We start from the raw sequence: 62,362 nt of genomic DNA on the forward strand, positions 1-62,362 counted from the left end.
AAAACCTACACGACAAAAGGGGACCAAACTGCAAACACACAGTGGAGATTTTAGGCAATTATTGATTTTGCTATTCAAGTAGAAATAGCAGTTCCCATGGCAACGAGCCCATCACTCCCTACCTATGGCATCACTTGCTCTCATAACACAAGCTCTTTATTTAAAGAAGTATGTGTGTTCACACAGCTGCCCCTCAGAGACTGATTTCCTTTCATTTCACACTGACATAAGTGATGAACCACCCCGTGTCTGCTGCTTGAAACCACACTCTGAGCTTTTCCCACATCCTGCAGTTTTCACGGGGTTGCAGTATGTGGGATGGACCACTCAGTGGTGCTGGCACTAATGATGCTCCAAAGCATGTCCAGGTGAACCGTGTAAAGGAGCACCCCATCATGCTCCCACTGGGCCCCCAGTGAAACCCCACTTGTTTTGCATCAACATTAGACAAAAACAGAGGTGCCCCCTACTTTTTCTTAGTTGTGTCACACTGAACCTGGCATTGAACCTGGTGGGGAGAAATATCACCCTTAGTATTCACAGTATTTCTTCAACAAAATAAAATAAGTAAATATATAAACAAATTAAAAGGGTTATCACATCACTACAGAAAATTACGGCAGTTCTGAGTAGGAACAGTCAACCACTTTTGATGCTTTCATCACTTAAATAATACACCAGCAGGACAGGCTGGCTCCTTGGGAGGTGTAAATCAGCACAGCTACCTGCAGTTTTAATAGCAGTCAAGTTGCACAGGCTGATGAGCAGGCTCCACATCACATAAAGGGAAATACTGCCCAGAAAAAGGGGACACATCGGGTCCTCTTGGGGTGGTCGGCTGGGCAGCACTCGGGGAGACCAGGGTACACCACAACCCCTGTCACAGGCTACGCCCTGGCTCAAAATAAAGCTTTATTTTCATTACATGGCCCAATCCATGCTGGGAAATGGAAGAAAAGAGGTGCCACATGTGCCTGTGAGCACCATAGCTGGGCTGCAGCCCCATACAGCCACTGGGGAAAACACTTGGAATAGAACAAAAAATATGAGAAACAGCATCGACACTGGTTTGTGTGGAAAGTTAAAAGCAAAATCTAGTCCAGATGCCTTCTAAAAATTATCCACTGAAAGAGAGCAAGTTGAGATTATGTTGGGGTAACTCTGCTACATAAAAAGAATGCAGGAGCTTGTAATATTGTTAAATTGACCACGTGTCCAAGATGGTGATTTTAATCCTTTGTGTAACCCTTCTTGTTCCCATAAACCCCTCACTGTACCTGTGGAATGTCTGAGAGATAACTAGAAACTCATCTATTGGTTGTTAACCCCTTGTCATCACTGGTTGTTTGTAAGATGTCCTGTACTCTCACTGGTCACCCTGTGATCCCTCCAAAAGGTACTTAAGCCGTTGTTAGATCAATAAATGGCTCTTCTCTTCGCTGCTGGACTCCCTGCGTGCTGTGTGGTCTCTGTCTCCTGGCATAGGGGCCTCCGCCGCCTGTCCCTGCCACGAGGGATGGGCGGCGGGGGGGTGATCTCAGCCCTGGAAACCTTCACAGAGCGGCCGGGAGTGACCCTCCAGAAACCCCCCAGAACTGCAACAAGATTGGTTTGACAGGGATGAGAAAAGATGTGGCTGGGCTGCAGGGGCTGTTCACTTTGCTTCTGGCTGCACACAGGAGGAAAACACACATACAGAGCCAGAAATTATTCACTTGGGAGCAGGATCTTTCAGATCAGTTTTGGTCTCCTAGTAAAATATTATGAGACGCTATTCCCAAGCTCTTTTCTCACACAGCTCCAGGTCCCTTAGCCACAGCCTCGTGCATCCCAGCTGGAGCTGCCTGTGCCCATGTGAGCAGGATGCAGGATCCGGCTGTATTTCCAGGTTGTGCTATCCAAGAGATTTGCAGCCAGACCCCTTGGTGGCTTTGGAGATCAAAGAGAAGCATGGTGTGCACAAACCCAAGCACTCATCTGTTCTACAGGCATTGCAGTAGCACTGCAAGAGGTGCAAGAGCCTGGAGAGGGTGATCTCAAAGCAGGCACAGAGGAAGGAGGTGAAGATATATGTTTTGGAAGATGATAGAGAAAATCATGGAGAGAATCACAGTGAGGGAGATCAGACAAGCCTTAGCTCGGAAGAAGTAAAGGTGTTAAAGCTGAAAAAGCAGTGGCTAGACTGAGGGGAAGAATAAATATTAAAAGCAACAGCAGGAAGAAACAGATCAATTGGAATAGCTGGAAGCAAAAAGATATGAGAACATCAGACATATTACAGCACAGAGCCTGGAGAGATGCAACAAAAATTGAAGAGACCTTAATGGATTTTAAAAAATTTTTAAAAAAAGCAAAATAGAAGTCCCTGAGAAATGTGGGATATGGGAAAAGATGATGTGAGGAGTTTTTTGGCTTTTTTGCTTTCATGTGCTAGTGCCTGGGTCTGTAAATTCCCACTCAATACAAGGGAACATCTATTTCAGAGATACAACTGGTACAAGAGCATTAGCAAGTGTGACATAAACCAAGGAGTGACAGAGGGTAGGACTTGTAGCTTATCAGCCCAATAATTCAGCAAACAAAGACAAAACTGATTTGCCGCTGTTAACTTTCAATTCAGTCAGTTCATTTAGTTGAACACACAGTCCTTCTAGGGCATGATAGAATGATTAAAAAATAGGAAAGTCACTGGTATCTTATCTTTCACTGCTCATCTAATACTGGTGATTACTAGCAAAAATGCTTGTTTACCCTCAAGGCATAGAAACTTGAGGTTCTTGCTATTTTGCTTCCTTTCCCCTTTCCAATTTTCCACTGATTTTCGTGGTGTTGAAGGCTCTGTATCACGTCTAAGGATCAGCCTATAGAGAGGCATTAAAGAGGGATGAGAAAGTAATTTTGTAGTTCTTTTTTATGGTGGAATTCTTTTAAAGGAATAACCAAAATTTTTTCAGTATTCACTTTTGCATCTGTGCCGAAGGGCTAATAATTAGGAACCTGAAAGAAATTCTCTGGAAATAACTGTGGGCATGAAGGAAAGGCTACCTTATTATTCCCACTGCAGCACAGTTTTCTGTTGCCTACTGTAAAGAGAGCTGTGCAAGACAGATATCCATCTGCGAGAGAGTTGTCATCAATTTGATGCAGTCAGTGTATGAATAACAAAAGGCTTCTTCCTGCAAATATGATTGCTGCACTGTTCACAGCGAGAAAAACCATTGTGGCATGAGGGCTTTTTTTACTTCATTGCTGAACAAGGCTGGACTACGACACAAACAATGCCCTTGGCATCTCATACAAAGCCACATAAACAACAATAGGACTCTCCTTGATGTCCATTGCCTTATTCATGCCTTTATAGGGCAGAATTGAGAAAGACCCTTTTATGTAAAAAGAACCATCCATGTTTCATGATCACAACCATTAGGATAGAAAGATGGGGGGAAAAATCAGACTTCCCAGCTATTTAATCTTAGGAGGGTGGATAGCTCTTTTCCTGTCCACATAGCATAATTCCACGAATTAGTCATGATCGTTCAATTATCTTCAGATATGTAAAGTGCAACCTTTTAAGTAGACTAATTTGTTAGCTTGCTTCATGGACCTCTGCTTCAATTCACCACTTAGTCCTAGATGAAAGGATGGAGTTTGCCTTGGTGAGGTGGCATGGAGGACATGACAGCAGTGCTTGTCTCTTTCCTCCTGTGAGAGCAGGGTGCTTCTTTCATATGTCATGAGGATAGAAAACTTGACCGCTTTTTCCATAGCACAAGCTCAAAAAGAACATGCTTATCTCCTGTATTAAGTCAGAGAATGAGAATGAAAGATGAGAAAGGACATGAGGATGGCAGGGGGTTAAAGTTTGCAAGTTTTGATCTTCTCCAAGGCTCCTGTGTTTAACAGCTGAATTTGGCCCAAAGATTCACTGTCCTGTGAGGTTGTTACATGATTTGTATGAGTGGATGTTTGGTCATTTGGTGGTACCCACTTATATCAGGTCACAATCAGCAAAATCACAGAGTTTATGTTGAAAAGCAAACCTGGGGCTAAACCATGCAGCCATAACATGCACTTATGCTGTACCTTCCCCAGGCTGTTGCACTGCCTCAAAGGTAAGCTCAGGCTGCCAATGCCACAGGTAACCCTCTTGCTTCCCTGCACTACACTTTGTACAGGTGAAGAGTCCCACACCCTTTGCCATCACAAAGCACGGGAGCTGAAGGGGCCAGCAGAGCTGTGAAGAAGGTGGGAAATAATGCACTAATAAAGACGGCAAAGGCTTATCTGGGACAGGTGACAAAGAGCACCCCAAGTCAAAATAAGTCACAAACATTTCTATTACACAACGACGAAGGAGACAGTGAAACAGGATGTTTACTGCTTCTGCACACATTCCAAACAATTTTTGTTAATTGGTAAAAGTTCAGAAATTATAATTTGTGACCTAGAAAATCTACCTTTAAAGCTTTAGACAAATGTCTAAAGCTCTATCTACAAACTCTACCCAGAACTTTATCTACACCTGATTTGGTAAGAATCCTCCTAGACTTACAAAGAAAAGCACACATACATTTATAGGTGAATCCAAACTATCAGGTAGAGTTGAAAAAATTATATTCATGAAAGCAAGATTGATGCCAAATAAAGGCTAAAAGGAAGGAAAAAGTTTCTTTCTACACTGATCGATCAAATAAGGAAGCTTGAGTGTGCTCGATCTTAGCTGTGCACAGTCCTTAGCTTTTCAGGAAAGAAATACTTGAATCCAGTTAAAAAATTTAGGCATACATAAATAGGTAAATGAAATTACATTACCTATGTGACAGGGAAAGCCAGATTCAAGGATCATAATTATTTGCCCAGCATTTAACTGGCCTGATTGATCCCCCTCTCTCTGAGGGTTAGGATTAGGACCTCTGCAAGAAGTTGTTCTTCCAGGCTGGGAGGTCCTCAGCCTCTGTCTGCAGTAAGAAGCCCCCTGAAAAGAGCCACAAAATGATTTTTGATTGTTTAGCACCTTCCTTTTCACAGATATCAATTGTGAAAACCTATTGTCTCTTGATGATCTGGAAGCTGCACAAAATCAGGATTTCTGCCATTCCCACAAAGACTATTTCTAAAATTTATTCCATGCTATGTTTCTGAAGGTTTCTACAAAAATATTCTTTTTTTTTTTTCCAAGTGATCTATACATAAGTCTTCTTTTTGAAGTGTGCAACCAGATACAAACTGATTAATAGATATCAACTATTTCAAAGAGAAACGATGTGAAACTGAAGCCAGGTGTCTGTACTAATGAATGCCCCAAGAAATCAACTTTTAACAATTGATCAGAGAATAAGACGCCTTCCGATGCTTTCTCTGAAGTAGACGTCAGATTACAAGGAGCAACACACAAAAGCTGAGGCTAAAGAATGATTTCTGTCACAAATTGCAAGCTGAAGAGGACGATGGGAATGGACACACCTCTCTGGGCTCTGTGGTCCCTACGCTGTGTGTGTGGATATTTCATATTGCTTTTCATAATTAAGAAACAGATTGCCATAAAGGTGCAGCAATACAGCCCAAGACGAATTAACAGATGCTCTCTGCTTTTTCTGAGTCTCCTGGGGCAGGCAACTTCGGATTTAACTGCTGAAAAAGCAGTTAACCATAATCTGATGCCAGATGTTTGAGAATTGAGTGGGATCCTCAGGAAAGGGTTCCCATGGAGGAAGATCAGGACACAGCTTTGTGAGCGATGTGCCAGTCAATCAGGGTGGCAGCCTCCTCCTGGGACACAGAAATTGAAGGCATTGGGGCAGAAAAGTGGAGGCTTCTGCTAACTGCAGTCAAGAATGCTTATTTAAAAATATTTAACCCCCCCCCAAACAACAACATAAAAAAATACATAGGTAAAAACATAGTTTCCTTTACATTATAAAACACAGTGAGGCAACACAGAGTGCTGATAAGAGGGACAAAAACAATCCTGTGAAATTGGAAGTTGGGAGACCAGCCAAAAATGTGGTTTGTGTTTTCAGCATTTCTTTAAATCCACAAGTCTTCTCATAATTTAAATCCATAGGGATTTTTCCTTCCCAGGGAGCTAATTAAACTATACAGCATGTTTTGTTAGCTAACAAGAAGCCTATATCCTTTATGGGACTATGAAAAACCCCATGAAAGACAAGCTACAACCAGCAAGGGCTGTACACACAGTGCTGATGTGGCCAGTGCATACTGCTGCGTAATGTCAAACACAGCAGTGCTTCTCAAATGTGTTTCCAGGCTTTCACAGCCTTTCTTTTTCCAATTTTCAGTTTCCATCCACTTCCACCTGATGCCAGTGTTGTTTATATTCCACTCAGCTGACCAGTTGCAGGCACTGCCAATACTGCTCTATACATGGGGGATATTGCCACTCGGTAAATATTTATGCAATAAGCAAGAGAATAATTCTGGATCTAATCTGCTTAAAAGCTGGCAGCACCAGAGGAGGTGGGTCTGTAGCCACCTAAGTTTGGAAAGAAAAAAAATGCAGAGGGACTTCTGTGCTGCCTCCTTCCCTCTGGGAAAATCTCCCAGTCCTGTGCCAGCCGCATCATGCACACAACCCCTTGAGCTGGGTGAGCTCCCCACAGACCATCACTCTCCTGTGAACATCAGGAGTTAACGTTTAATTCACTCTATTGCTTTCTTTGGCGATTTTGTTCTCATGCATGATTGAGAACACTGCATTTCAAAATCTGCTCTGCTTGCTTTTGCTGTGCGTGACCTTGGACGTTTTATCAGAAGCAGTCTGGAGCTTAGCCCTGAGTTCAGCATCCAGACAAAGGCCAGGACACAGTTAGGGCCTGTGGGAAATCTGTGTATTGCAGAAGAGCAGCCTGCAATCTTCTTTCTATGTCCCTGCAGATATGGGGCAGATCCTGCCCTGGTGCAGCACAGCCTGAACCACTGGCAGCAATGGAGGCCTCACAGAGCAGTTTAGATCAGACTGTAGTGTCTGTATGGCTGGGATAAAAAGGATGAATTGGGATTTTTAAGAAATCTAATCTTTCCAAGGTGTAATGATGGACTAAGATATATGGTGCAGAAAAATAGCTGAGAGCTGAAAGACGTTTTGACTTAGGTCAGTTGGGGTTTTTTTTTCCCGAAAATCTTGCCTTTCATTCTGACCAGTTTCTCTAACCAGAGATCATAAGGCCCAACTGTTAACCATGATGTTAATCTTTACATGCCTTGGCTCTTGTGAGATTACTGTCACCTTCCCTGCAGGTTCCAAACCATCTCCTCCTCTCCCAGCACATCAAGTGTGACAACCCAACCTTATATTTTGCATCAAACGCAGCCTTCCAGGTTAATCCCATCCTCCACTTTGCCAGCAACCCTACATCCTGAAAGCAATAATGTCTTCCAGGCAAAACCTGGAAAACCCTAGCTGGATTTTTTTTTTTAGCAAGTGTGACACAATAGAAGATGACTAGAACCTTTTTGAGACAGAGACTTTATATTCTGCTCCTAGCACAGCACAGTTCCAACCAGCTTGGTGTCTCATTACTATTACAATAGAAGAGTATTGGTAATACTAGTAACATTACAAAGTGTCAGAAGTCCATATATTAAGGTCCATACTTCACCATTTGCCTTTTTTTTTTTAAAGCACCATGCACAGATATGACCATGGGTACATGTAGGCAAGATGTTATCCTCATGTGACCTACTATGAAAGAGTCTAAACACAAAAGGAAATAACTTGTGCATCTTTTCAACTCATAAAATTGTTTTCAAACCTTTGGGGAGGTGAAAGAAAATCAGGATGAAACTGGAGGCTTTCCACTAATTTCCTCTTTTCTTCCTTTAACCTTCAAGTGCCACATAGAAACATCTCTTGAGAAAAACATGTATCTGCATTAAATGCACTCAACTACGATCAGAGTTTTGTTTTTTCTCTATTGAGAATAAAGAAGTGCCTCACAGGCCATGCTAGACAGCATGTATTTTGAAATATTGGATACTGTAATTATTTCTATTCCATTTAAAAAATAAAACGTCAATAGTCAAGCAGCAAATACTCCCTCCACAGTGAACTGGAGGAAGAGCCAGAGAGCTTGTTTAAAATTCAACACATCAGCCAGAAAAAGTGCAGCCAGGGTAAAAAGGCTGTGTGCATTTCTGCTAACTGTCTTGAAAGAAGACAGAAGTCAGACACAGGCCACATCAGAGGTGACAGCAAGGACCCAGAGTGAATCCTGCCCAGCCAGCTTGCAGAATCCCATATCCTCACTACCCTGGCCCAGCCAGCCCACACCTTGCCCTGTAGCCCAGCACCATTAAAACAGCAAACACATAATCAGATTACCTTTGTTCTGGGGAATAAAGGACTTCCCTGCTTCATATGGTGCTGGGAAGTTAATTTTTTGATATTTTTAAGTGTGCAAATATTGCAGTAGTATTGTAGTACTTAAAGAGAGAATTAATACCCTCAACTTTCAGGACCATATCCAAAGCTAATTCTTTTTGTGCCACCCCATATTTAAATTCAGGTTGGGAACTTGTCCACAGTTTTCCCTAATGTTAATGAAATGGCCTAGCTGAATTATGGACTTTAACCGATGAGAGGGAATTACTAATAACATCTCTCAAAAACACTGATGTTACTCTGTACTCGAACCAGCATTAACTCCAACCCTGCTTCAGAAAGCTTTTCTCAACTACAGTTGTCTGGGGAACTGCATAACTTGCAAAGGGAGGCAGTGGATATCTTTGAATACAGCTCTGGTCAAGTTTCTAACACTGAATAAGAATGGCAATGGTCTTCTGCTTTTCCACCTGACAAGTTAACTTACGCTCCTTGAACCTTTAGTCATCACTTGGGTCCTCATAGTTACACACAAGTCCCAACATTATTTTCACATGCAAGAGATAGAGCTATACTCACAAACATATATTTTCACAGAGCAAGGAATCTTCAAGAACTCAGAAGAATAGCTTTTCTGTTACGCATTTCTGTGATTCTTGAGAAGAATTTCTGAAGCATTTCACATCACAGCAAGTTGTTTGGACACATACCAGAACTCGTGACAAACTCAGGAAGAAATAAATACAGATAAAAGGACAGCATGTCCCACCACTATGAAAACCAAAATTTAAAATCCCAAAAGCTTTCTGGTCAGCTCACAGGACATTATCACCTCCCTGCTATTGTACATGTACTATTAATGATCATGCTTTACACTGTGAACTGCTGAGTGCTTCGTGCTCACTGTGAAGTTAACCAACTCACGATGGTGTGATTTCTCGTGGCTGTTTTCACTACAGCATAACAGTTTTTTGAGGGCAAATTAACAAAATACAATACTTTATAATATGCTTATTTAATCCAAATGATATGAAAAGCCAATAGGTGCCCCAGAATACTTTTACCTGCACTCCAGTACAGTGATATGATGTGTGGGCTTCTGTGGCACACATTACTTTTTGGCATGGGGATTATAAACTGTGACTGGTTATTCACGGAGCTGTTTGTGATCAATAAGCATTATTGACTGCCAGGGTGCGGTTCTTCAATTTATTTTCTCTTGACTTAGCATCTATTGGCATTTTTCTGCTTCAGTCTTAAATCCATTAGAACTCTGGCTTGTATTAGTCAATATAATACTATACACATAAGCCAACTACATTTTATTAAAATATGATGGCTTACAGATTCTTAAAGTGTCCAGTTTCCTCAAGGCAATCTTCTCTTCATCCTGCCCTGTATCTGTCATGAAACTGACATTTAGAAACAGATTCTTTTCAAAATTTCATTTTACAGATTATCCAGGAGAGTTTTTTTTTTTATTTCACACAGGATCTTCATTGTGCTTTCAACCTCTGCTACCGGTTTTTACTCTTGCAATTTTTATTTGTGTAATCACTCTGCTAAACCCATGCACAAACAATAATATCAAAAAGAAGAATATTTTAATGTTCTCTGGAACAGTTGTCTTTGCCTGCGTGCCTCAAAATTGAGGGAAGTAATAATAATAAAAAAAATGGATCCTGCAAGTCAAACTAGTAAGAAACTCAAGGGAGTAAAGAGCAGTGTGAACTCCATCCTGGCAGCTGATGCTGGTGATAAGCCCAGCAATGAAGTTTGCTATGTGACAAAGAGGCTGGATTTTATCTGTAGGGAGCTGGAAGGGCCCCTCTGACAGACAGACAGAGAGGTTTTTGAAGATGTAAATCTATTCAAGTATCTTTGGAGGGGCCTGGAGGTTTGAACGCAAACTTTTATCTGGCAAATATCACAGTTTATCTTCCATTTATCTTGTCTGAAAACTTACTCTTCTGTTAATGATATCCTAATTTTCCTTTAAAAATGCCTTGGCTGTTTGACTTTTATAGATTGATCACTACACAAATGTACTGCTGTAATCATCCCCTCTCCTCTGCATTTATAGCTTTGCATCCATTAGGTCTGCATATATATATTATTTATTTATTTATATATTTTCAAATAGGCACTTGAATCTCTGAATTTCTTGATAGAGCAATCTAATTTCTGTAATTTATATATTTTATTATAATAGTGACATTTCATTCCCAGCAAATTACCAAGTTGTTGTCAGTGAGTGCAGTAATACAGCTCAACACTATTACTCTGGGAAGCAGTAAGAATCCTTCTTTTACCTCCCAGTGTAACAAACCCCATATGATGTCAAGAAATCACATATAAATTCTTGAGACAGCACCAATTTGCAGCATCTGGGGGAGGCAGGGGTCAAAAGGGAAACTCTACTGAACTGGAGCAGTGTTAAATATTAAAGCACCTATGACAAATGTTTCTCAGATCCATACACTGTAGTCAATATCACGTTAATTAGAGCAGAATAAATTGGCTCAAATAAGTGCATAGAATTAAGTTTTGTTTCATCTTGGTCAGTCTTAGTTGAGCAGGCAGTAGCTTGCCCTCCTGGATCACTGTTTGAACTGCAGAAATCTTCAGATACCTCACCTGCCCAAAGACAATGAGGTATCTGGTAGCTGTTACTCATCTATCACTACACTCAACCTGCCCAGGATACAGTCAAGAGCAACAACATGCCCAAGGCACCTTCATTTTTAGCTCACTCTATCACTCAATCTACTTTTGGTCAGCACTGTTGTCACTGAAGATGCTGACCCTCAAGAAGGTGCTGGGAGACAGTGGTGCTCCTGGCCCTGGCATGAGATGATGCTTGCATTCACTTCTCCCCATACCTCTCTGGCCTTGGTCAGAGACCGATAATATTGCTGTTTCCAAAAGAAATATTTGCTCCACCAAGTTTGCATTCTCACGCTGACCTATTCAGCAGGTAACTGTCTTAATAATGGTGTTAGGAACTGCAATTTAAAAAAAGCAGGAATTTGGTCCTCCTTAGAAATCTCTAGCAGGAGGAACACATATTCACGAAACCAAAGGCGGGAGGCAAAACCCACAAATAAACACGGACAAAGCACAAATCTGAAAATTAGAAGACCAAAGTTGAAGACCTTCATTGACCTTCTTGAGCCCCTAGTTTAACAACCCTTAGACTCAGTTTCCCTTTGGCAAAACTAGAATAAAGCTAGATTTCTCCTGGGGCAAATTTTATTTCTGTAAAGAAATACAAAATATATGAGCAGTAACTTAAAATGCCACACACTGAAAATTATTTTAGCATAACGTAACAAGACAAAAACTCGATTCTTAAGCAAACCCCAGAAGGATTCCAAGTTTAGCAGGTCAAAAAGAAGGCCTTTCCCATTCCTTTCATATGCATAAAGGCATGAGGTCTAGAGAAAACTCTTCGAATTTCTATAAAGGCAAAGAAAACAAACAGTCTGGTGCTCTGAGGAGACAGGGATAGGATTCAGGTTGGAAACAGCAGGTGCAGTCAGCATTTCTTTCTGTCAAACAGAGAGAACATTAACATCCTGTTTGCAATGAGAAGGTAGTATTAAGAACTCTATCCCAAACTAAAGGCTTAGATGATATAGTCTGGATTAGCAGCCCCTCCTTCATGCCTTACAGAACAGTTCCCACTAGCCCACAAGTGCATGAGGTTTTAAAGATTATTCAGGCTGAAAGGACACCTCGGAATGTCTCTAATCCAACACCCTGCTCAAAAAGGGGTCCAAGATGAGCTCAGACTAGGTTTCTTAGGACTTTGTCCATTTGATCTTCAAAAATACAAACAGTTTGTTCCTTCTCTCTCTCCAATGGTTAAAGCAAGTTAATACTGGTATTGACAAGAGTCCTGTAGTCATAGCAAGCTACTAAAAATCTAAAGGCAGGTTATTAAGCCAACAGCATGAGAGTGTAGTGACAGTCTAAATGAGCACTTGGTAACAAATTGCCTCAGGAACAGGTTAATGCAGTTTAAACAAAAGCAAAAATAAACTCCCAAATCCGTTCTGCACTCCACACAGAAGGTTAATATGTTAATCAACAGGTTTTTGTCTTATTTAAATAACCTATCTTTTGCGTTTCGATCTTCATGGTAATGTACCTCACCTGATCTCAAACTCACTCAAGGGTAATTCCACAAATCCTGTAGTAACAGTCGGCAATCAGAGAAGCACCCAAAGAACTGAGCCGGTGACTGTACTTGATAAAATTTACAGCATCAGGCTAAATTTTATCTTGTTACACTATTATCATGTGAGGCAAGTTTAGCAGCAGTGACTCAGCAATAACATTAAGGCCAATCTGCCCAGTGAACATCACAATATTTCTTAGGTATTTGCCAGCCTAACGCCAGCCTGCTTCTACTTCTGGAAGACCGTGAATTGTCCCAGGCAGTAACTCAGTTCAAGATGATGCAAAAGGTTGCTCACACACAGCCACATTCGATATTTATTTCAAGGTTTCGCAAAAAAATCCAGTTTCATTTTGTACTGAAAACCTCATCCATACCAGCTCAGTTTTAGTTTTAATGCTGGATTTACCCAACTCCAAAACTGAATCCTCCAGAACAAGGATGAAGTCAATGTAGATATTTATGAAGTCAATGTAGATATTTGTAAGCTCAAAATAATACGAACATGAACCATACATATTTCTGGCATACAGTAGAAGAGGAAAGCAGATAATGTTTTACATTATATACTTAATGCTGGACATGAAGTTTCAGAGCACCCAGCCCTCCCAGAACTTACTGGCTTCACAATTCTTTGAAGAAAAGAAGATATATCTACATGTGTGTATACACACATACAGATATGGTCATAAATATATAGGTCTATAGAGGTATACACACATATTAGTAATAATAGTTATGAATTACCCTCCTCTCGCATCTCTAAACAAAGGGAGCTTTCTCACAAACTATCTAAAGGGAATAAATGCACCAGGAGGTACTCAGTGACTTTAAATAAAGCCCAGATAAAAGCAATAACTTTTCATAAGCCAATTATATCAGCAACACACTCTGGGCTGGTAAAAGCCTTTATCATTAAATTTTTCACAGTTACCATTTAATAATACACAGTCATTTTTAATACTAAGCATGGAAATAATACACTTTAAAAGCACATCATTTGTTGGGGATTTTCTTCCTTTGCTACTTATTAGATGTTTCATTTGTTCATGAGACAAAACAACAGAAGTTTCCACTGAATTTAGGGAATATTTTGCTACAAATGAGAATCTAACAAGATTTTCTCAAGACATGCTGACCTGTTGCTTTAAGATTTGCTAACAAAGTGCATTGGTGGTACATTCAAGAAAGATATATCATAAAACCAAATTGAAATAATTTGGAGAGACAGTACAGAATTTTTTCTTAAACAAGGGCTCCAGGTACCTCTAAAACAGATCTTTCCAGCATCAGTAGAGTTACAACAGAAATCAAGAGGGTATCCCTTTTTGCCTTGTGTGCCATCAGAGGCTCAGATTCACCAAGTTTCTGAAACCATGCCTAATGTAAAGTATTTACATGGTATGGCTGAAGTCAGCTGAATTACTTAGCTACTTGAAAATAAATCCCTATGCACTTGCATAACCTTACCCCCTTATGTAAATACTTTTCTATTATTATGTTGAATTACTCACCTCAGACTGCAGGCTCAGCCCTCCTGCACACAGTGGCTGACTTGTTGAGCTCAGCTGTAATGGATGCCCCATCAACCCACCCTGTTGGGAAAGTTTATTTTATCCCAGCCCCTCCTCCAGTAGTTTGGGGTTCTTCCTAAAGATATTTGTGATAAATGATTTAAAAATTCTTCAGGTTAATGTTCCTAAGAGATTTTTATGATCTGCTTCTGTTGCCAAAGTGGGAATTCCAGCCCCATCTCTATTCTGTTAAGCACAGGAAATATAAATAAAAAAATATAAAAATTAAAAAAAAAAATAATTAAAAAAAGAAAATATCCTTCAATAGATATTGAATAACAGTAATTTAGAAAAAGAGACAAAATATAAAAAGTCTTCTATTAAGGACTCATACAACACGAAATTAATATTATGAATGGCCTGGCATGTCAGTATTTTAGGACATGGTGAAAGTTTAAGCACACAGATCTCTCTCACTCTCTTCGCTTCTCTTCTGCTTTTGAGGTCATAGCTCCAAGTCTGCCTAAGAGAGCAGAAGACAGCAATTTCAGGTTTTAATACTGATGAGGCTGATGTGGGAAATCCTTTGGTCATTGGCTGGTTAGCATGCTAGGAAAAAAAACCCATACAAGTTTCACACAGGGCAAGCCCCCATTCCTTCATCAACTGTGCTGCCTCTGCCCAAATAAATCTGCTGAAATGGAGCAATTTGCTATGCAAAGGGGCTGCCACAAGACGGAGGTCCCATTGCACTGCAGCTGGGCTCGCTCATCTCAGCTGCATGGAGCCTCCCTCACCTCTTCCATTCCCCTGCCATTAAAACCTGCTACTTCTCTTTCCCTGGTGTTTCTCGAGCTCATCTTTCCCAAGACAGATTCCATCCTCCTGAAATGCTCTCACCTCCCCTCACCTGTCCCTGCCTGTGCAAAAACTGTCCACAGGGTGAAAGTAATTTTGATTGCACATCACTCCTGAACTGGGCCAGATCTCACCTAGTTAAGAGTACAGTGAGAGCATGTTATACACAAACAGTCCTGCTTTCACAGGGGCAGAAGGGGTATACAGTTCTTGTGAGTAGTATCTGTTCGTCACTTGTGTTCATTACAGTGACACTGAGCCAAAGGAGGAAGTAGGTTACCGTGGAGTGACATAAATGTACTAAAAGAGTCCTTTAAGGTGCCAAATCATTGCAGTTCCCTTCCCCAAACAAACTGGTCCTCTTCTTCTTAGCTAGTTCTCATGTTATGTGTGTTCTGTCTACTACCATGATGCTGCCTTTCATTTTTTTTTTAAACTTACATGGGAAACCTAATAAAAATAATCCAAAGTGTTTCATTAATATGGCTTTACATTTCCCACAATGGCACAAGAGCATGTGGGGTTTAAATTTTTTTATCCAGTATAAATCAACTATGTATAGGGCCTTGAGACAATTTCAAAACAGACATACTATTTCTGACTTCCAGTCAACCCCATTACCTATTCTCTTTTGACACAAACTGAAACCTTCACAGGGACCTTCAAACTTCGCAAGAGCGTTATGGGGAGCCCCCTCAAAATCCTGTGCATCACTTGTCAGAGTGACTTGTCAGAGCCTCATGGAAGTCACTAAAGCTTTAAGAGCTTGTAGCACCAGAGGATCTGGCCTGTGCAGATACAAGTAGAGCTCCTCAAGGACCTTTCAGGAAGAGGTTAAAGCATGCAACAATCTCCTTCCATGAAAGGAGTGTCAGGCTCCTTCTCTTTGGCTTCTAAAGAAAAGAGAAAGAAACAACTTGCTTTTCAGGCAAGGAGATTCTAGGGGGAAAAAAAAGTAAAAGAAATTTTTTCTACAGAAATCCTCTCAGACCCAGAATGAAAGAAGGGGAAATCCAGCAGCATCATCCCCTCTGTGTCTGGAGGGCTGGACAGGAGTAAGCCAAAAAGGCTCAACTCCCTTGAAGGATGATCTCCTGATTGTCTTATCCTCTGTCCTTCACTTCTGTTCTTTCAGGCACCTCCTACAAAGCTGAGGGGACCATGCAGAAATTTTCCTCCAGAATAGGGCCAAGCAGGTGCATAACATAGGACAGGAGCCCAGCAAAAATGTTCCTCTCCAAGAAACCTACTTCAGAATCTGTGCAAAAAACATGCCCTCTTCTTGCTTTTCCAGATACATTCTCTAAACCAGAAGTTTCTTCATATAAATACTTTATGACAAAATAATTTTCCATTTAAGTCCTGCATGAGTGTGTTGACTAACTTCATGCTTTAAATCAGTCCAGAAGTTTGTCATTTTAATAATTTTCTCCTCTTATCCTTGGAAACTTCATGAGAACATTACTTTTAGATTTCATTTACTCTGCAAAAAATGGAGTAATGGATTGGCAAAAATGTTGTGCAGCCTCCATTCCCTAAAAGGAGTGTGGGAGATGAGTAGGGGTGTCTACATCTGGTTAGAAATCAAAATGGTTTTTCCAATGCTGCTCAGTTACTCATGCAGTGCCAGGACCACAGGACCATGATGCACACTATTTTTTGGATGAACAGGAGCCTACTCCCTTCAAAGCCTGTCCCTAACAAGGCCTGCGATGAGGAGGGATGATACGGGAGCAACACACACCGTCTGACCAGCACCACTGCTAAACACCTGTATGTTGTGTTTGGAGAACACTGACAAGCTCATATGGATCCAAGATGACTCCAACCACGTGCTTAGCCTGAGGCATGGAGTTGGTGAAGATGGCTGTGAGCTGGCAGATATTGGCTTGTGGTTTGCATTAGTCTGGGGTCTTAATAACAGCAGTGTTTCCCACAAGGCTGCTTCTAATGGGGTGCCCTATTCTTACACAGCTGGGCAATATGAGCACCTTTAAAAAAGAATAAAATAATCCTTCCTGGATCCTACACAAAAAGAATCAGTGGAAGACTGGAAGACAAAGGGGCTGAGTCCTGTGATTGATCTGATGTTCCAAGATATCTCTACAAGCTGGCACACCTCCAGGACCTGCCAGTGCACATCCTCCCACTGTCTTGGTTTAATTCTTCCTGACAGGGCACCTGAATTAGCAGCTCTGTGGCAGTAATTGTTCTTCAGCTAAAACACAGAACAATGGCATGTACAGAGCTTGTTGCACTTCTTCATGAGAAATTCCCAGCTGTGCCTTGAGGTTATGAAATAACAACAGGAAAGTAATAAAAAAGCAATAGTTCTGCCTCTGAGGATCTGTGCTCCTCACCCTGGGTTGCGATTATGCAGATAATGGTTATTTCCATGGGTAAAGCACAAACTAGTAAGGCTCTGAGTTGAGTATCCCCAACATGCACAATTTCTTTCAGTGTGACTGTGTTGTCCTTACAAATAACTAAAGCCCACCTTGCACAAACAGTTTAGGACATATTTGGCACTATTTTACTGCCTCCAGCCATAGTCCAGACCTACCACTCTGTATGGAAGCCAGAGGGCTATTTTCAGAGTCTGCAAAGAGCTAAGAAATTTCTTTTTCAGATTATGTTAAAGTAATGAGACTCTCTTTCAATATGTTTGCAGTCAACGCCGCTGGTGAGTCCTTACTTTCTGAGCATTTCCAGGCTGCTCTGTTAGAGGTCACTCCAGACCCTTGTACCAAAATACAGAGAAAAACCACAGCATTGAAGAGATTATATGATGGGAAGGGTGACCTCTACATAGATATATGCTCAGGTTAACAAGTAGCCCTTTCCTGGATTTCCATGGCTTAGTAAAAAATTTGTTTTTGCAAAGTTAAACACAGATGTGGACAAAAGTCAGGCTGGATCACAGCTGAGCTAAATCCAGTTTTATTAAGCATTCCTGAGAGACCCTGGAAAACATTATGTTTGAGAGTTTTTTAGTAATTTAGTTTTCTTTAACAGTCAGTCCAACAGAACCAAGTCAGAGTTTGGAAGAGATCTCTAACTTCTAAATATCTCCCTCAGATATATCATTAAAGTTGGCTCTGGCAATTTGCAAGTTTTAGGCTTCATCAAAATATCCACAAACAGGTCAGGTATTATTATTATTACTCGAAAACCCTCTCAGGTAAAGATTACTTATAGATGAGATGAATATTGAATAAATGTAATCCATGGATTAATTAGCTAAAGCCCTATGTTAATCAGAAAGCAAGAAAGGGAGAAACACTAGCTCATTAAGCATTTACAAGTATGTTGTGTGTGCTTCCAGGATTCAGTTACCATCTCTCCATAACACAACTGCTTTTTATTTAACACTTGGACGTGTGTGAGACACCCAATGTCCTCGTATGTTAAAACTCAAAACTGTCAAATTATATAGTGTTAGTTGTAACCAATGTGAGGAGAAAAATGCTAAATAGTATAGGACAAAATACTAGCACTATAACTCCATAAATTGCTTATACTCTGCATACAAAGTCTGACATTTACATAAGTAATAGCTGGATTCGTAGCTGTGCATTACTTATTCACATCTTGTGTGGAATAACTCAGAGGTAAAAGACTCATCCATTAATTTCCTCTCCTCAGTCCACAATTCTAAGAAATCCTAAGCCCTGCAAGACACTTTATCCTCTTAGGAAAATCAGGCTCATAAGCTGAGGACAGCAGTGTGCCTGGTGCTGGGGCAGCACTTCCCCCATGGTATGGCTATGCAAGCTCTGGTCAGCCCTGCATAGGTCTGTCATGTTTGATGCATGCACAGAGACATGGAAAGTCCACGTGTGCCACCTCTCTCAGGTCTGCCATGCTTGGGTCTTGTAACAGTTTTGTGTTTATTTTTTCTTTGATGGAGCACCTTCTACCATCAAAGGTGGGTGTCAAAAGGATGTGAAATGAAGTACACCTTTCTTATTTCAAACATAACATTCTGTAGACTATCACACCTTGAGGTTTTTTCCCCATGAATAATTCCATATTGCATGTAAACAATAATTTTCTTTTTAAACTTTCTTTTTTTGATCAATGCTATTCAGTGTCCACAAACTACAAGCACAGTATCACACAGGTAAAACCAGCAGAGAGATAAGGTGAGATCTCCACCAGCCTGATTCTGAGGAGAAATTTCAGACCTCTAAGATCTACCAAAAAGCATGGCAAACAAGACTAGCATGTCTGTGATTTGGTCTAATCATTTTGCAATTTTTCTTGGCCCCAGCTTACATGGCACCACTTAGTTGCATTGAACCCCGCTCCTCTCCAAGCTCTGCTGTCCAGCCTTCTGCATCATACCCTCTTAGCACTGCCTGGTCCCCCTCAAAATTGACAGTGGTTCTGCAAGTCTGCCACATGCCTCCCTGAGGACATGGACCACAAGTGACAAAGATCCCAAGGTTTCTCATCACGCTTGTGTGGCTGCACATCAGCCTCAGGTGGACCATCACTTCTGGGGGAATAAGACAGCATCAATTAGGGTAGGTTATTTATTTCGCTTGAGACTCTAAGGCAAAGGGAGCAGCATATCATATGCAGAGGGTCTGTTGCACCATACACTGAGTTGAAAAGGTAATGTAGGGATCTTCTCCTTGAGGATAAGCCCTTGGGCATCCACTTTATAACACTCTTCTTCAGGAAATAATTGCCAGGCATTGTGCAACTCCCTCCCCTCCATGGGATGGAGTCCAATGAATTAGGAAGCATGAAAGATAAAGATCGCTACCTATGCAAGAGTGAAATGCTGCCACTCAGCCTGTAAGAGTACAGTTTTATTATGGTCAGTCTCACTACCTTTGTCAGCATAGATACAGGGGAGCCAAGCAACATCCATTCAGAGCTTATTTCAAATATGTTCAGCCGTACTGATGAGTTGATTCATGAGTCTTGTGCAAAACAGCTACTGTTCCTATTCTGTTCCACATGCTGGTACCCCTCAGCTCTCACCCCCACTGTGAGAGAGATGCAGGGGGATCTCACCCCTCCCATGTGGCAAGGGGTGCCTAGGGCCTCTGTGACTGCCATGGAAACATCACACCCTGCCACCACCACTGTGAGCAGGTTATAAAATCAAAGAACAGGCGTTTCCTCTCAGAGCAGGAGACAGAGGTATTGCCCAACTGCACATTTTGGTAGTAAAATGAACTTGCAGTCCCTATCATTTTTCAAAATCACGTACTTGGTACCTATGAGTATGCCAAGTTTACCACAAGCAGGTTTGGAGCCTGTGGCTGCCACAGCTCCAGTGCAGACTATGAGTGAATCACTGACTGAGTGATGGCGTGGAAAAGAGGGCACTCAACTCTGACAATGAGATCCTCACTTGAGCATGCCCAAAGTGTCTGAGTACGCCTTGGTGGAAAAGAAGGGTGCTACATGAAAGGACAAGGGGTAGCGGGTTTAAACTAAAAGAGGTTCAATTTAGATTAGGTATAAGGAAGAAGATTTTTTACAATGAGGGTGGTAAAGCACTGGAACAGGTTGCCCAGAGATGTGGTAGGTGCCTCATTTCTGGAAACATTTAAGGTCAGGTGGGACAGGGCTAACCTAATTGAATTGAAGATGTCCTTGCTGATTGCAGTGGAGTTGGACTAGATGACCTGTAAGGGTCATTTCCTACCCAAACCCTTCTGTGGTTCTATGAGGCAGAAGCAGTGCTATCACTGAGTACGGTACTTGGGGGGGATGAGCATCCACACCCCTTTTGCATCCTGTCACAGGATTCTCGAGAAAGCTGACCTTCATTTAACTAGCAAAGTTTGGTCCCTAGATCCTCTGTTTGGGAAAGAGATGCTTGGGGTTGAGGCAACTGAAGTAGCCTGTAGAAAATCTGTTCCAGTAGCCTCCAGCAATTGCAAATTTCTCATTTTTGCCTGAAGAAGTATTAGCTCAGCGACCTAGTGATCACATTTGAAACAAACCACATCAACATACAGAGTTATAGGTGAAACTCATTCACTGGGAAGACCTTCTAAAAATGCTATCACTGTCTTCAGACCTAGTCAGACCCACTGGTGTGGGGAACACGTAGTGAAAATGCCCTGTGCAATGAACTTGAAGGGTTAGAGTCGTTAATAATGTATGGCCATGTACCATACATTATGCATTAAGCTAAGGAGAGCTCAGCTGAAGTCAAAGGTAAATCAAACAATCCATGGAATTGGACTTAAAGAACTTGAAAGCTTCTCTTGGACCAAAATTCAGTGAGCAAAAAGCAGCAGAGAAAGGTTCAGGCTCTCACATCCTCAGTTACTGCACCTGATCCAGAGCAGGAGTCATCTGTACAAGTCAGTGGTGACAGTAGCCTCAAACTGATCTCCACAACATCCCTCTCTTTTGGGAGGGAAGAGATAATTAACACTGTCCCTGCCAACCCTTGGAAAAAAGTCTTTGCATACTGTCACCATGCCAGGTCCCCCAGGGGACACCTCTGCAAACTGGGGTGTCTGAAACATGTTTCATAGATGGTGTGAGGGTAAGCGCTCCTTTTGGGAAACCTTCTTGCAGTATCTGTATGACTTCCCCAGCACTGGGGATGCACCCTAGGACGGTTTCTAAGGAAGCTACAGCTGAGGCAGATGGTGCTCAGACAAACCTATTCTTGGCCCACTGAAAGACTGAAAGCTGCAGCATGCAATACAATACTTTGTGGTACTAAAGGACCTTCCAAATGAGGGTCTCACATTAATTAATTAAGCCTCAGAGCACCTAGAAGGAAAATCTATCCTATTTTACCATCAAGCGCAATGAGTATGCAAAGGTCACACAGAATAGAGGAGCAAAGGAAAGAGAGATCCTGGTATCCTGACTCCTGACTCCTTGCTGCATCTATTAGCTCATGAGTCCCCTACGAGGGACATGCATGGAGGGCAAAAGGTGACCCACAGCCACTCGCCAAGGGGCACTGACTGAGAAGTTTAATAAGGTGCAGGAGAAAGACTAACAGGGTTACACAGATTGACACAGGTCAATAAAGAATATGGCATTAAGAAAATTGATCCTTCCAAAGCCTCCGGCCACGTGCCTATGTCCAAACCAGACGTGACTTGTGTTTGGGTTTCATACGACACCACCAAGTACCCACCAAAGGGCTTTCCTTCATGTTTAAGTAATGAAATGCAATGTAATGCCAACAGGTGCTTTTTTCACCAGGAGAAGGGAGAAGAAGTGAAAGCATTTGGGTGGGCTGAGGCAGAGCCTGGGTTTTTCCTGCCTCTCCCACCCCTCCCTGTCCACATGGCTGATGAGCAAGAGGTCACCTACAGCCGGACTTGCCCTTCTGTCTGCAATGCCCAGGAGACAAGCACATGGGCACTGGAAGAGAGAGTAATGTGTGTATGATTGGGGTGTGCGTGCACAGCACAGAAGCTACGGTGTCTGTGCAAAAGACGGGAGGCTGCCATGGGGAAGAAAAAGAAAAGTGCTTTGCAGGTCATCCTGGAAGATGGTTGGTATCACTGTGTGAACATTTCAGTTTGGATGCTGCCAAATACTTGACTAAATGTCTTGGGACTTTCCAAGCACACCATTTTGAGTCTCTCAAATATCGTACAATTTCAGCTTGCTTGTGCAGGGAAATTTTGTCAATCTGCCAGACTAAAGTAAATATTAAGATCATCCCTGTAGGAAAAGAATATAATGTATAATCAATAAGGGACATTCTGCCAAGCTCAGCTGGAACTTAAGGCTAGCTGTGTAAAGCATCACGTGTGTAAATTCCAGCAACAAATGTAATTACTCTTTGTTCTTTGTCTTGCAGCCGGAATAGAGGTTGACGGAGAAGTCGAAAGTGACACAGAGAGTGAAGGTAATGCAGAGCTTAACAAATGTGATCTTGCTTGAAATACAAGAGGTAATACCTTTTCTTTTTCTCTCTGACTTGTGACTTGCTCTACAGCATGAACTATTTCATGAGCTACTTGCAAGCAAACACATTTTTCCCTTGAGGATTGACTTATAATAGGTATATGTAAACCACTGTTCTTAAGTAGGCTGTCCCCTTTCATTCATGTTCCCAGAGCAGAAGGCTGTCAGAGCCCACTTTGCCTGGAAGTCAAACCCTAGTAAATCAAGCACTGCAGTAAGGCATCACCCTGTGCAGGGCTGAGACCGCTTTGCATTGTACTGAGATCTGTTTGCCCTTCTTGTAATGCTTTCTTAGACCATAATACACTGGGATCTTGATTAATCATGTCCAAAAGATGAAAAAAATGAAAATGGATTGGAGGCAGACTGATGGCTGTGAGCGAAATCAGGAAAAGCCCATAACAGGATTAAAAACGTCTTTAACCCTGCACATAGAGTTTAAATAAAGAGAGATAGCTAAGAGGTAAGACCGTAACAGCACTGGATAGGTGATATAAATGGAACTGCTACTGCAAAAATGGTTCACAAATGCATCTGTATTATCTCATAAAATATGAGAATGTAATTAGCAAATGACTGTGATTTTTTCTTTTTTGAAATCATATCCACCTTTTTCATGTAGGCAAAAAAGGCAATGAGATAAAAGTAACAAATGAATGCTTCACAATCAACCTAATATTTGATGGATTGAAATGAAAACTGTGGTAGCTGGTTGCCCCAAATGAACATTTTCCCAAAGAGGACAGGTGGTCCTTCGACCTAGATCAACAACTGAAATTCAGCAACTGAAATGCAGACCACTACATAGTAACTGAAACCTGCTGAGTGGCTCCTGAGAAATTAGTTAAAAGCTCCTTCTCATTCCCAGTGTCAGGTGTGACAGCCACAATCTACTACGTTTTTAACACTAGAAATATTGCCTTGTTACCAATTTCTAACTTTTCACCAAAACAAAAATGCAAATCCTCAAATTCTTTCTGCTTCTATTTTTCTCACCTTTTAGGCTCCTCATTTTACACTCTGGATCTCATTCCACTACAATTTCCTTCTTCCAATACAATATCACCAACTCCAGGAAAAAAAAAAAAAAAAAAAAAAAAAAAAGAAAAAGACAAGATTACAAATGTTTTATTTGTTTGAACACTTTCATCAGCCAGAAATTCTGGAAAATGAGAAAACGTACTAATGATTTTAATGTACTTGGTTGTAAAAGAGATATGACTTGTATTTTTTTAATTTGTTTTTTCTTCTTTCCATAACATTCTGCAATTAAATCATGCTCCATTTCAGTCCTTGAAACTAGAAGCACTTCTGACTTCTGGAAAAAAAAAGAGGGTTTTAGCTTGCAATGCCAGTAAGGACGAAATGTGCCTCAGAGACTATCTGGGCTTTTTCTTCTCTGAATGTAGACTTTCCAGTACAAAAGAAAACTCAGAGAAGCAAAACCAGATACTGCCTGTGCTGCACCTTTTCTCTCTATAAATAGAAGAACTCCATCCCAGCCTTGAAAAGTAAACATCTTTCAAGGACATCACATCAACAAACAAACTACACATTGTGTAACAGACTGCAATTTCTGTTTCCTTTGTTCTGGTGTGTTTACATGTCAGGAAGATATCCGTCTGTGCTCTCTGATGGATGGGCTTTTGCATTTGTAACTAATTCCCGATTTTCTTATGGTCACATAAAAGTCACTGATGTGCTAAATGAACCGTACTATCTTAAATGGGAGTTGCATAACCAGAATTAAATGTGGTTCTTGGGCAGGGCATAACACAAAGCCCACCAAAGGTCAACGGGCACCTGCTCTTCCGCTTTGCCAGGGTTTGCAGCAGGTAACCTGGCTGGCCACGATTTTCTGATGAATCCTTATTTGGCCAGCATGGATCCCAAAGTAATTGGTTTTTATCACTTACAGAAGATGAAGTAAAGGACAAGAAAACTAACAAACAACGCCTCAGGGAAACTAGCAGAGCAAGAAGACTTCAAAGCAAAGGCAAAGAGGAAGAGAAGGAAAAGAAAGAAGACAAAGAAGAAGATGACAGCAACGAGGAAGACAGTGGTAGCCAACAAAATGGAGCTTCTAGGAGAAAAAACTACCAAAGGAAAAACAGAGACGAAAAAAAGGCAGGAGTGGAAGGAAGCCAACGGAGAGAGAGAGGCAAAAAGGCTCCTACGAAAGATCAAAAGGAATCAGAAAATGAAGAAAAAAAAACAATCAAGAAAGGAAAGGAGGGGGAGAACAAAGAGAATAAAGACAGGAAAAACAGGTAATTAAACAATCCCAACAGACTATGGTGCCTTGTGTCAGACTGGCAGCAATATTGACATGCCAGTGGCATATGAATCAGAGTGGTAAAACCAATAGACTGCAAATAAGTTCCTGTTCTCCTAAAAGAGACAGAACAGTGGAACATAGTGTAAAATGCCACAGAACCAAACTGTTTCCAGGTCACTATCATTTCTCAGCCAGTATCAGCTCTATGCACGTAGCGTAGTCCTAATGCCTAAAGCAGGGGGTAGACAGCCTGAGCAATTTGGATCTGCACACAGTTTTTTGGTTGGTCTGTGGAAATGTTCAAGGTTAAAATGGATCCCTCATGTTTTCAAGTCTCTGTCTGTTCCAAATGTCACTTGTCCCAACCTTCTGCTTCTCCCCATATCTCTCATTTTGTTCTGAAGGCATGAAAAGCGTTTCTCCAGAGCCAGCTCTAGCCCTTGGCAATGCTTCTATGTAGCTGAAGTATGGTCCAAAGCATGACCCTGGGTGAATTATGGTGTGGGGCAGTTGCCTCCTCATGATCCTGGCTGGAAACAGCCTTGCTCCGAGTGTGAAGGGCACTGGCATTGCACTGAGCCAGGGGGTGGCAAGGCACTGTGCCCACATCAGAGTGGGATTCCTGGGGCCAGTGGCACTGTGCTGACCCCAGGCAAGACCTTCCCTCTGACTCCTGTGAGTTTTTCTATTCGGTGACCTTTTTTGTGTGTGTTTCCCAGTACTTCTTCCGCTTCTTCCAAGTCATCTGATGAGGAGTCGCTGTCAGAGGAAGAGCTTGCGATGCTGATGGAGCAGGTGGAGCAAAAGAAAAAACTGATTTCCACAATGAGGAACAAGCCCTGGAGGATGGTGAAGAAGCTATCGGTGCTCAGGTACCTGTCAAACTGGAAACCCCCATCCCTGGGGTCTTTGCTGACTGTAGTCAGATGCACTTTGCCTTTCCCTGCAATTGCATATTTGCTGCTGCTACTGCTGCTGTAACACCAGAGTCTCAGAAAAAGTGACTGGCAGAGCCTGGTCAGCCTGTCTGGGTTTAAATGAGCAGAGTTAAAATGTGGAATCTGATTTTCTCCGTAACCAAAGAACAGATAAAGTGCAAATCTGTTCAACTGATACCCATGGCCAGGTCATTCTACCCTTGTATTTAAAATCAAATGACTCACTACTGACAGGCTACTTGTTAAAGCCAGCTCCGTACCCTGGTTTGCTTATTCATGTCTGTTGTCAGACAGAAATCAGAGCAGCGTTCTGTGCCACATTACTGCACAGGCCTGAGACGGGTCTGCTTGGAAAAAATGCTACATTATTTGCAAAGATTTATGGAAAAAAGAGAATATTGCCATGCAGACCCTGATGAACGTGGGAACAACTCAGGCAACAGCGGAGATCCGGCAGTGAAGGAAAGTGGGAGGTGCTTGGCCAGGGCAAACCAGGAAAATCAAAACCCACAGGTCAAGAGGGAATGGCTCATATCAAACCATTTCCATATCAAGTGATTCAAATCCCAGCCTTATTGGTTAAGAGTCCTCTGAAACCCTTTTCTGCCAGGAGAGATTTCACAATAGCATTCCAAAGCATGCACAGCCCCATGGGGTGTGGTGATGCCCCTGCTGCATGTTTGCAGAGTAGCTGCTCAGAGCTGCAGTGACCAGGCTGTGAAGGCTGGCAGTCACCACGTGTCTCTGCTTCTCTCTTTTACACCCTGAAGGCCAAGACCTATTCCATCTTCCAATAAAATCATGAGCTGTGAACTCTGACAATTAATTTTGAAAATCTAGGTAGAGATCTATACAGGAAAACTGTATTAAAGCAGTTTTTCTCTCCCACAGGCATGCTATGAGCCTTAGCTCATTACAAATAAATTCTTATGGCCCTAAAATTCCAAAGTTCTGAAAGGAAAGAAAAGGAAAAAAAAGAGCAAATCAGAGTTATTTCTGGCACTTTTTCCCTTTGGTGTAGTATCCTGGCTAAAATTCTATGTAGGAGTATATTTGATAACATACCTCCATCCTTTCATCTTATTCCTGAACTGTGGCAATCATTACTGGGGTCTCCAGAAAGGCTCCCAGCATGCTGTACATTCATTAATTATTTTGGATGCATAAACTCAACCCTGAGACAAGAAATTATTAGCTCCACTGCACAGATGAGAAATGTTAAACACAAAGAGAGTGAAACAATATGTTCATGACTTAGAAATCTCACTTTAGGTTTGCAATTGAGGTCACAGGTGGCTTTCCCAAGGTTAAAGGCTGAACCAGTCAACTATTTCTACCAAGTGGAAGTCCATCTTTCTTGCAGGCTTAGGATTGCAAACAACCTCCCAACTCCTAAAATTTAATCTCTTCTCACGATGCATTAGCAACATCAATATACGATATAATTTTATTCACAAATTCAGCATATTTTAACAGCATCTACCTAGATTATTTTCTCTGTATTTCCCTTAGAAATCCTACTCCAAAATTAATTTCATTTTGCAGCTTGATTTTACTCCTGACTAGCACACACTCATTGCTCTGGTGCTGAGATTATACCACTGGGCCAACTGCACATCTCTGATATTTATCCAGGGAGGTGTTCATGGAGGAAAATTCTGCATCCTCTTGGGGTTTCTTTCACTAGGTAATGTTATTTCCTTCTTGACCTATGCATCAGGAGAGAGAAATTATAACAGGCCTGCAGGGTGGGAGAGCTTTTTAGTGAGAGTAACAGGCAGGCTTCTGGTGTACACCCAGGGAGAAGTATGGAACAATATTTGGGGCACATCTCTACACGAACATAAGTGCTTTGGGTACCCTCTACCTAGTCCCAGGTGGGCACACAAGCTCTACATGGCACAGCAACACCAGCAGCATTTAGCAGCCAGAACCCCATATGCAGCAACAGGGTGTGGAGAGAAATCAAGCCCCCACCTTCCCACAAGCCCATCTGTTATCCCACTGCTGGAGGCAGATGGGAAAAGCTAAAGACCCCTTTGATGTTTTAATAACCTGCCTGTTTATTTTTCTATCAGGGAGGCACAAGCTTTTGTAGAGAAGTTTGAAGGAGCTCTGGGAAAAGGGAAGGGCAAAAAGTTGTATGCATATAAGATGATGATGGCAAAGGTAAGTGCTGCAATGATGTCAAGGAAAGGCTTGATACTCAGTCAGGCATTCAGTACATTTCTGGGTTTAGCAAAAGAGGCACCAGGAAGTTTGAATAAAAATTCCTGTCCCCGTTCAAAACAATATTAGCTGACTTCAAATCTACTGCAGAAAGAACAGGGGAAAATTTACCCCAACCTGAATTTCATTGTGACCTTCTCTGAAGCAAGGGATTGTTTGCAGGAGCAGGGAAAACCATGGCTTTCTGGTTGCAACCTCCAAAACCTTGATCTGTGAGACAAGGTACCCCTAATGGGGAGAGAGGCCATGTCAAACTCTTGCAATACCCCATGCACTTCCGTAAAATTTCATCTTCCCCAGTAATGAGGAGATAACAGGGAGAACAATGGCTGTGTTTTAAGACTGAACTTGGTAACCAAGTTGCATGTTGTCATGGAGATTATACTGAGAAGTTCAAAACAGAGCCAGGCTTGAGATGATTAAATCAATGGTAGTTTAGCTGCTAGTCTGATGAGGAAGGATTCAAGTTCAGCATTTTATCATATTAGATTTTGTTTTAAATAGAGTTGGTTCTGAGCCAACTCTTTCAAGCCAGAGCTAGGTCTGAATTTTCTACACCCATGTAGTATGGTAAGCTCATAGCTCAGCTGCAGCATTCCAAAAGCCTGGAATGGTTAAAACTCAGATAATGAATGTGAACACTTGTGGGGAGGGGGCTTTTGGATTGAAGGGTGTTTCTAAAATAGCCCGAAAGAACAGACTCAGACCACAGTTCTTGCTTTGGCCTTTACACCCACTCCTAGCCATGCTAACAAACCCTGACATGAGAAAGCCCTGAAGAGAAAGCAGCCTCTCCCTTCACACCCCTCTGCTCACTGTGATGTTGTCTTGTTTCAGAAATGGGTGAAATTTAAGAGAGACTTTGAAAATTTTAAAACCCAGTGCATACCCTGGGAGATGAAGATAAAGGAAGTGGAGAGTAAGTTGAAGTTGCTCTGTGGTGGCAGTGAGACATTTTGTAAGACAACTTTGCCTTCATCCTAACAATGTTCCAGCTCCCTGGTCCCTGATCTTCACTCACCCTGGGCATCAGTACCAAACAAGGAGCATGCACCCCAGGCTGCTCCAGGCATTGCTGTCTCCATCAGTTGTGGGGACTATTGGGAGGGTCACAGACAACATGTTGGGGACACCTGAGGGTCAGGGGGTCCAGGTGTTGCTGAGGACAGTTTAACCCTCCCAAACTCCTAACCATAAAATATCTTCTGTTTTAAGGTCACTTTGGCTCCTCAGTCGCTTCCTACTTCATATTTCTGCGGTGGATGTATGGAGTAAATCTTGTCCTTTTCGGGTTAATATTTGGACTGGTTATAATTCCAGAGGTAAGTGTTTAATTCTTCTTTCAGTAATATCTTGCCCGGTGCTTGACACAAATATCAGATGGATAACACAAATAAATATAACAGGCTTTAGTAAAATAAAACATATGAGAACAAAAGACTGACTACGAAGACTGTTACTGACACAGGAGCAAAAGTTGGATTGATATCAGGAGACCTAAACACTGTCAAAGATCCTGCCCCTCCAGCAGCTGAAATAGGAGGTCCAAAACCTAATTTAAGACTAGTTTTACATTTTGGCTAAAGTGAGAAACATGACATGTCAATCCTAGACACAAGATCTGGTTTGCAAGAGCCATAAGAACTGGATTATCCTCAGAAAGTAATTAAGAACCCTCCTTTTGGGCCTCTGAGAGGTATGACCATGGGGCAGCCGCCATAGCACAGTCCTGCAGGAGGAGCTCTTGAGGGAACAAACAATTTCCCAGTACTTTGCCTACTAACGTTTGCTTGGGAAATAACCCTTTTCTGTACGTCCAATTCAGATGATTCACAAGCAATAGTTTTATTTTTAGTTTTTCTATTTCTCGCTCTTCTTGGAGAAGGAAAAGGATCTCATAGCCAACTTTATATGATCATTTATTGAAGATTTTTTTTAATGTAGCCATTACAGCTTTGGCTAAATTACTCAGTGCAGTATTTAAAGGCTGTGCAATCCACAGACAGTGGCATCTGTTCTGTTCAATGCAGAATTTTATGAAGCAAAACTGCAGAGCAGAGTCTCTCTTGAGGACCGTGCTTTTGTTCTCCTTAATGTGCTTGCTCACACTATCAAAAGGGAAAGCTCAGTTTCCTCCCAGGATGAAGAGGCATAACCATTAGCACTGAACAATATAAATGTGTTTTGTTAGGAACTATGCATATGGTAGAAGCTTTTGCCTCTGAAGTGTGCGTACTGTTACTCACTGCCTACTGAGCTGTTACGATATGGAGAGTAGCTGGGCAATAAACATTTAATCATAAATTATTTTGAATGTAATTAGATAGTCCTAAAAAACAAGTGATAGTTATATGCTAGGACCTTTCTAAGCTATGAATGCTAATGAGATATTTTGGTATAAGCACCAGTCAGAGTCTGCTTGTAAATATACTAACTTTCCATAGCCCTTGCCATTCTCTGTCTGGACTTCAACAGCTGCTGGACCAGCTGCAAGACCTGCTTTGCATGGTGTTTTCAGGGCAGGAGGTGCCACTGAAACTGCTCTTTGCATCTTTTTGTCATATGCTTTTTGCCCAAACCTAATTGCCTTCTACCTCACCTTGAGAACATTTTTCAATTCGAGACTATACAATACAAAATATACTGCAAGCTCGACCCAGTGCCTTTGACTCCTCTCAGAGGAGGAGCCCTGCATAAATAGATGAAGCTAATCCCTTTATTGCCTTAGACCCATGAAGTTCAATCAAAGAACTTCTTGCTAAACTAAGGACATTTCAACTGAAGCTGTTCATTGAAGGATACAGTTCCTCCTTGGCAAAATATTTCCTGTGCAATGGATGTGGTCAGGGAAATGGAAATCTTCTAGTGATTTAAATGAAATTAACTTTAAATATTTTGAACTGCTGCTTTAGTATTAAGAAATAAAATATATATTAAAATCAACAGCAACAAAAAAAAAGAAAATCAACCAAAAGCAAACCAAAAGAGACTCATTTAAAAAAAAGAACTGTAAAATCTGTTTGTGTGTTATACTATACATGCATCACTGTTTTAATGTTCTCCAGGTCCTGATGGGAATGCCGTACGGGAGCATGCCAAGGAAAACTGTACCCCGGGCTGAACAAGCAACAGCTATGGATTTTTCAGTACTTTGGGATTTTGAGGTAAGCACATGAGTGTTAATCATAAAAGATCAGTTGAATACCTCCTAAAATCCTTCAGAAGTTAGAACAAATTTATCTTTGTAGCACTACTAAGATACACCAGCACCTATTTCTTCCAGAAGTTGAAGACACCCGTCTTTTGTTGCAACAAAATCTTTGTGGATGCCCAGAGATATCTGGCCAAAACAGCATGTTCGCATGCAGACACTTGCATATGGATTTGAACAACTTCCACATACAGAAGTGCTGGCTGGCATATGTCACACATGTATATGTATACACAAAAGCCATTTTGCCTCCAATTCAAAAGGCAGCCAGCATGCAGGTGAAAGGCTGGAGCTGCTCCAAACCAGGCAGCTAGAAGGCGACTTCAAGCTGGGGACCCCCTTCGTGGGCAGGGAGCACCCTGCCAGGCCACTGAACTGGCTCATAGCCTCAGAAAGACGATTGCTCCTCACGTAGCTGCCCTCCCTGCTCCCCTGATGTATTTATATGAGCCCGAAGCAGGAGCCAAAATTTATGACTTGCACCCAAAGGGAAAGCCCAAGTTTTCAGCCATCTGTGAGTGAGTGGCTGCAACAGCAACTCACCTCCCACCCCAGGTACTTTGAAAAATTAGGCCAAAGAGATTGTTTTTAAGGAGCAGCCCAAAAAAAGATGTGTACAAGGAGTGAAGAGATTCTGCTGTGACCAATACCTTGCATCTGACTTTCAAAGTTGCTACTTCTGGAAATATTTTTAATGCTTATTAGCACTGGCCCAATGCTTATTGGCACTGGCACAGGATTCAGTCCCTCTATAATAAACCCCATTGAAATTTCCTTACCCAAAAAAACCCCAAACCAAAACAACCAACCAAAAAAACCACACAAAAAACCCACAAACAAACAAAAAAACCCCACATACCACCAAACCAAAAATCAAACCAAAACAAACAAACAACAACAAACCAAACCAAACCAACCAACCAAACAAACAAAAAAAACAGAAAAAGAAAAACCAACACCCCAAACCCTAGTTTATTAAACCCCAGATTATTTAAAATAGTTTATTTAAAAGGCTTCAAATACTGGTGTCCAGGAACCTAGCAGGGCCAGGCCTTCATTCACCCTGCATTTTCTGCAGAGTATTCCTCTCCCAGCCCTTTCACCTACTTGCCAGAATCCAAAATTCAGGAGAGAATTATGGACACTTTTAATAGCATTGCACTGAACAAAAAGCTCGTTTGAGCAGTGCACTGTAAAAATACAAGAGGCAGCATTTAAACTCATTAATCCAGAAAAAAAAAACACCAGGCAAAACAAAAGCCTCAAACAAGCAAGCAAACAAATCTGAAGGAGTGTTGCTGAACTGCAGTTGCTGATTCTGTCTGCAAGACCATAAGCTGTAGATATATCAGTAAGAAAACCTGTCTCTGGATGAGTCTGTATCCTTGCATGAAAGGCTGGCTCCTATTACCTGCCAGTCTCCTGCCTCACTGAGGTCTTGATCCTCTGAACCCCTCTGCCACGCAGGTCTCCATCCAGTACCTATTCCCTTGCTGCCTGACCTCAGGGAGCAAACATGCAAACCAGAAAGGTCACCTGCAGCTATGGGGCAACAATGTACCCTCTGCAGCCAGGAGATTTCAAATGAAGCCCTTCACAGAGGTTTGCCCTTTGAAAATTAATAGATGCTTATTCCAGCATGCTCCACAGGAGAGGTGCAATGGGGAAACGTAATTCAGAGCAGGCAAGAAACGAAGAGTCAATACTGTAATCCTGAAAAATGCCTTTCAAGAAACAGGAGCTCAGGAAATGTATGCTTTGGCAGCAAGGAGGTCACATCATGGATTTTTAAAGGAGTATAAAGGAATAAATCTCACTTGGATACCAGACACCATGTCTCACAAATGGAGTTTAAAGAACATACTGGATGATGTAAACACAGAAACTAATTTTTCAGTCCCCAGCATTTGATGAATCAAAAAGACAAAGGTCTGGAATTAGAAGCTGAGAAACAAACTCTACTGGTGCCTTCCAGGGGCATTATATTTTACACGGCTCTTTTTTCACCACACCTCCCCAGCAGACATTATATACGACAGGCTACAAGCCCCAAGCAGCTGTTCGGTGGTGTGCCAGCCACAGGCTTCCTGTGTTTCCCAGTGGCCCAGAAGCACTGGTAGAAAAACATGCAGAGCGGTCCTGTACCTGCAGCACTGCGCTTTGTGCAATGCAAACACGTAGCTAATGTGGCACCCAGGGATACCAAAGATTTTGACTACATTAGGAACGAAAAAACTAGCACTTTGGAGGAGCTTAATTTAACTAAGTGAAGGTAGTCAAATACTGAAAGAGAAGTATAGAAAGGTTGTGGGATCTCCATCCTTGGAGATTTTCAAAGCTCAGCTGGATATAGCCCTGAGCCACAACACTTAGTTTTGCGATTGTCTCTGCTTTGAGCAGGGGGAGTGGCTAGATGGCCTCCAGAGGTCCCTTCCCATGTTAACCATTCAATGTCTCTAAACAAGATCCATTACACAGCCTCTGATATGAGCTTCAAGTTATGCCTCAATTTTGGTCTTTCTGGAGGCTTGATGAGAGGGGAACTTGCTCAACTATCATGGTCAGACTAAGTATACTTAACTAACAAGCTGAAAGACAATAAGCAAAAAGTAGAGAAGTACAATATGTAATGATACACATAACTGGGATGTGATACAATAGAGAAACAGGGAGAGATTGCTAAGGCAGATTAGGAGATCTGCACACTCTTTGAGTACCTAGCAGTTTGTACAGCAAAAAATAGATCTTGAGACAACATGCTTGATATTCTGTCTGAGCTCTGCTTTGCACAGGAAAGTAATGCTTTGATTTTACTCTGTAGTTATATTTGCTCTGCAGGTGGCAGCCAGTAAAAGGAACTAAATCTGCAAAGTACTAAGCATCAGTTGCCTCCTACCTGAAAGGAAAAAATTCATAGCATCATAGGAAAGCCCTCTGCTACAGCATTTCTGTAAGATCCAAGTGTTTGATACTGGCTTAGAGAAGCAGGTGGGCCACAGCCACAAAGAGCAGTAAGGATGTTTTTCTGGGAGGGATGAAGCAGTGACAGATCAAAACTACATTTTAGTTTTGAGCCACTACCCTCTTACATGCTCTCCCTCATCTTCCCTCTCCTAGGAAGATAACCTCTTAGGAAGATGGCTCTCAAAAGTGACAGGGCAGCAAACAGACAAGAATAAGACAGTAAAAATTTTCCAAGTTGGTTTTCCTTTTTCTAAATCTTCGGTTTTCACCAGAAATCTCTTTTCTTCAGAAAAAAAGCTTCACAGCTTACAGAGGATCGCTTTTGCTTTTCCTCCAGGGCTACATCAAATACTCGGCACTCTTTTATGGCTACTACAATAACCAGAGGACAATTGGTTGGTTAAAATACAGGCTGCCAATGGCGTATTTCATGGTTGGGATCAGTGTATTCGGCTACAGCCTGATGGTTGTTATCAGATCGTAAGTACAGCTGACGTTGTCCTCTCTGCATAACCCACCCAGATGTGTCTGGCAGCCAGGTTCCCCTCCATGGGCACGGCTCAAGGCTTGGTCCAGCCTTACTGAATGGCTGGGCGAACGTGAGGAAAGGGGGCTGTGTGCCTGCTGTTTTCATGCACTTGGCCTCCCTATCCACCACCCTGGCTCTGGTGGGCTGGGCAGACCTGAGCGCTCTCCTGCTTCGTCCGTGTACTCAGGTGCACTATTTTGAACCCTCTCATCTTCTACTCCAGCCATCTTCTTCCTTCTCCTCATCTCCAGACTTCTTTAACCCTTCTTTCAACATTACTACAGGGCCATCAAATAGGTGGATTTTGTACATGAAGGAGGATGTTACTTGCAGTAAATTTCCAAGGTTCCTTTTCCATTCTTTCATTGCAAAATAAACATTCCTGAAAGCCAATGTGGGTCACACAGATGGTGCAAGGGCTGTGGAAAACAGCTACCAGATTGCTTTGATGTGTCCCTAAACCAATCAGTGGAGCTTAAAAGTGGCCACAATCTGTGTGCCCCTTGTGCACTGTCCCCAAGCACCAGTGAGGCTCCCACAGCATCCTCAGGGCACTGAGGATGCAGCTGAGGCACTTGTCACTGCTGAGATGGTCTCTGCAAAGTCCAAAATAAAAAAATAAAACCTCTTATCTCTGCCTGAAGGACACGCCATGCAAAAGTCTTCCTTTCTTTGGAAGAAAGAATAAGTCCATGGATTTGTATCACTGCTGAAACATGCCCTATTGCTGTGCAGCAGAAAGAGCCTCTTCAGCCTTTGGCTGGAGTGGGACATGGGGATTTTCTGTACATTTGCCACGAAATTGCAGTATCTGTTGTCTCGCCTTCCTAGAGGGACTGGTGCTAGGAACTCTAGTGGGACTTACAGAAGGATTTCAGGGATCAAATAATATAGAGGAAACAGCAGAAGCCATATCTGCTCCTATGCTGATTAACAAGAATAATCCTTTTTTCTCTCCCTGCATTACTTGCTGCAGGCTCTTTGACTCCAGCATTGTGCAGCAAGTAAAGCCTCACTAAAACTTTGTGCTGCAGTGGGTGTACTGGACAGTACCAGGGGGCTTTGACCAAATTTAGCTAACTAAAGGTAGCCATAATCACATAATATAGCCTAGGACCAGGAAACACCATAAATAGACTTTCTTCAGGTACTAGCTGGTGGAAGCAATCCTTAACCTCTTTAATCACCCATACTAGTTTTTTTCTATATTACTGTTTTTAACACAAGACCCGCGTAGCCCTGGAGATACCATTTGACAGTTGAGACCGCTTTAAACCTGAGGTCTCATGGCACATATTAGTCACTCCCAAACCCCAAGAACGGTCACCCCACTGCATCTTGCCCACCAGTAATCCACTGGTGCCATTCTGCAAAGCTGAAGGAGACATGGTGGCTCTGTGAAACACTGTCTGACCTTGTCACTGCACACATCCTTATGCAGGATGGCGCGCAATGCCAATGAAAGTACAGCAGATGGGGACGATGACAACTTCGTTTTCAGCTGGAAAATGTTCACCAGCTGGGACTATCTCATTGGCAATGCAGAGACAGCAGACAACAAATTTGCATCCATCACCACCAGCTTCAAGGTAAACCTAACCAGCATTTCCTCATCTGCTTCTAGGGATGCTCCCAGTGCCTGCCATGGCAGAGGTTTAAGGGGAAATCTAGGTAATTGCACAGCATCTCTTCATATTAACAGGGTATGGTGCTGATCCATGGCAGCTCCAGCTTCTGTGCCCTTGTCCCCCTAACTCTCCTCTTTAGGATTTTAAAAGAAAACTTGTCAGGCTATTTGCCATTTGATATCTTTCAGTCCAACCAGGATGCCTGTATGAATCCTAGTTTGAATTTAACACAAACTACCGAGTTGAATATAGTCAGAATAGCATGGCATTGCATTTCATAGGGTGAAAAAACATCTGATGTCACCTTATGCTTGGCGCTGCAAGATATTCATTCCAATTCTTTGAGCACCCTTGTTTTTTCAGGAGTCTATTGTAGATGAACAAGAAAGCAACAAGGATGAGAATATCCACCTGAGAAGGTTCCTGCGGGTTTTGGCCAACGTCCTCATCATATGTTGCTTGTGTGGGAGTGGCTACCTCATTTATTTTGTGGTGAAACGTTCCCAGACATTTTCCAAAATGCAAAACGCTGGGTGGTATGAAAGAAATGAGGTAAGGAAACTTTGCTTCCATTTTTCTTCTGGGATAATTTGCCTTGGACATCAGCATAATCGTTGCTACTGCTGGAGGACAGCATTCAAGGCAGAGGGATTCCCTACCAGAAGTCATTAGTCCCCTTCAGTACCTTTGCACTTGTTGTAGTTGTGAAGCACAGTGGTCTCACTCAAGGTTTCTAGGACAAACTAACACCTCTTGCAGAGAGGGAAAAACAGTCTTATAGTAAATCACAGTAAGAATCAATGGCTCTTTGGCACTTACAACACCAATCACCATCTTAAGAATCAAGTTGCATGTCAATGCTTACGAAGTCTTTTACTAGAAAGCTCTCTGGGTGTTACCAATGTCCATAATCAGACATAACTCTAAACTTTAATCTTTATCATCCACCTTGAATTTATGGCAGTAAGATTTTAGAACCTGCAGAAAAATTGCAGTAGTCAAAATTTTTCTGTGCCTGATTTTCAAATGAGAAGTTCAGACCTTCAAGCTCTTCACACACACACACACACAAAATGTCAACCCATGGAAAGCTTTAATTTCAATGTATACTACATTATCATGTATTTATATACCAAAGCCAAATTAAATCCAAAGTCATGCATTTTCACAATTCCCACGGAAAACATTAGCAAGACAGCACCTGCTCACAGAATGCTTTGATTTCTTACAGTGAACTCTTCACAAAAGAAAAAAATCCTATTAAAAAAAGTCCTATTAATGTCTGACACTTTGTGGTGATAACCTGAGATCTAGAAAAATACAGTTCTGGGTACTATTTCTTGTCCTGGAAAGAAAAGCACAAAGAAGAGACCTGTGAGTCAGAGACTGACTGCGCCTGTACCGACAAAGTCCTCTACAGGCCAGTGGACGCTGTAGGGTTGTAAAAAAACATGGAACCTGTAGGTCATGCCTGAGCTAACCCTGACTGGCCAATGATCTCACTGACCACAGTACAATTTATTATCGCACGTGATAAAGAGGAACAAAGATGCCACTGGGACATGTTTTCTCGAGCTGCAAAACTGAGTCCTTGATGTGCTTTCATTCAAATCTGTAAATACCTATTGCAAAAGCAAAGGTGCTGAAAGTGGAAAATAAACATTAGCATCAACTAATTATCTTTATGCACACAAGCCAAGTCTTGCGCTTCCTCCGAAACTAAAATAAGAACCTCGGAGCTGATGCAAGCAGTACTACAAGGTACTTGAGGAACCTAAATATTCATGAGTCTGGACTGACAGGGAACAAATCCTTCAGAGCTTTGAGATAACAGCAAAAGTGCTCCTGCAAGAGCAAGTCATGCAACCCAGCCCTGAAGTCTGACGCTGGGCTGCCTGCACACTAAGCAAAGCCAGAAGCTGAGTTTGCTTTGACTCCCTCCCCTTCATAAATCCTTCAAAAATATCCAACCAGTTGCCAGCAGTCCCCGCTCTGCTCGAAGTAAGATAGTCACTGTTGTTGCTACTAGCAGTTATCTCGTTTTCCTCATGTGGCAGGTTGAAATTGTGATGTCCTTGCTGGGCATGTTTTGCCCTCCGCTGTTCGAAACCATCGCTGCACTAGAAAATTACCATCCCCGCATTGGGCTGAAATGGCAGCTGGGGAGGATCTTCGCGCTCTTCCTTGGGAACCTCTACACGTTTTTGTTGGCCTTGATGGACGATGTCAATGAGAAAGTAAGAGTTGAGCCAAAAAGCCATGTCAGCTAGCATTTTCCAGAGTCGAGGGTGAAGGCACCTTGTCCCCACAGCCTGCAGGCACAATCACCCCCTTTGCAGCAGATGCTTCCTCTGTCCCCAGTCCTCTTGAGCAACATCTGCAGTGCCCCGGGGAGACTCACCAAGCAGTCTCCAGCTTCTCGTTACAGCTCTGAAAAAAGCATGGTTATTGTCTCCTATAATCACAGCATGTTAGAGTAATTCGATTTTTTTCTCCATCAGACACTGTGTGCAATTTCTATTAACGCAGACCCCAAGGATATAGTTTATAATCCTCTTTCCCTGCCTCCCCTTTTTAACATTATCCTGGTAGTGTGCTGTGGGCAGATAACTGCAGGAAAGGATAAATGTCTAACTGATCCACAGAAAAAATTACTCTGTTTTAAGCTGAGAAGAATTAGAGGAATTTGAGGTGTTTTGCTCTGCCTTGAAAAATTATGAGCAATGTGAGAAAGAAGGACTGGGTAGAGGCTCCCTCTGCACACAGTAGTCTTGAAGGAGGTCTGACTCCTTCATTTGTGGGGATCAGGTTGCTTGCTCCCCAAAACCCATGGAGTCCCAACCTGCTCTCCACCCAGAAGGGTTGCTGCTCCCCTCCTCCTGGCCAAGGGAAGGAGTTTGCTATAGCCAGCACTGTAAAATCTGTTGTAAGCAGATCCTTATATGATGGGTGGTAACTGGTAAGGGGGAGCCCAATGCCTTGGATTTCTCCAAACACGTCCACTGAGGCCTCTATTTTGTGATGTTTTTGGCTCGGGGGGGGATCTCTTCGTTGCAGCTGGCAGAAGAGGACGTGGTAAAGAACATCACATACTGGACACTGTTTGGCCACCACAACTTGTCTGTGGGGAATGACAGCACTGCCACACCACCTCCCCTTGACCCTGCAGATGTGCCCAGGGGACCCTGCTGGGAGACAACAGTTGGCATAGTAAGAATTTTGTTATGTAGCAAGTCTCTGTGTTGGTTTGGGGTGTTTCATTTTTTTTTGTTTTTCTTGTTGATGTCTTTAGCATTTCCAGGTTTGAAGTTTTCCTCACAAATGACACATCTTTTCCCTACTCTCATATAGCAGCACTAAGGCAATGAAAGTCCTTGGCCACAGTTCTCAAGTCTTAGAAGTGAAATCCTCATCTGGAAGCAACCAGGGCACACACAGTTCTGCGGCACTTGCCAGGAGGCTTTTGTGCTACCCAGCACAAAAGGTTGGGTAGTCTGCAGCCATGCCTGCATCATGTTCTTGTTCAGATCATGACTGTGCCTTTGAAGCAAACCTCTCTTCTCCACCTATTGCTGCACTTCATTCTCATTGCGGAGAGGTTTTGGTGTAGAAGTAAAACCCAGCCAGAGGACATGCCTCAAGGGAACTCCTCAGACATCCCAACCCATAACATGTGGTGAGGCCACGGAATGAAAACAAAATTAGGCAAAAGTAACCCCCTTGAAAGGCATGCAGGGTGGACTTCAAGTTCTCAGTTTCACCTGCCTGCATTTACCTTGCACTAAGAAGTTCAGCAGCCACACTATGCACAGCTTAAAAAGTAAAAGCAATTGTTTACTGGCTGACATAGTTAGGGCTTGCCAAGCTATGAGGCAATGCCTTCCTGGGCTCACACAGTGGGTCTTCACTAGCTGAGTAGTTTTCAGTTGAGTGGGTGAAGACCCACCACCAAAACTCCTCAGAAAGAGTGATCCTCAGTGCAACTGAGCTGTTAACCACCAGATCCTTGTTTTTTTCTCCCCAGACTTTTAAACCTTTTCTTGTGTCTTTTCTTTAGAATCCTTGGGATAGTGGTTATCTCCATCTGACAAGTGTAACTTCCACCTGCAATTTTGCCTTTCTTGTCTTGCACATCTCCCTTCACTACACTTACTCATAGCTCTTGTTTACAACTGAGCATTTTCCTCAGGAGTCCATGCGAAGGTCAAGGAACTGAGCCACACCAGAGCAACACGTTATCAAAATGACTCTTGGTGTACGTGTATTTTACACCAGCATTATTGCTGGCATTAACATTCTGCTCCAATTTTATGAGCTGCCACTGCATACAAGTGCAGTCAATAATGCCAGCAGCAGCTATCAGGTCTAATAGCTGTAATGCAGCTCGTAGTTCCCAAGCACAGAGGTAAAGCTTAGGCACCGCTGAGTGTTTGAAAACAGGCAGGGAGTTTGCTCGTGCTATGCTTTTCTGAAGGTAATTGTCATATAAAGACAAATGGCTTAATAGAAAAATACAGTCCTGAATGAGCTACTGAAATTATTGGACATAAATGGGGTTTTTTCCTTCTTCTAAATTGCAGGAGTTCGTGAGGCTCACTGTGTCCGATATCCTGGTGACCTTCATAACCATTCTGGTGGGAGATTTCATCCGAGCTTGCTTTGTGAGATTTGTGAATTACTGTTGGTGCTGGGACCTAGAAGCTGGATTTGTAAGTCAGTATCTTATAGCTGAGAAAATATAAGTAATTCAGGGCCAATTGGTCAAATGCTACAAATGAATTTGTTCTGAATGCTTCCAGTGGTCCTCTGGTCTTGTCTGATAATTTCATTGGTGTAGATAGTATCTGCATTACTTTTCTGGATCAATCAGTTCCATCCCCGTCTAAGGACTTTAAAATATGAAGCTGAGTTTAAAAAAAAAAACAAATCTCATATTCATTCAGTTGTTATAACTCCAAACCTTTGGGCCCTTCTATACCTCTTCTCAAAGCCCCAGACCTTCCTGTTCATTGTCCACCCTGCAGGCAGTAACCTGCTTTACTCACAGCACCATCTTCTGATCGATGCTGGAAGCTGGTGTTACTTCTGCTGCAGTGGAGGAAGAAGCATTTCCTTCCCCTCTCATGTATATGTAACTCACAACAACACTGGACTCTTTGGTACTCATAAAGGCTACATTACCAAAGCAGCCAGTACTGCAGCTGCACAAAACATAGAAGGAAATAACAGAGAGGTGGAGGGAAGTCCATTGTTTCACATAAGAGGAGACAAAACCAGACGGATTCAGAGAGAGATGGAAGTACCTTGCAAGATTACAAGTAGATCAGTGCACCCATTCCCTATCTGTCCTACTGGGAGTGGTCTAGAGAAGAACAAAGAGAAGGGCTTCAGTCAAGGAAGGGTAAGTGGGGCATAGCAGATGTTTTGCTGCTTGTGGAGCTCTTTGTATTTCTTCTGCGGGAGGCAGAGGACACTTCCCAGGATGGCCAAGGGATTTTGGAGGTCCTTCTAGCAGCCAGGCATCATGAAATTACTTCTGTTACTTGTGCAAAGATGGTTTGGTAACAACCATCTAACCCAACCTAGGCATGGGCACCAGCACAATATTTTATGTGGTTTTTTCATGCAGATAATTAGTAAGTTTTTTGTTTAATCCAGCCTGCTCACAGAGAAGTACTCAAAGCAGAGTACAGTAGACATTGAAAGTTGTCTTTATTTTCACGGGAAAAAGAAGCCCATATTAACCTGTAGCTAAAGATTTGAAGTAGAAATTGGCCAGAATGAAAAGAATAAAGAAAACAATGTTTAGACCCATCCCTTTCCAAAGCTGTGAACAGTCAGCTAAGCAAGACTCTGACTAGGCTCCTCTTATGTGCTCATCATAAAAGACAAACATCTTAAACCTCAACTTTCTGAATTGTTGATAGTATTAAGTACATGCAAATGGCGTGGAAAACAGACATCTCATATAGGATACTTCAAATATATAAGAGTATCACCTATCATTTCTTAGAACAGTTTTCTGCATTGCAGTTAAAAAAAAAAAAAAAGGGGGTTTTTTTTTGAAGGAAACATTAAAAGAAAGTCTTTACACATAGTTTCATCTACCAAAAATCTTTTTTGTGCACAAAAGTAGATGTATGTAGAAGAAACAGTAGCTTCATCATAAGCAAATCTATCAGAATAATAATTTCTAAAACTAGAAATACTATTAGACCAGTATTTAGGTAGATTAGATCAGCCTGTTCTTGACTCGCCACCATTGGCATCCACATCTGATAGTTACAATACTGCTTTATACGGAGCAACCTATCATCTAGCACAGAGTAAAATGTCACCAAATACCCATCAGGTCATTTATTCCCTCATAATTCTCTCCCTTTGCCTACATTTCTGTTCTTAAGCAGCTTGAATCTGGGTACATGGATATATCTAGCATATCATTTGCCCTCCAGCTCATCATTATCGCCATCTAAACATTCAGAACTTAACCACGGTGGAACTGTAAGTCCGTAACCAGACACACCAGCTGGAGTTTAAACCTAGTCCCGTGCCATGGCTGCTTCGCTTGCAGCTGGCATTATATTAGCAGGAAGAGATAAACACAGAGCAGCTCTGAGCATCTCCATATATCTTCCCAATTTTCAGCAAGCCAAGAGAGAAGCAGCAGCCCACAGCACAGTAGCTCCAATTTTGCCTTCACCACAGTGCTGCTGGTCATTCAAGTAGTATGCACAGAGGAGGAGCCCTCCCAGGAATTCCTTCTTATCAGCTTTAAGTAAGCATCATATACCCAGCAGAAAACAATAGCAGGTATCTCTAGCAACAACACACTTTCCTTTCTTTTCCCATACAGCCATCCTATGCAGAGTTTGACATTAGCGGCAATGTTTTGGGTTTGGTTTTCAACCAGGGAATGATTTGGTAAGATTTTTTTTTTTCCCTCTTCCTTATTTAGAAAACCTGTCATTAGAGATAGAAAGCCAACTAGATAAACCTTTGGGTTCTGGTTTTTCTGATTGTTTGGCTTTCTGTGCTTGATTGTGGAAGTGAAAATTTAAAAATGCCAGCTTGCTTATCCAAGACGAGTAGGTCCATGTGCTGGGGGAAGACTTTAGAAAGGGTTTGGAGGGAATCAGAAGGTTACACATCGTTGGAAGGGTGGGCATAAAGCCAGCTAGATCAAATTGGGCAGTAGGGGCATGTCACAGAACTGCCCCAAGGGAAGGCAAATGGGAGCTGCTCTGCCCTATTGTGGCAGTACCAGAGGCAATAGGCAACAGGACAGAGCACCCTCACCTACTCTGGGAGGAAAGTTCCTTTTGCCATGGACTGATAATTTCTGCCTGTTACCACACTACCACATCTCTGCAGATTTAAGGGAGTCTCTCCGTATGGGTTACATTCACTTGACATTTTCCAAGATGCCTCAAAGCCATTTTTGTCACAAACTGAAAATCCTTCTTTGCAACCACTAAGAGTCTAAGTCCTTGCTGGTCCTCAACACATGGGACCATACCCTAATAAGGAAGCAGGTGGCTCCTCTGAGAGCACAGGGTAGCATAAAGCCCACTCAGACTTCATTTGTGGGCAAACCTGCCACCACATGAACACTTGTTTTCCTGGTTTTGAAAACAGAAAACCTTCCTGACTGTCAAAAACAGCATCTATCCCTCTCTCTTTTCAGGATGGGATCCTTTTACGCACCAGGGCTTGTGGGTATAAACGTGCTGCGCTTATTAACCTCCATGTATTTTCAGTGCTGGGCTGTTATGAGTAGCAATGTCCCTCATGCAAGAGTCTTCAAAGCATCCAAGTCTAATAATTTTTACATGGGACTGTTGCTGTTGATCCTATTCCTCAGCCTCCTGCCTGTGGCTTACACCATCATGTCCCTGCCTCCCTCCTTTGACTGTGGACCATTCAGGTACTAGCAAAACACCAAACAGGACATTTTTTTGCTCTGGGACACGGGATTATTTTTGTGAAGTTAGAAGACCTGGTCTCCAACAGAGGTGGTGAAATTCCTCCATTCTCCATCGGCTTAAATCCTTACCAATGTGAGGCAAAGGGTCATGTCCAGCTATGGGGTATAAACAGCCAGCTGGGAGCACTGAACCTCTTCCCATCTGCTGTTCTTTTTTGCTACATGATTCCCAGTGTTTCCCCAACACACATCAATGAAAGTACCAGAGGATAACAAGGTGCAGTACCCAGTAAAAAAAAAAAAAAAAATTTAGGAGCATCCTTAAGGCTCTCTGGAACATTGTGGGAGCCAAATGAGTCCAAAGACTCCTTCATAAAGATAAGAACTCCCACAGCATCAGATTTGGTGTGTTGACTTTAGCTGGAAAATAGCAGGAAAAGGATAGGGGTGGTCTGAAGAGTTGCAGCTTAAAAGAAAAAAAAAAAATTTGTAGGTTTTTTTTTTTTAATTAAGATAAAATCAGCACTGCACAGAGCATTCAGTGGACTGGATTAACATGCCAATAAAGTCTAATTTGATTGAATAATGCCATTTCCTGGGCCTGCTGAATCTGACTCAGCAAGAAGCCAGCTTGGAACAAATTGTTCTTTTAGATGCAGTGTTTTAGGTTACCTGCTTCCTAACAGAGAATGACAATAGAAAGCTAAAAGACTTGGGGGAGAAGGAAAGAGACCAAAATACCCTTAGTTCTATAACAAGAACAGGTGTCAAAGAGCAATGTCAGAAGATCTGACAAGAAACTTGTTGCAGGCGTGCTATCATTTGGAGATGACTAATCTGCAATGTGAAAGAGCTATTTCAATTCCCAATCAACCCTTCAAAAGCCACTCAGCCTGATTCAGACCCTGGCACGCCACCCAGCTCCACTGAAAGCTCAGTTCTCCCGAGCGTCTGGCAGTTGATGAAGTTGGGATACTGTTTAGCCCAGTTTGCCTTTATGGATCTCAACATCAGGACAGAGCCAACACCCCCCTACCTGGAATCCTGCATGCTCCCAAAAGGCAACAAGCCCTAAATAGGAGGAACAGTACTGATAGGTTTGAATTCCCAGACCCAGAGATGCTGGGGAGAGAAGAAGGTCAATTACATAATCCATCCTTCTACAGATCTGTTCTCCTTTCATACAGAATACTCTCATCTGCTTTATCAATCCGGTTAGAAATTACTCTTTCAGTGAGTTTTCTATTAAGCAATAATCACAGCTTGCTATTTTTGTCATTACTTAGCAGCTCTTCAAGTTGGCTCATTATTTCAGAAAGTAGGAATTTGCATATGGAAAGTCATCTCTACCATGAAAAGGCCATATTTAACAAGATATTGATCAGAAATATATAGTTACTGCAGCCTGTAGTTTTTATATATTTCAGGGGGGCAAACAGTTAGAACTCACAAAGCAGTGACATGGAAATAAATGAGCAAGTTGGTCTAGCAAGAGTTGTTCTTATAATCAGTGGATGGAGGGAATGAATGGATCAACAGATAATCTAAAATGAAGGCATTTTAAAATCCTTGGTGGCTTGAGCTGATGCTCACTGGAAGAGGGATAAAGCATGCTACTTAACATCATTAGACTGAAAGCCTATTTTATCCCTCCAGGAAATATCTACACATCTTAACTGGTTGTTTGTTTTTCCAGTGGGAAAAAAAGGATGTATGATGTCATTCAAGAGACCATAGAGCTTGATTTCCCACTTTTTGTTGCCAAGATCTTCAGCTATGTGGCAAATCCAGGACTGATCATACCTGCAATTCTGCTCATGGTGTAAGTTTTCCTTGCAATATTACATGCCTGGGTTGGGGTAGAAGGTTAAAAAACAAATGTTCTGGGATATTAGTGAGGTCTAAATACACTTTCTGCTGAGATAACATCATGGATTGGGGCAGACACATGTTCCCTACCCCCCTCACCTTTGCCTAACCCAATTTCCCCAAATTTAATTACCTGACCCAATTAAACACAACTTTGTAGATGAAACACATTGCTGACAGAGGCCCTGTAGATATCAAAGCTGTCACATCTTCCATATGAAAAAATTTCTGTAGCCAGCAGGAAATAAATGGACAGTCTCAGCCTGGTGCTTTCTGGAGAAGCAATTTCTGTCACAGCTGGTGGTATTTAGAGCACAGCCATGACAGGGCATTCAAAACTTACATGTTCCAAAATGTGAAGAATTGTGAGTTTTGTTGGGGTTTTTAGGAGTTTTATTTTTTCATTTTCCAAATAATACATATGGAATTTCAGTGCCATTTGATCATTTCAGCTTTGAAATCACTCTTAAATCCATAGCACCTTCAGCAGTACTAGGATCAGGGCAGTTCTCTCTCTGTTTTTTGTTTGTTTGTTTTTTTAAGATATTTTTGCCATTGTTATCGAGGTTTCCAATAGTTATCAAAGTAAGTAGGAGAGCTGTGGCCAAAGCTGGAGTGCCTACTACATGCAGAGCTTGGCTGCTCGACTCTTCCTGAGTCATCCACACACACTGAAGGTGGGCCTCTGGGCTGATGCAGTACAGCTTTCCTTGGGCACAGAGATGCTTCATTCTGCATAGTTACACCGAAGGTAATGCCATTAAACTAAGTCGAATACAAGTTGCCATGTTACAAAGTTTCTTATAGAAACTTCCAGAAAAATCCCAATTAAACTGCAAATGATATGTCACCCCTCTACCTGCCTCAAGCTACTTACTCATTTTAACCTAAAAAGGATGATCTTATACTGTGCAGACAGACCCTACCCCTAGAAGAATCAGACCAGATGCATGCAGGAGACAAGAAGTCTTACACCACATCCCTAGTATGGCCAAGCATATTATTGAGTTATAAACTCTGTTCCTGTGGGCTTCACAGTAGCACTGGCAGATACTGTTGCAAACATGAAATGAAGACTGTAGAACTAACACTTCCCAAATGGACCACCTTTACAAAAGGTGGTCAGAAATCAGGTTGTAGGATAGATTTCTGAGGTTTTGATGCAAACCCCCAAAAAACAGATTGGAGAGCAGTAATACCTTTGAAAATAATGTGGGGGATTTTTTTCAGTCACAATCTTCTGCCCTTTCCTCCACTGACAGCTGGGACAAGGAACAGCACAAATCCAGTTTATTTGTTGATGAGACGTTTTTAATCACCCCTTCCCAGTCTTGGCTATTCCCACACCACAGCCTTACCATCAGTCCATCTCTCCTTGAGACACCATTTTGTCTCTGCCCTGACTCCTCTCTGAAAACTGAGGGATACCTTATGTCCACATTACAAAAAACATCCTCCTTTCCCACCCAGATAAACCTCCTGTGCAGCCTTTGAGGATATTATATATTTGTGATTTCCAGCCATTCAGCTCCCAAGGGGGTCACAGCTCTAAAAAAGTGGCTTCCCCCATGATGCCTGGGCAAGCCAGACCTACAGCCCCTTGGCAGTAGCTCTCACATGCTCCAACCATTGGGTGTCTTGCAGAAGTACTGCTTGTTTATCTGCATGCACACCTTGTCTGGGATAATCCCAGATGAAATCACAGCTACCATACAAGATTGTTTCATAAGGTTTCAGTCCTTTTCTGTTCTCCTTTTCAGTCAAGTCCCCAGTTTCCTGCCTTGTCTCTGAAGATCTTCAGCTTTCCCTCTGCTTCTGCTGTGGTGCTGACAGGTAGACAGGGCCAGGCTGGAGATTGTCCTTATGCTGATCCCCATGCAGCTTCCCAAAGCATTGAAATCAGGGAAATGCAAAAGCTTCGTTTAGTCCCAGTGAGCAGAGGACCAATCTCAATGCAGCAGGCAAGGCAACCTACAATCCAGCCCAAATAAAAATAGCCTCTACAAATAGTGACAGGTGGATCGTAAATGGACGATCTGTTGATTTTGATTGCAGACACTGAAAAAATGTCTTTTCCACTTTATGGGCTGAATTAAGTAATTTTCTCTAGCCATGATAACCCCTTCTCTTTTTTCCAGGTCCAATCCAAAATGCCTCTTTTGTCCATTTCTGTTCCTAGCTCCTGGTCTCAAACAACAATGGGGTCTGGTAAATAACATGGGTGTCAAACTTACTGTCCTGCTTCTAATTGCCCAAGGGACAAGGGAAATAGGAAATAAGGAGAAATAAGACGCAGAGATATTGTACACACAGGTACATAACCTAATTACCCTCAGGTTGAAAGCAGGATTTCAAGCTGTGGCCTGCAGAGCTTCCTGGCAGAAGCTAGAAGCACCTTACTGCATCAAGAAGAAGGGAAAATTAAAATTCCTGTGTGGACTAGAAAAGGACAGTGACCCACACTCTCGTCCAGATCTGGGGAAACAGTAAGTCAGAGAAGAGAGGAGCCAGGGTGTTGTGGTTTAAGCCCATATGGAAATTAAGCACCATGCAGTCACTTGCTCAATCCCCTCTCTCCACCTGCCCTGCAGTGGACTGGGGAGAGGAATCAAAGTAAACTTGTAAATTGACATAAGAACATAGTGAAAACAAAGTGAAATATAGTAATAATGGTAAATTATAATCATAATAATGACAATAAAAAGGAAAAAACAAGTAATGCACAATACAATTGCTCATCACCTGCTTACTGATGCCAGACCCTCCTTTTGGGTAACTACCATCTGTTTATGTACTAGGCGTGGTGTTCTGTGTTGTGCAGTACCGCATTGGCCAGTTTGGGTCACCTGGCTACGCTCCCTATCAGCTGCTTTTGCATACCTTCTCACTGTCAGAGCATGAGAATTTAAAAAAAAAAAAAAAAAAAGTCCTTGACTTAGGATAAACATGATTTAGTAAAACCGAAAACATCAGTGTGTTATCAACACCATTCTCATTCCAAATCCAAAACATAGCACTGCAAGAAATTAATTAACTCTATCCCAGCTGAAACCAGGACACAGGGCCATGCAGGACCCGTGTTAAACAGCTCAAACATGAGGGTGCATCCGCAGGCCCATTTTGGAGGCAAGTATACCTGAAGAACCCCATTGAAAGTGGATAATCTCCATTTGCTAATGCTTACTCCATTCCTCAGCAACATTCACAGGTCCTCATGTTGCAGCTTACAGTCAGAACAAGGCCTGGCTTTGCTCTGCCTTTTTAGGGAGCCAGCACTAGCAGTGTGAATCAGAAATTCAGTAATAAATCCAGCACACCTGTAGGACCTGCCCAGGATATGGGTGTGCACCTTGGAGGATCTCAGACTGCCTCATCATTGCTTGGACAACCCAATCCAAATGTGCCTGACTCCCGCAGATTTGGGTTGCACCACAGGCATGCCCACCAAATCACCTTTCTGTGGCACTGTCCTTTTCCCCTCTCCCTTTCAAGATCCCTTCAGCGCAGTTCAATCCTGAGGAAGAACAACCCCCCTTAAGTAATAAACCTGCAATAAACTAAGGACAGGGGAAACTTGGGCTTAGCCTGGAGACAAAGTGGGCTTATACCTCACAGTATCTGGGAGAGGGACTTGGAGAGCTCATGCCCTTCCCATCAATGCCCCATTAAATGCAGGAGTCCTCAGGGGAGGAAGCCCTGGTGGTTGGAGGCGATACTGGCCACTAATGCAAAGGGTGAGAAAGGGTTGAAAAGGGACAGGAAATGGATTTGCTCAGTTACTGAGTGAACTTGAGAAACCAGCTCAGAAACACAGTACATGGCATCCCAGATAGCTTTGAACAGTCAGCTCTAGTTGTCTTTATGAAAACAGGGGTATTCCAGGCACTTATATCCCGGCTGGTGACAACAGAAAATGGCAGGGCAGCCGCAAAGCCCCGATTAAAAAGTAACATTTTCTAGGCAATGAGCTTAATAATAGAGAAGAAATAAAACTACCACATCTTTATAGAAGAGCAAAAGCACAATTTCCAAGAGGAACAGAGAGCCCGGTTCACCAAGACTGAGTTTTGAGGTAACGCTAGGCAAAAGGAAGCGAATGTGTTTCCTCTGGACAGACCCCTGTAAAAAGCCTCAAGAAAGGTCATCCTAAGTACCCCTTCCTGATCTCCCACCTGGAAACCAATATGCTAGTACACGATGCCTTGCTGGGCTTAGAGACATGCTCTCTGCTAATGAAATACTGGAGCCTGGTTTGAGGATGCTGAACCTGGGCTGAAGCCACAAAAGCAGGTTATGCAATTGTCAGAAAATCTTTCTTTTTCCCCTACTTTTTTTTTTGTTTCCCCTTCTATACAAGAATTTTCTACTTTATTTAAAAAAAATACCAGCTATAGTGGTGAAGTGAATGGCTGGTACTTTTCCTGGGAATGACTTGAGCCACTGAGCACACAATGTTTACAATTTAGAAAAATAAAAGCACTCTACAAAAGTGCGAGGAGACATTTTTTACTACTGAAATATTACTGGTTGGTGTCAGAGGTGGAAAGACAGACCCAGATGCTTAGGCATGTTTTAAAACACAAGCCTCCCTGTGCGTCAAAGACTGGCAGCCAGCATGCCCTCTCCCATCCCCACTTGCCTTTCAGTCCTTTCCAGCTTGGCTTGGTTTTCCCCTGGTTTTGGCATGCTCTTTTTGCAGAAGAAGCGATCGAAACAAAAGCCAGTGGTTCTGCTCCAACCTGTCTTCTGCTTGCCCTCGATTCCTGTCTCTGCTCACTGTCCAGGGTCCCTTCTGGGGAAAGAGGGTGCAACTGGTTCTGGCAAAGGGAGAAGGAGGACTGTTCCTTGAGCACTGCTTTTCAGGAGAGGCTTCACTGTTCTGCCACTATTTCCTTAGTTTCCTATTTTTTTTCCTAAGGTCTCTGTGTTACCGGTTCAATTTCAAGGTTGGTGCCTGGTTTCACCAAGGCTGCTGGAAAGGAAGTGGAGGGAGCCCATGGTTATCCAAGGTGGAGGCAGGAGGGCAGGCTTGTCATTTTTCTTCTGTTTGAGCAGAACCGAGCTACTAGATGGGCTCAGTGCATCTCAGTTGACCATTCCCCAAGGCAGCCTGAATTTTTCCTAAGCCTTGAGCCTCTAAAAGCAGTGTGGAGATAGCTGGTAGGAAAACTAGGTATTAGAAGGTAAGCAAAAAATGTTCCCTCTTGGTGAAACTTTCTCTCTCCCCTGATCCTGTCACTACAGCAACATGCTTGTTTTTCTAGCCTTGCCATCTATTACCTAAATTCTGTGTCTGAAGCGTATCAGCGCGCCAATGCAGAGTTGAAGAAGAAGATGCAAATGGTAAGTATTGATCTGGCAAAGTCATCTTTGAAATAACCTGCACTTCAATTTTGATGTGTAATATATGCTTTTTAAATCACTCTTCGCTTCTGAATGCATTGGTGACAGGAAAAAAAAGATGTATTTTATGCTTGTTCAGTCTCCTCTGATGGCATTTAATGGCTAACTGCAAAGAGTGGTCACATCCCACAATAGGCTGCTATTTCATACATCAAAACTATAGTTCGTTTTTCCATAAACTGTGCTTTCCATCTACAAAAATAAGTTACTTTGAAATTCGAGCAATGCTTCGGTGCCTGAGATTTCCCAGGGACAATGATAAGCCTATCAAAACTACAGTCAGATTTTCCACAAGTTGAAGAGCAATGAGCCATAAATAACAACATGGCAATAACAATATTTTTTACCAGTAATTCTCAAAACACCTTATAAAGGAGGCTGGCATCTGCCTCTGCTGTGCAAATAGGAAAAGCAAGGTATAGACAAATGCAATTACTTGAACTAGCAGGGTAGGATTTGGACCTCATGGTATCCAGAACTGTGAGAGGTCACAACATGTAGAGGACTGTAACACAGGGAACCCTGAACTAATATGAACAAGGTCTGGCAGCAGAACATCTGCAAAAGCACAACTTTGCTCAGAGAATGATTTCTCAATGAGAAACAGCAAAGGTGTTCTGGTACCCACAAAGTCTGCCAGGTTTGCCAAGTGGATGAAGGCTGCTCTGTGGGTTGAGAACACTCAGCTGTAGCAAGGCCATGAGCTGCCCTGCATTCTGTGGCTCCAGTATACAACAACTTCCACCGGCAAATAACTCTTTTGGCGGGGAGGGATGGAGGTGGAGTGGAGTCCATCCAAAGTTTCTCACTTCATAAGAGAGAGCAGCCTGTCCCTTCCCCATGCAGCATACTTGTTCTGAGTAAAACCAGGTTATTTTCTTCCCTCTAACATTCAGAAGAAAATCTTTTGAAGACAAATATATGCAAGTAAAACCAAAGACAGCCCTACAGCCCATCTCCGTGCTGCCATACCCTCCTCCTCTTCCTTTGGCATTTATCCTGGACACTCTCTCTCAAAAGAGGTCCACATTTAAAATAAACCAAAACCCCAGAGAGGGCAGATTGGCAGTTGCAGAAACATGCAGTCTGGTAGACCTAAACCACGTTATGAGCAAGTGCTTTGTCCTAACAGGAGCAGACCCATTCCTTCCCAGTCTCTCATCCCCCTAAATGGGACAAACTTTCTTCCCAAAAACACCTGGTCACTGGACCAAGATTCAGCCCCTTGAACTTGGCAAAGAGATTGCATTCATATCAACAAACACTTAGCCAGGCCAACCATGGCACCAGGCCACCATTTCACAGATTACATCTGCAGTTTTAAACTAAATCTGATGTTTTTTATTGATGCAGCAACGCGAAGAGGAGAAAAACAAAAGAAACAACAAAGCCACCACCAACCCTATGCTGCAAGATCTGGAGGATTTACTTACACCAAGTACAAAGACTGAAAGTCACCCCAACCAAGAAGGAGGTAAAACCCAAACAATGTCCCCTCAAAACTTCTGAAAAGGCTCATTGTAGTACCAAAGTGATGCAGTAGGATTGAAACTGGAGGGATACACATTTGCAAGCTATTAGATGGGCATAACTAGCACAGATTTTTTTCCATTCGCAGAAGTCCACCTACCAATGGACACCCAGGAAGGGGACTTGTTAGATCGTGTCTCACACAGGGTTGTCACAGTATAGAAATTGTAATTCAAAGTTGTAATTCACATCCCAGCTATTAACCATGCTGGTCACAAAACCAGCAATTTATTTTGGGAACAATGCTTAAACTCCAGTGTCTTTCCTGGGCTGATGAGTTGAGTCAGGCACAGACTTTTTCGGAGTTGAGGTTTTCATTGGAAAATTCATCATGAATGAGACAGAAGCTTCTCACAGGAGTGCATTGGTAAATGTGTGCTGTAAACTCTTCTGTGGGGGTCCAAAGAAGCAGAAGGAGGCACTGGCATCAGGATCTGGGCACTTTCAAGGAGGATGGATCCTCCAGGCTCAGTTTCAACCAGCCACTTCCTGACTGCCAGACCTCCTGCTCTCATTTGTGAGAAACATGTGAAAGATTTCGATTCTGTCTTGATACAGATGAGAAAAGAAGACTAGTGCCACCATTAGTGGCACTAGCACCACTAGTGCTTGCATTTAGATGGGCTGAGACGAGCTGGAAAGTTCAGAGTAATCCAACACAGATTCCTCTCAGAGCAGTCCCAGGGCAATCACTTAGATTGAAATAGTGCTGGCAGTGTTTCAGGTGCACTGAAACTAAAGACTGAAGTCAGCAATTACCCATGACCACCCTATGACTACGAGTGTACCAGCATGGCTGGTAGGATTATCATGTCTTATAAATGCATCAGTAAGAACCTGCAAAAATGGCTTGGGCAGAAGAGACATGTGCTGGCTGTTGGCCAGGGGTTAATGGTCTTAATTGTGGTTTCTTCTCTCAGATGCTCAAACACAAATCCCCAGACACTCTGGTTATTGCACACAGAAGAGACAGCAGCTGCTGGGGAGAGGACAAAAGACAGTGTTTGCTCTCAAGAAAATAACATTCATAATCTTTGCTCTAGAAAAGAAAATGGAGTCTCCTGATAGAACCAGCCCTGTCAGGAAACCAGGCAAAGGAGCAGTCCCGGATGGCAGCCCCACAACTGGCGGGAGAGGAGCAGCATTCACCCCGCCGTCACATGTGTTTGTGACACAGCCGCTGACACTGGGTGTCCGGGCACCGTATCTTGGCCAGCCCAGACCACGGGGGCACCCACTGGGACTAGTCCCTGGAAGAGGGAGAGGGCAGCCACGCTACTCACAGGCGGTTCGATAAGCTCAGCAATGCTTCTCCCACCTGACATTAAAATAGAGGTGCTGCATGAACTATCGTAGTTTTAGCGGGAAATTATTACTGCATGTTGCACATCCACTCGTGATGGTCTCTATCTATCCAGCACTATCTAATACAGATTTGTTTAGACACTTAGTAGTACTTTGGATTTGTAACCCCCAAAGGCCGCGCTGATTTTGATCGCCAAGGAAATGGGAGGCAGTCAGAATGAAAATCAGCTGTGGCCCTGCTACACTGCTACACACAGGACGCAGTCCTGCGGCCACTAACAGTGGTGGGCTCGCTCTGCTTCTCAGCAGAGTAACTGCTTGTCAGTCTTTTCAAAGGCTTCTTTAATTAATAAAAGTGGTGTGAGTTTACCTGTCATTTTAACAGAGTTTGGTTTGGCTTTTTTTTTTGCTGTCCTACTCGAGGAATTAAGTATTCTACCAAAAAAGTCAGTGTCCCAGTCCAGCTGCAAGCCAGCTGCTGCTAGGAGTAGAGGACTCCTATTAGACCAGCAGAGCAGGAGGTTCTGTCAGCTGCACTTCTGATAGCTTTTCTCCAGTCTACCTCCTCCAAACTTTCATATTTTTGTTTCAATCTCCCCACCACTTTCTCTGGGTTTCCACTCTGCTCCTCTTTCCATAGTCTGTTGACAGCAGCTTCTATCATTATTTCAACCCCTGGACAGGATTACTAGTCTAGCAACACCACCCAGCACAGCTGAGAGACTAACAGTGTTTTGGCCTAGTTTCTGATCACAACCAGTTAGAAATTCCCGGTGCAATTTCATAACAGTATCTTCCATATCTCCAGGACTTCCCAGGACAGGAAACTCAGTAAACTATTTCTCCTCTACAGCTTGATAGAGCCCAGAGCATTTGACCTTCAGCCTGGGAACATCCATCTTCAAAGAGTTGGGCAAAAGAGTCCAGTTAAGTCAAATATAAGGCAGACTGAAACAAATATTCCATTTTTCAGGTCCAAAACAACAAAAGTATTTAAGCATCTGATTCCTTATAGCAATTACGAGATTCAATATTGTGCTGTGCTTATCTGTAGATAGAGATCTAGCTCGTTTGTTGATGTCTGTGCTTTATAAAAGAGACCAGAGCCCTGGAGAAGTACTTCCAGAAGATACAAGCAAGGAACAAATAAAAGGAAAATTGAGAAATTCTTTAAAAAAGAAAATCATTGCACTGTGCTTTCAAATACAGAGGAGTCAATGTCTTATTTCAAGAATTAGTTGTCCCTGGTGCACATCTTGAAGTCGCTTTGGCTATTCTGAGGCACACTGCTATGGTCAGGGTTGGTCATTCTCCTAGGGAGCCTCCACGAGAAAAACTGCTCAGCAGATTTACTTCCTAGCCTTGGAAGGACATTTCTTTGAGCTGGGTCTCACAGATAAGGCCTTGTCTTGCATCTTTTCTGTGAGAGTTGCTGATGCAACACAGCTGCGGTGGCCTCTCTTGCCATCTCTGTCTGCAGAGATACCCAGTCACTGTGATGGAAAAAGTCAGACAAGAGAAGGCCTTTTTCAGGAGACAGAAGCTGTGGCCCCCCATCCTTCTTTACAGCTGTCCATACTGGTCAGAAAGTGCTGAGGGAAGGTGCTGCCAGCCTACTAATCCAGAAGGATGTCACAGAAACAATACAGTGCCCTGATTTCAGCCCAGCTGGTCTGCCCTGAAGACTCTGGTATCTTTGGGAATGGTTGCATAACAAGGAAGAGGACTTTCCTCCTCTGCGCTTCTCAGCTCACACTGCAAAATTATTTGGAAAGGGAAGAATGTGGCTTGAAATCTCACTCACCTCTGCTAGAAAACAGAAAGAGACTGGAAACATGTGTGTGCAGATATATGTGCATATGTGGAAGAAAATTAAAGTAGGAATATAAAGGCAATAAGAAACATTTTGAAGAAGCCAAATAGAACTCGAGAGAGGTTTTGAGAACCAAAGATGCAGAGGCAGACTTAGACCAGATGAGTAACTACTACAGAATTTGGATGCTCTCCAAATCAGGCCCCTGACTCAGACCTGCAATAATATTGAACATTACAAAGCACTTTGTCATCTCTGGAGCACACAACTGCCCGTTGGCTAATTAATCTTTCAAGGTTTGCTTATCTCTAATTATAATGCATTGATCAATGTGTTTTGCAAGCCCAGAGACTTCAGGAAACGAGAGTGATAGTATCAGCTGGACACTTTCTACAGACCAGTGGAAACTCTTCCCTAACTCCTCTGTTAGAGCACAACAGCTGCAAGTGGTAAAAATGCCAACCCTCAGTCCTCATATTGACTGAAAAGATTATTTGTCTCTCAGAGTTTTGGATCCTTTACCAGTTATTCACATGCAACTGAAGGTTAAACTCCACAAAGTCATTGGAATATTCAGTAGTGTTTGGTTTCATCCCTATTTTTCTACTGTTAGGAACAGCAATAAGCTCCTGTCTGAGAACTCAGCATTAATTTCCAACCCCCCAACATTTGTTGAAAGACTATATCTATCCCAAGTTTCCTCCAGGGCTCAGTCTAACTTCAAGCTCAGTTGTGAATACTGGGAGCCTCCTAGTAACATCTCACACAGAGCAAAGTTTGTATTCATATATGACTGGAAGAGCCCTCTGTATTGCAAATTTTTCACATCTTGTATTGCCACTAGATCAAATGCTGCATCCAAAAGGTTTTGGTAAAAACCAAGGAAATATCTAAGCTTAATTATTTTTCTTCTCACCAAAGGTTTGTTTCTAAACAGGCAGCTCTTGTGGGTATGTTTTTAGTTTGCATGGCCAGACAGAGCATCTGCTCAGTGTTACTGAGCAGTGTTAATGAACAGCAATTTCAACAAAATAAAAAATAATTTTTTAAAAATTTTGCAAAACACATGTGGCTAAACGTGAGCTGTGAAAGGGAAGACAACATGTGCACTTCTCTTGGGGTAAAAAATGTCATTCAACCATTTCTACCGTAATGTGCTCAGCACAGTATGAGACAAACTGCTTTCTGTACTTGAATCAATGAACATAAAATAGTAGACACCACTAAACAGGTTTGTTCATAAAGCCAGAAAAGAATGCAAAGAACACACTGATTTCGTATTTAGTACCAAGGCACCTTGACTTCTCCAAAGCAGAAAAGTCAGCTTTTGCTCTAGAAGGAGAATATGTTCCTTTCAAAAGAAAACCTTGAAATATTCGAGCTTGTATTTTCTGGTAGCTTATATGAAGCTTTCCAAGGAGAGAAAGGGAAACAAGCACCACATGGAGAGCATAACCTCACTTACTCCAAACAAGCAGTCAAAATCATCTTGAGCCCTTTTTCATCCTCTGCTCCTATAGCCAACCCTGCACTATGACAAAGTAATTTATCACACATTCTGAACCTTCACAGCCATAAGATTGTCACTTTGCTTGAGAATCTGAGCTACAGAAGTGTCATGTGTAATCCACCTCCTTCCTTCTTCGGAACCTTCACTGCCTTTCACTGCACAGCACTGCTCATGGCAGGAGGAGAGGGCTTCCTCATAGCAGCTAACAAACCAGAGCTTTGGGGATGGATTTTTAGTTTCTTTCAGATTGCTGAGGACAGACATCATCTGGACATCTAAGACAAAGAAATCTCTCAACTACAAAGAGGCTCCATATACTGCCAGAGCCACTGTAGGGACAGAAGCCACAAGCTGCATGGGCTCTAGCACCCACTGAGACACACTCTGAGAAATTTACACTGATGAATCCAGGCAAGGAAGACAACCAAAAAAAAAAAGCCATTTCCCCACACCCAGAGAAAACTAATGATGGAAACTGGTATTTTTGCAGCTTATCCTGCCCCAGGAGACATGCTGCTCAGCATGCCAGGCTGGGTGGGGCTTCTGCCTGTGCCAGTCTGGGAGTGTCCACCTTCAAGGAACTGAACACAGGGGTCCAGTTGGTTCAGACCTGAGGAAGACTGGAAAAGAATTCCGCTTTAAAGACCTAACCCAACAGAAGCATTTAAGCATCTGACTCCTCACAGGAATGTGCTGTGCTTATTTGTAAAGATCTATCCCACTTGCTGAGATCTGTGCTTTTAAGAGACCACAGCCCTGGAGAAGTACTTCCAGGAGATACAAGGGAGAGACTTCAGAATTTCAGAAATAAAAGGAGACTTTAGAATTTCTTCAAAGTTAAATAACTGCATTTTGCTTTCAAATACAGAAAATTCAACGGGTTATCTCTGGAAGTAGCTGCACCATTAAAAGGTGGCTGGCACTGGCAGAAGACCAGCAAGGCAGGGGCTCTGCTGGTGTCAGGAGCAGCAGAATGGTTTCTATGCTCGTGAAGATGTACTAAGACTCTGATGCCCTGTGGGCCCCCGAGTTGCCCCCAGCAGGCCATGGGTACAGCAGGTCACCCACCTTCCTGCACTCCAGCATGTTCAGACCCCTCTCCACAGCCATATATCAGGTGCTTTTGCTGCCACCAAAGCAGGTCAGATGGGAACCTTTGAAGCCTGACCCCACTACCCCACTGCCTCTCTAAACCACATCTTTTCAAAGTAGTGATGTCCTGACCAAAAAAAAAAAAAAAAAAAAAAAGAGAAGTTTTTGCCAAAAGGCTTTAAAGAGTAATTTCCTCCCCTCCCCATTTTGATTAATTCTGCATGCAATGTTATCAGCACTCCAGCCTGACAGCTGTGGGGATATTTTTTTTGTCTCTGTCATGGTTTTCCTGCTGCTTGCCTAAGCCCTGAGGCAGCAGCTCATCCTTTGGCAGGTGGCAGCCTGGCTTCATCTGCAGCCAAGGCTTTTATCACTCACAAATGCTCAGATACAGTTTTCCCCTGGGGAAAAAAGCAACTCTGAAAACCAAGGATTTCTAGGTCCTGGCCCATTTCTCACACAACATAGTCATCAATGCTGAATCAGAATTCAGCATTGTTTTAAATGGACCATACCAACACAATGCTGTGCTGTGTCAAGCTAATACAGGGAGGTTTGGCTTTGCTGCAAATCCCAGGACCCAGCTCCCTGGGATTCCCTTCAACTCAGCCATCTATAAACATCCATATCCAGTTGTGAATATTGTCTCTAAATCTTAAACTGGCACCACGTGGTGCTCCTCAGGGAATATCCATGTTCTCAGCAAACGTAGGCCACGAGGCTCCCACACGTCGGGAGACAGTCTGTGTATGCACATATCCACACAGGCACCGAGATAAAGATGAGTGGATTTTAAAATGTTTCAGAATTGATAATACTTTCTCCACCACTCCTTCATGATTGACAGCAAAACTAGAATGCAACAAGGAGAAGAGATTTCTCTGTGGCTGGTGTTCCAAGCATCCAGGTGGAGGAAGGAGAGCTGGCAGCCACCCAGGGACGGATGGACACGTGCTATTTCCCAGCAGCAAAACCTTTGCACGCGTCAGCATCAAACACCAATGAAAAGACCCAAGGGACAAAAGTCACCTGAAGGTGGTAGAGGAGCCAAGGGGAGGAGAGGGGCAACCACAAAGGGTCTTCTCCACCTCCTGGGGACCAGACCCAGTCAGGAAACCCCTCTGTGCTGAGCTCAGCTATGCTCCCTGGAGGCTCATGCCTAAGAGAACCAGAGTGGGATTTAGTATCATTTAGCCCAGCTCATAGATCTGGGAAATCAGGAGGGTCTGGTCCCAGGCACAGCAAGCAGGTGGATTAGAAATCCAGCAGCTCTGCACCCACCTTAAGGCTGGCACAGGGGTAAGGATACACTGCACCCACCACTGCTACATACAGGCAACGAAAAAGCTTTGCAAGGAAACAGCTGCAGGATATAAAAGCAGGAGAGCTTCCCTGTTGGGAACCAAGCAATGCTTGCTGAAGCTGCCAATGTCATTTCTCTCTGGGAAATGTGGGAGGAAGAAAAAATAACTTCAGCTCAGTTGAAAATAAAATGAAAACAACCACAGTGGCATAGCACTTTTACCTGGACTGCTTGAGGATGGGTAAATTATCACAGTGATCAAGTGTGTAGATCAGGCTAATAGGAGGTGGAACTTTATTTAAATGGCATTACTAACTCATTTTTCCAGGTAAGAGCAGCTGCAGAAACATCCCAAGCAGCTGTGCCCTTCACCTTCTTCCATTCTCCCTCCCTCAAAGCAAAGCTGTTTGAGGGAACCAAGGCTTCTCCTGCAAAAGCCTGCAGATCCAAACCTTCCTCTAATTAAGAAACACTTCACACATAGGAGGCTTTGGGGCTTTTTTTAGATAGCAGCAACAGTAAATAACAGCCTTGGCAGATGTTTAGGAACTTAAAATATGAAGGTTACTATCAGATTTATTTATATAAGGTGCCTGGAGGGCTCAGGGCCAGGTAGAGAGAAAAAATCCACCTACCGTAGTAAAAACCATGCTTTCTTCATTAGCCAGAGCACTTTAGCACATTATCTACAGTGGCTTGGGCACAACAGCACAAACACTGCCTGAACACAAAGTGGAGCTTCACTGTGACCACAGCAGCACCGCTACAGCTTGCAGATCCCACAGCTCCATCAGCAGCAGCTGCTGCAGTATGGAAACAGCCCCGAGGCCAGGACTGCAGGGGTTTTGCAGAGGGCCCCAGCAAACTGAGCTTCTGATCCTCATGAAGCCCAGCAGTTTATGGAGGAAAAAGCTGCAGAAGCATTTTGACACTGCATTCACAAATATAACTAATGAACCACTGTTAAGTTTTCCCTCACAAGCAGCTGCAGCTCTGCCTGGGAAACACTCCACAGCTTCTGCTCAACTTTCCACACCTCCGTCATCATCCCCACATGGTATGGGGTTGTGCCACAGCAGCAGAGAGCCAGCAGTGGGGAAACTTCAGCCTTAGTGTTGCCTGAAGCATTGCCCTATGGACAAAACCAATTCCCTCATGCAGAAGCTGAGGAAATCTGCTGGGACAGTCCAGTTATCAGGCACATGCCCTTTCAGCACTTTATGTCCTCCCTGATGCTAATAACTGGCAGCCCCAGCTCTTCCACCCACTACCAAACCACGCACATCTCAACCTGGTGCTGATTCAGCCTCTTTAGTCACAGGTTCATTTACTAATTGCATTTCAGACTCTTATCTTCCTGGGTGAAGGGTAGGGGGTGTTGATAACGTTGGCAGCCACAAGATGCCCAACAGCAGGGTGCCCCTTTTCTGGCACAATCAGACCTCAAATTCAGAGGAAAGAATATAGAATTCAAGGCAAAGCCTCCAAAAGTAACATCTGTTTAAAACTATTTGTAGTAACTGCAGTAACCACTTATCCCAAAGCTATCCAGCACCAAAGAGATGGGATGTGGGGGCTCTGCAGCACCAAAACACATCCTAGACAGCCTCCATTCAATCTCACCTAACCAGGAAGATGTACCAAGCACACGTTTGCCACAGGAATCCCTACAGTACCAGCAAAATATTGCCTGAGCAGCTATCACGACTGCTAAACTCACACTAGCCTTGGCAAGCAAAGATGCCCATGCTGTTCCCATCTGGCCTACATTGCCCCATGGCACACACTCGTTGCTCCCCTCTGTATTTTGGGTTGCAATTACCTTAACAGCAGAAGAGCCCCCAAAAAGCAATTACAAAGACACAGTCCCAGAAGACAGCAGAGTCTTTCAGCAGCCCTCACATCCCAGAACAAACATGGGGTCACATATGCACACACAGCTTTTCTCAGACCAGCCAGCTAAAAGGTGCTCTGTTCTAAATGCAGTGCCTACCAAAGGGACACAAGAAGGGAAAGTCAATCC

The 62,362-nt window shown here is 42.8% G+C and overlaps 1 protein-coding gene across 1 annotated transcript; it reads left to right on the forward strand.

Annotated features, from left to right (window-relative positions):
• Positions 1–22,345: 22,345 nt before the first annotated feature.
• TMC2 (transmembrane channel like 2) lies at positions 22,346–54,613 on the forward strand. Its single transcript, XM_050333647.1, has 20 exons — positions 22,346–22,391; positions 22,704–22,751; positions 24,729–25,080; positions 25,808–25,960; positions 28,105–28,195; positions 29,093–29,174; positions 29,471–29,577; positions 31,321–31,419; positions 34,768–34,910; positions 36,401–36,548; positions 36,951–37,139; positions 38,645–38,824; positions 39,645–39,797; positions 41,168–41,296; positions 43,444–43,511; positions 44,275–44,514; positions 46,211–46,336; positions 51,648–51,726; positions 53,140–53,260; positions 54,360–54,613. The coding sequence occupies exons 1-20, from the start codon at positions 22,346–22,348 to the stop codon at positions 54,611–54,613; spliced, it is 2,808 nt and encodes a 935-aa protein (XP_050189604.1).
• The last annotated feature ends 7,749 nt before the right edge of the window (positions 54,614–62,362 follow it).

This window comes from Myiozetetes cayanensis, unplaced genomic scaffold (assembly GCF_022539395.1).
Source record: "Myiozetetes cayanensis isolate MyiCay16 unplaced genomic scaffold, myiCay2020 scf1, whole genome shotgun sequence".
NCBI lineage: Eukaryota > Metazoa > Chordata > Aves > Passeriformes > Tyrannidae > Myiozetetes > Myiozetetes cayanensis.

Bases quoted from the DNA above. Each gene is read 5' to 3' on its own strand.
- TMC2 (XM_050333647.1), top strand. From the start codon at position 22,346: ATGGGGAAGAAAAAGAAAAGTGCTTTGCAGGTCATCCTGGAAGATG. The intron at 36,549-36,950 runs GTAAACCTAACC...TTGTTTTTTCAG, and splicing joins CCATCACCACCAGCTTCAAG to GAGTCTATTGTAGATGAACA. The intron at 44,515-46,210 runs GTACTAGCAAAA...TTGTTTTTCCAG, and splicing joins TTTGACTGTGGACCATTCAG to TGGGAAAAAAAGGATGTATG.